The following is a 72,089-nucleotide window of genomic DNA, read 5'->3' on the forward strand; positions in this document are numbered from 1 at the left end:
TGACACACATGTCGTAATATTCATGTCATGACCGATCATTTATGTTCATCATACACGCCTGTCATGCTATGCCAATTTTGTCACACGCCAAGGCGTAGGCGGCTACTTCATGGTCTACGTGACACAACATCATGACATTCATGTCCTAACGTATCATTTATGTTCGTCATGCGCTTTTCTCATACTATGTCAATTTCAGTAAATACCAAGTGAACGCAACGACCATGAGAGCATTAGGCGTATGCGGGTGGAGAGAAAGAAAAATTCTGTCAATGTGGCAAATATCGGCGAAGAAATGTTTCGAATTTAATGTGTGAATACCACTTACTGTTCGAATCAATGAAAGCGAATCTTTTTAAGCTGTCTCCATTTACTGACGATAATTTGTGGTGATTTTTGTGGAGAATGTTTAATTCCTTAAGCCTTTAGTGCGATACGGGAGCGCTGAGTTGATCTTTAACATTTCCTTGCGTGCACCACTACTGTTTGTATGCGTAGTCCACAGACCGCCCACATGACACATCACGTAGTGGCAGAAGCGTAAAGACGATAATTTCCTGAACCACGGCTATTCAGCAAAGGGATGGCTCTTGCGCGTTCGGTTGCTAGAAAGGGGCCTTCGGACATTTCACCCATGGACGCGGCAGAGCTGCGTGCTCTCCCCCTCCTCCCCCACGGCTACCGCCGGAGACACTAGCTGCAATCGCTCTGTTCAGGCTACAGGCGATTGCGATATTTATACTACCACAGCCTAGCATGTGGCCTTCACAGCCCAGCACCTGCACTGTTGTTGCATAAGAAAGCAGGCGCAGCCCGTGCCATATGGACAAACTGTGAAACGATGAAGCGGCACCTAGAATGCGCGGAGGCCATCCGTAAGTGTTGCAAGAAATACAGCAGCGTGTGCGAGCTTGACCATAGTAGCAGCAGCAGCAGCGCCCGGAAACTCGGGAGAAAAAGCAAAGGAAACTTCACTTTTAAGGGGTCCTGAACTATTTCACTATAAGGTCAATTATATTGACACTCCAGGCGCATTTCTGCCGTTGCCGTTGTCATCAGGTTCCATATGAGTGAAAGTGTGTGAGGGTAAGCCCGCGAACGCGAGCGAGAAACGCTGCACGGATGGATGCCCTCCTGTGGCGCGCAAGTCAAAGGAGGTCAGGCGAGGGAGGAGGGCCGTTCTTCTCCGGTGGCAGCCAGCAGCGTTACAATAAGGGGGGTGGGGAGGGCTAAAGGGGCTGCAGCCCAGGGCCTCACCTCGTACAGTAGGAGAAGGGGTCCCAGTTATTATAACCTGCTTAGTATATGGAACCATGGGCAACGGAACTTTGAGCGACATGTATGAAGCGAGAAAACCAGAATGAGCAGACGGGGTCCCCCGCCTAATGTACCAGCATGGGTTTAGCCTGACCATTTGGGGAGAGTTTGTCATGCTGGAAAAAGAGGAATCCCCCGAAACCCTGGCGGGACTCCCTTTCTTACGAAACGAGGTGCGCTTGCTTCGAACAGTTTTCGTGGACCAGTGCTGTCTGGAGAGGAGGGGCAAGGGGGAAACACCTAAAACATGTAATGTGGGATGAAGACCTAAATCTCCCTTGCCTCTTGTCACCACTGCGCCAACCTCCACCTCTTAAATAGTTCTGCCGCAGTCCTCATAGAAAGGATGTGCTGCAGTACCCAAGAGTGCCTCCAATTTGACTTTTCTTTACCGTGATGGTAATTTGGGCGGGGGAGGATGAGTCTGATAGCAGATGATGATAAGTCTGATGGCAGAGTCTAGGCAGGAAGGGAAAGAAGGCATCACACGTGCTTTTGTCCGCGTGCCGTGGGGCATGGAATGTTCTATGTTCGGTCTAGGGTTGTGGATGAGTGAAGGGGGAAGTTGGAGAGCTGGACACAAAGGCCTGTCTCCAGGGCCCATTCCTGCCTAGTGGCTGCACACCCTCGCGCGCGCTCGACGGAAAAAGTAGGTCAGACTGGCCACCGAAAATTCCAGAAAGAAGTAGAAAAAGGTGACTCAGAGGCGATGGAGGGCGCGTAATTTCGCCCGCATCAGTAGTCGCCATGTCACCTTCGTTCTCGCGCTCGGCGTCGAAAAAAAAATATCGAGAAACTCGCAGAACAGACGATTGCTCCTAGCCAATAGGAAGACGGCACCGGAACGGGAGAAGGAGTGAGTTTGTACGGAGAAGGATAGAATTTGTAGGAGGAACTCTATGCGTATGTGAACGCCTGCTTTGGCGCTAGTAACAGACAGACGCGGCACGCGTCTACAAAAGGAAGTTGATCGCGAGCTGCGATTCAGCCCCGAGCCGCCGGTTAACCTTGCATAAGCCCGCCCGCTGAGGAGCTCCCGAGGGACGCACCATTCTCGACCAGCCACGGACCATCCAGGCAGCGTGCGCCAGTCATTGGGACGGCCGCCATTGGACACTTGTGGTCGCGTTGGACTCACGAAGTGCCCGGTGAACAATTAGCATCAATTCATGCGAAAATGTTCGCTCGGAAGCATCAATGTGGTGCGTCTAAAGGAAAGGCGAAGTTAGAAAGAGAAGAGCGTGAAAAGAAGCTACCAAAGGTGACAAAGTACCTACTGAATGCAGCTTCCGCGTAGAAGTATGATCACTCTACTCAGAGTCCGTGTCAAACTCCCAATAGTACCGACTGTGCTTCTGTGGTGGACTTGCCAACTCCATCACCACGGTTTCCTGGCAAGAAGCAAGGTTTGACTTATCTCTGTTGCCTGCATCCTGTGAAAACGGTGCCAACCTCGGTCGTCCATATTTCTGAGCAACCCACGCTAACCGAGCTCTGTCTTGTTCCTGAGCCAGCAACGTCTATGCTACTCGGCCGGGCCCAGGCCACAGAGCTCCATGTGTCCGGTCCGCCACGCCTGATTTCTGCTACTGCTGATCAACAGGTGCCATACCTCTCCGATGAGCCTCCTTATACTGGCGATCCCCAGGAAACAACACTCCAAGAACCAACTCACTTGTTTCCTGTTATTTTGGCTTCAAATAATCATGTTCCCACCCACAAAGTGTGCCTCGAGAGCACGAATGAGATGGCTTCTCGTTGCGGCAATAGATAAGTATAGACACTCCCGCAGCAAGAGGTACGTTGCGAGATTTTCCGAAGTGGCTTTGCTAAGTGGCCGGATGTTATTACTGAAAGCTTTCGGAGTGTATGCCTTGAGAAAGGGCCATGGTATTTTCAAAACCGGGCAGAAAATTTGCCTTCTTCCGAAAGGCAATACAAAACTGAGAAACACTCTATATCACCTAATCTTTTCGTGCGAAAGGCTGTAAATGACGAGGCTTACGAGCGACACTGGTTAATGTACTCGGAGTCCAAAGTTTCCGTTTACCGTTTCCCGTGCAAACTATTTTTGATTTCAAGAAACGCCAGTGCTTTCACCACGCACGATTCTTCTGATTGGAAAAGAGCCGAAGAAATGTTTTGAGCTCCTGTGAATAGTGTCGAACACTGGAACTACGTGGCAGCATGGCTCGCCCGCTCTAACTCGAGCAGCACAATTGACAAGGAGCTGGGTACGCATCTTGTCACTGAGACCGCTTACTGGACAGAGGTGTTGCAGCGCGTAGTCGTTGTAGTTAAGCTTCTAGCTGAGCGCAACCTAGCGTTTAGGGGCAGTGAGGAGATTTTTGTTTCACTGAGAAATGGCAATTGCCTAGAAGTGCTTTAGGCCATTGCCAAGTTTGACTCCTTTCTAGAGGAGCACATCAAACGCTTCCGGAACAAAGGAAAAGACCATCCGTCGTATGTATCAAAAACCATTTGTGGTGAATTTATCCAGCACATGGCAAAGGCTGTCAAGGAACGTCTCGTTGACGAAGTGAAACGTGCAATATACTTCCCTTTAATTGTTGAGAAGACTCCACACCTTACTCACGTTGATCAGCTGTCAGTTGTTTACGATACTATTTAAATGGGAAAGTGTACGAACGCTTTCTTGGATTTGTTCCAGCTGAATCGAATACCGGCTTGTGTCTTTTCGATACCGTGATGTCCCTCTTGACGAACAATGACATCTCAATTGGTGATTGTAGGGGCCAAGCTTATGATAATGCTAGTAATTTGTCAGGAAAATACAAAGGACTGCAAGCTCAAATCAAACACCTGAGCGAATTGGCAGTCTACGTCCCGTGTGCTGGTCATTCACTGAACTTAGTTCGCGCATGTAGCGTTGACAGTTGCCTTGAGGCGGTCAAATTTTTTCACTGTAGTTCAGAGACTGTATGTGTTCTTTGCTGCCTCACCTAAGCGATGGAGGTATCTTTTGGAGAGCATGAGTGTAACTAAACAGCAGCTTCTTTGGAAAATTCTCTCTGAGACCATGTGGTCAACACAAGCTGAATAATGTAAGGCCTTCCTGAAAATTTTGAATGCAGTCTTGTGTTGCTTTGAAGCTATATTCAAGAGCGAGGAAGAAAATGGTGACACTAGGAACGAAGCACACTCTGTCTTCAAAAAAAAAAAAATGACAAAGCTAGAGACTGCATTCATGGCGATTTTCTGGAGTGAAATCTTGGAGCGCTTTGACAAAACGAGCGCAGCACTTAAGAAACCAGGCCTAGACATTTCAACTGCTGTAGACCTGATGAGCTCTGTAGACGGCTTTGTTGATTCTTTACGACCTCTCTTTGATACCTTCGAAGAGAGAGCACGCAGGCTAAGTACCAGTTAATGTCATCAGGATGAGGGCAAACGCATCGTTTTGAGGAAGCACTCGGACGGAAAAAGCGATAGTGCGGTACCAGGTAGAAAAAAGTTTATCGTAGAGACCTACAATGTTGTACTTGATGGTCTGGGCTCTGCTTTGCGAGTGCGAAAGGCTGCCTACACTGAACTCTGCGGAAGATCCGGGTTCTTAAAATTGCTGACAGAAGTTGGGAGCGAGGCCTCCCTGGCACAGCAGGCTGAGAAGTTGGTGAAAACCTACAAAAAGGATTTGGAGCCAGCATTTCCCGCTGGAATCGTTCAGTTGGCGGACTTTCTGCACGCCCCTGTGTGCCAGGACTCGAGCCCCCTGGCAATAACGTATTGCTGCACGAAAGAAAGCTTATTGATGTGTTTCCGAACCTTTCTATTGCTTTGCGAATGTATATACTTAAGCATATCCGTAGCAAACTTTGAGAACGAACGATTGTTTTCCAAGTTGTCGCTGATAAAAAATCGCCTTCGTTCGAGCTTTCTTGACGACAAGGATAACTCGCTTGCTATCATGTCCATTGAAAGTGACCTCCTCCGCGATCTATCCTTCGAACAGACTATATCTGATTTCGTCAAAGCGAAGGCGCGAATGCCATTTTAAAAGAGGACTGTTTGCGCTATACATGAATATTTCCAATAAGTTCGTTGTGTCGCCTCCCAGCCTCCAAGTTGCCAATGAAACGCTGAGCAGTGTAATTCAATATACGCAAATCTTCGTTGTTCGTCTTTTGTTTGTTCTTCTTGTGATATTTAGCGTGCTTTTAAAGAACTGTATTTTTGTTGTTTTTGATAGTGCCACGTTTATTTGGTGTCGTCCTTACTTGTCTTACCTTTAGCAAAAATGTTTTCAAATAATGTTTTGTAGTTACAGTTGGTAATTTTCATCTCTGTTATAGAACATTTTTATGGTGTTTGTATTGCTTGAAGTATTGTATATATCTATTGCATATTTATAAAGTAACGTTCATAACGATTAGTGGAGTCTGATGCTCAAATTTTAAAAAAATAATCTTTTGGATACAGCCATTCGTCTCCTTGCGGGATTAAACTTAGTGATGCAAATAAAGCCTAGCTTCAGAAGGACCGACATCTGAGCTGTGTTGTCTTTTCTGCGTCCTTGTTCGTTTTGAGCGCACTAAACTTTACCTTAAAGCATAGCTTTTGTCAAAAACAGAGTTCAGATTAACCACAAAGTGAATATACGTGTTGGTGTTTAGAAAAGCAGGTGTTTAAAGCAAGTTTTGTTGTTTTCCTTACAATAATAACAATAATAATAATCCCGTTAATCGCACTTCGTTCTTCTTAATTTGGTGGAATTAAAAGGAAACAGGGCATATTTCCAGTATATAGCGTAGTAGGCGACAGAGGGGGTGGGGGTGGGGGGTGGATCAGTATAGGGAAAGGGGGCCTGCATACGCATTAGCCCATGGCCCTCATTTTCTTAATCCGGCCCTGGCTGCCAGGGCCAGGGTGCCTCGATGTCCTCCTCGCCCGCCGATCCCTACAGTGGAGACCACTGCGCCGTTTAATTACTACGTCGTTAGCCACGAGAATTACGGACGCCCTAGTAGACACATTTGGCGGACGCCGTGGGGACCCGTTGCCGGCGCTCGTGTGTCTTGAAAGCAAGTTGCGACGTAGCCAAAGTGGGGGCCGGCTGAGACCTCATCTTCAGAACAATATGCGAAGGTTGCAGAGTGTGCGTAGTGCCGGTAGCTTCGTATGCGCTGTGCTTTCGACGTTTCGTTCGCGTTGAAGCGAGAGATGCACGGAGGTTAATTGGCTCGCGGCTACTGCCACGAGTCCGAACTTCAGCGTTTTCACAGACAGTTTCCGCTGTCATCGAACGAGGTGTATTCATGTTTATCTGTGCACGCGTGACACCGCACCGGTTAACTTAGTTAAAACACGTTGACGGGCTAAGTGGTTTGAATCCATGATAGAACGTGTAAGCGCGACTGAACAAGGACGTAGAAATTAATAAAGGGAAAATCAGACATTCACCCGTTCGTAGCAATTGCTAGAAAGGGAGCCCATACGGGTTCCTCGAAAGAAGGGCCTCACAGTGGAATTTTCCCTTTATTAAGTACTTCTCTCGATCTTGGCGGTTTCCACGGAACTATTACGTCAAACTGTTGCTTTGCTTCATGTTGTCGACTAATTCGGCTTCACCCTACCATCTGCTAGCCGCCTGGTTAGCTCCGATGGTAGAGCGGCTGCAGCGGAAAGGCGATTGAGTCCCCGGACCAGAACGAATTTTTCTTTAACTGCGAGGGTTTTCTTTCGAGGAAACCGTATGGGTTTCCTTTGTAGCAATTGCTACGAACGGGTGGATCTCTGATTTTCCCTTTATTAATTACCTCTCTCTACTTTGCGGGTTTCCCCAGAACTTTTACGTCAAACTCTTGCCTTTGCTTCGTGTTGTCGACAAATTCGACTTCGCCGTAACATCTGCTAGCCGCCTTGTTAGCTCAGATGGTAGAGCGGCTGCCTCGGAAAGGCGATGGTCTTAGGTTGGAGTCTCGGACCAGGACGAATTTTTCTTCAACTGTTAGGCTTTCCTTTCGAGGAAACCATATGGGTTTCCTTTGTAGCAATTGCTACGAACGGGTGGATGTCTCATTTTCCCTTTAATAATTACTTCTCTCCACCTTGCGAGTTTCCGCAGAACTTTTACGTCAAGGACGTAGAAAGAAGCAGACACGCGACGACAGCGCTGTCTCTGTGTTTCTGTGTCTTTATACGTGCTCGTTGCGTCACGCTTACACATTCTATCATTGTTAATTTAGTTAGTAACCTAATGTTTATATGACCGATAAGACTACTGTCCTTACTTCGTACAGCTATCTACTGATTTGCTATCGGAATCGGTGCTTCGCCTATCGGGCGGAACTGCGAATTTTTTTATCGAAGTGAAAAGTAGCATTTGAATTGAAAATAGGCTTTTCGAGAAAAATAAAAAACAAGAACAAGGTAAAAGCGGGAGCCAACGCATCGACAAGTGCCATGGGCTTGTCTTTTTCAAGGCGACATAAGCTTTCTTCGGCAGAATATACATAGGTAGGGTTCTTGTATAAGGCAGAAGGGTAAGGCAGGTGGCTGAGGCAACGACCGAGAGTCTATTAGCGACGACGGTGTATAAGGAAAATAAAGGGGTGCTATGCACACAGCCGGTTACACGGCCGTGTGTAAGCCGGCGTGTCAAAGGCCGTGTCAGAGTCCTTCAATGTTTTTCTGGTCACGAAACTCCGCCCGCAGTTTTATACAGAGACAGAAGCTGCCGCTAGGGTCACTGCTTTGAGCGTGGGGGTAGGGTGCCTCGATGTAGCACGCTGCCGTACTGGGCGGAGAAGCCTTTTCGCCTGCGCCGTGCCGCCGTTTTGCTCCGCGGTCGTCATCTTGGGGCGAGTCGCGTGCTGCGCCCGTTCTTTGCAGCGTTGGTAAAGCAGCATTGTTGTGGAGTTTGCGAAGCTGCTGTATTGTGCGCCGGGTGCTGGGCGATTGAGCTGTGTTCAGTCGCAAAAGCCAGCATGCCAGGGTGTTGGGTACCGCTGTGTGCCGGCTTGACAACGAAAGACATGCGCTGCTTTCGCTTTCCACGGGATTATGAAAAGAGAAAAGCAGGGTAGTCGAAAGTGAGTCGTATGGACTGGAATGCGAATGATAGCTCGAAGATCTACAAGGTAAGCCATAACACCTATGCTGCTTCTCATAAGAGTATTCCACCTAGCCACTTTTAGGTACCAGCATTGTGTGGTTAGAATAACGCCGTGAAGCTTACTTTTTTTGTTTTATCACTCTTAAAGCGGATGGCACGCCGCATTATCAGTTTTTCTGTGACGCGAGAAGTCACCAGAATTATCTCGAATGATCCGAGCCACTCGCGACTAGGTCGAGTTCCATAATTTTGTCGTTGTCTTTAGCATGTTATGTCGAAGTTTCCTTACCGGCTTTGAATTGAGCTCGACCGAGAGCGGCGGGCATCCTGTTAATCGACGACAGCCGAGCACGTTTGCTGCTATCGCCACCGTGACTGATGAATCTTTCTTGAAGTGAAAGTGGCGTAAGTGAAAAGAGACACTATTGAAGCGTACTGCATGTTATGCACCTTCTAAACTCACATGCCCGACAGCGCCGAAAGGCGTTCCTTTATAAAGCAGTTGATGTAGTCGAGTAATTCATCGGTTTGAGCATTCCACTTTGCCAACGCGGACCTAGGGGCACAGTAGTCATTTCATCTGAGATCTATGCATGCAAGTATGCGCTATTTTATTTCTGTGTGCGCGAAGCGCTTAGGACTGCGAGTAAATGTACAAGACCTTTATACATCTGAATTTGCTGGCGCAAGTGCATGCTAAACAAGAATATCGGCCGACGCACCATTGCCCGCCGTATCAGCGCTCGTCCCAATATGGCGGTCACGAAGGCAGTGTCTACATCCTGTAAAGCGGCACACTACATCGAGGCACACTACGTGACTGCAATCAGAGTCCGCGCGCACCGCACTCGGCTAGAAATCCTGTAGCGGTTGGAAGGATTGTTTATCTTTCATCAAACAGCTAACATTCTACTACCACTCACATCTTTAATTACATACAATGCGGTTATTGCATGTGCGCGTGAAAAAGTTAGTTTCGCTTACGTTTGCAAGATAACAAGGCTACGATGGAGGCGGTCATGCGGACGCACCAATATTGAATGTATGTGCCGTTGCAGCGCTATTCCTTATCGCTGGCAGGGGAGCATGAGATTATTCATCTGAGAATAGGTCTTTTGCTTGGGCTGGTGACGCTGTGCAAGGCTAAGAAACTCGCCTAACTCACAATTTTAAGCCTCGCAGCGAGACTTGAAGCAGCTGCGATCGCGCTATGGGGAACCAGCGCTGGTCAGGAGGCGCTACGACATTTTTCATGCGTTACTAAAATATGCTGAAACCATCCGATAGGGAGGCTACGAAGATGGCACGACATATTTAGCGATAAGAAACGTGCGCCTGTATCAATGTTTGTCTAGCCCGATGCGGCCAGCCAAGTTCTGTCCATGGCCATGCGCGCTGCGTAGAGCGCATGCGCTGCTACGTCCTAGCACGTCGGTTCCCTGCCGTTTGAGGAGCCGTGAAAAGTGTGACTCAAGACAATCGGTGAATTTGCTGACACGAAATCACTGCGTGTGCTACTGGAAACTGTGTCTACCGCTCGCTAGGCTGTGTGTTACGGCGCTGCTGTCGGCACGCGAAGCTTCAGCGCTGGTTGCCCATAGCTATTTGCAATGAGACCGTCTACGCCACGGGAGTTTGCCGCTGCTGCATTACGAAACAGAAAAGCTGCTAGATTTCCCGTGTTTACAGTTTATAAAACGAAACATTACTCTACTGCAGCCTGTGGCAGAGAGCGTCGGCAACATTTCAAAGCGGGAACGATGAAGCTTTCGCAAGGCAAAGTCCATGTGTCGCGTGGACACATGCTGATCTATAACCTAGCCTTATCTCTTAGTTTGCAACCACCAGCCACCACGTGTAAACCAGGTGCACTCCTAGCCATAACTTCTAGTTGCAACCACGTGTAACTTTGAGACGTTCATGTACGTAAGCATTGCATGAGCGAAAGTGCGTTTCACTTTACGTTGCGCAGCTACGCAAGGCTGCCCGCGCGGCTCTAATTCTCGCGTTGGTTGCACTTCAACAAATGTCTCGCCTTCTTTAACGAGTCCCGCTATCAACTCCACTGCAATTTGACATGCTTCGCAATCACAGCACGTGTTGCTTGGATGGACTATGCTTGCATGGCGTGAGATTGCGTAATGAAGACTGCACTGGGGAGACTTGAATAACTGAAACGGAGCCGTGTTTCATGTCACTATATCCTAAACAAAGATAAGCACACGTGTTCACGAGCATGACGCTGCTGCACTGTCAATTAATTCAGAACGTAAACCACATAACATGGGGCACAATATCCCTAAACATGTCAAGCTGAGGAAACACTAATGCTGATTGATTTACAAGCTTTTTTATTATAATGACACATTTCTTTACTTATGTTCGTTAACATGACACTGTTGCGCACAAAAATATACAGCACAAAAGCAGGAATGCAAAATACATAATACGATGGAAAGCACGTCAAAAACAGCAAGCTACGAAGTAGTTCTAATGAAGTAGTTTAAACATTGAAAAATGAACATGGTTAACATAACAGTGAATGAAATGAGGAAAATACATTTCACGATTATCTATTGCATTGAGGAAAAGCAGTGAAACAAAACTGCTGCTTGTTTACACGGATGAAATCATTAGGGAAGCAATTCAGCTCATCACATCACTTTCTTGCCCACGGCGGTTCGGCATGTTGCGCGCTTCCCGTGTGAGTTTGTTCTTGTCCCTTGCGAGAAGTGCAAACGGCATTTGAGAAAAAAATTCAGAATTTCCGCCGTGGTGTCTAGTATACCGCAGCCCTTCGGAAAGCCAAGGAATGGCGCCGGGAAAGGACACAGCGTCTCCTTTCACAATGAACTTATCGCTTGGAACAAGGTGAGTGGTTTCAAAATCTTTTTCGCACACTCTGACAAGCTGAGAGTCGAGCGTAAGGCTGCCAGCTTCCTGTCGTGGTATTGCATGTTTCCACTTCACCCGCTCATCGGCGTCACTAGGCAAACAAAATAAGGATACGTTTTCGCTCGTACCTCTGTAGCCGAAGTAACAACGCGGCATCCAGATCAACAAATTATCTCTTGAAATAAGGAAAACAGACTGCCGACGGCGCCGGACTACTTGGGTGCCCAGCCATAGAATAAAAAAACAACTGACGCAGCGCGCAGATTTCGTCTAGCCCCCACGAAGCGACTTTACCCCTGCCTAAAGTCCCTTGATAATTTGAAAGTAGCGACGCTTTACTGCTCGCGGCGCCTTCCTCCTTCGTTTTCCTGGCGCGCCCGCTGCGCACGGCACGCTTTTTCTCCTGGGCTCCCGCCGATGGGCCGCAGCGTTGTATGGAGGCGTGTTATTTTGGGCTAGTTGCGCGCCCCAGTGGTGTTGAAAATCTTGAGAAATGCTGATAACGGCATGGATAATGCTGAAGGCAGCTTTATGAGGGGGTTGATATTTTGTTAAAGCTCTATGATTGGGGCTCTACTGATGTAAATGGAGCTTGGAGGGGAGTTCTATACTCCAGACAATTTTTGTGCCTCATGATGAAACGCTTTACTTTGTGCGTCTCATCTAGAACTACTAGTTGCACATCACTTTGTGTGTGGCTTATTATGTGAAAGCCTCAGATCTTTGTTTCAAGGTCACGTTGGGATACACAAAATATCACGTGACCGAAGGGAGGCCGTATAGTTGAGCAAATACATTATGTGCATGCCGATACTTAATGTGGAAGCAACAGTACGAAATCTTCCCGCGTGGCACATATGAGCGCAAAGCCTGTAAAAACGAAACGCTTCGCTACAAGCTAATTTTTATACTGATGTACACTGCTTATCAGTATTGATGATGGCAGAGCCTAGGCAGGAAAGGAAAGAAGGCATCACAGGTGCTTTTGTCCGCGTGCAGTGGGGCATGGAATGTTCTATGTTCGGTCTAGGGTTGTGGATGAGTGAAGTGAGAAGTTGGAGAGCTGGACACAAAGGCCTGTCTCCACGGCCCATTCCTGCCTAGCGGCTGCACACCCTCGCGCGCGCTCGACGGAAAAAGTAGGTCAGACTGGCTGCCGAACAGTCCAGAGGGAAGTAGAAAAAGATGACTCAAAGGCGATGGAGGGCGCGTAATTTCGCCCGCGCCAGTAGTCGAAGTAGTCGAATATGAAGATGTTAAGTTCGCAAAAGTGATGAGCTGGTTGGAATAAAATGCTCGGTGGCGGATTTGGGGAGTTCTTTAGCTGTCAGCGCGCTAGGCTCGTTTCACTTGACATTTATTGATGTCCGATTTCACCGATATATTGGCTCTTACAGAAGAAACATTCAAGCATATAACGGGTACGTTAGTACTTTATGTACCTGAAAGTTTACAGCTCCATAAATTTAGGAATGCAAGTGTTAGGAAATATACAAGTGTTCAAATAAAATATATTGCTGCCTTCTTGCAGCTACTGCTTGCTGCATAAGCATGGTTAGTAGCTTTGAACGCTGGCCTATGGGCCGCGGTGCCTTGCCATTTGCTCTGGCTGTCACTCAGCAGCAGCCACCACCCGGTCGGGTGCTGTAGCCAGCCGGTCAACGTCATGGAGAACACCACGAAACAGTTTGAAGAAGTATTACATCAGCATCCATCCGGCACAATCGGGCAAGCACCCATTGATAATGGATTTTGCACAGTCAAGCACATCTACAACAGAGCGACCTTTATAATCATGGAATGATTCTGTTCCGATTCTAGTGTAAGACGTGCAGTGCATGAGCTTGACAACGAAGTAACCTGTATAACGTATGATTTTGAAGGATTGAAGCACTTGGTTATCAAGGGGATCAACTGTATATTTTCCCTTCAGTCCTGAATTATGGTATTCTGCAGCGAAATTTTTAGTACTTGCAGGTATTTATGTTCTAGGTGTCCACAGTCCGAAGAAAAACATTCATTTGCCTAGGAATATTATTAAACAAATTCGGTCGCGTCATATTATGGAGACATCGATCGTGACTAAATACTTTTTTTCTCAAGTGCGCTTAGCCAGTTTACCGATAGGAGAGCCATTATTTATTCAAGGTTGTGCGAGTGGTGCATCAGCGAGTTCGCAGGTTGTGATATGGGAAGACAGTCATTCTTACCTGTGATGCACAGGAAAACATCACATTTGCGGCAGTGGCCCCGGCTTTAGCCACGCACTTCTCGTACTTACATCGCTACGGAAATGGCGCGTCGACTTGCTGAGGCCAGTGGTCCTTCGCATCCTACCTCACACAATCTCATCATGCTTACAGCAAGGACGGTGACTCAGAATGAGCTATTCAGAAGTTACTTTAAAGGACAATTCTAAATTGCAGCGCACGCAATATTCTCAAATCCAAAACAACAGACTGTAGTGCTTCTGCGGGGCAGCTTCGCTCGAACGAAATTCCGTTGATTTGGCATCAAGCTAGGCATCTCCCATATCCTGGACACCATTCGAGGACACGGCATAATTGCGTGACCGATGTTCTTCCTTTGATAGTGCAGAAAATAGGCTTTGCCATATTCACGATCAAACAGCGTGCGCGGAGATTCGTAGCTCATTTAAAATTGCCAACATTCAAGATTAAAAGGAATAGCAAAAAACACAACTTCTTTGTTCGACGATGAACTAGATAGCGCAAAAAGTCGAAAAAGTTTCAGTAGTTTTAAATTTTCGCACGGCGGCAATGGGTCGCCGGCGTGGTAAAGAAAGCTTGATTGAGTCACAGTGTCTCCGAATCGAGACGTGGGTGAAACAAGGTCAAAACTATTCAGTAACAGAAGCATGATCCCTGACTAACTGTTTTTATGAAAGATAGCTCTTTCTTTACATAAAACAGGAGGTGTGCCATATTTGTGGAACTCCATCGAGGAAACAGCTTTTTTTGAAGCTACAATGTCTTAAGGTGTTATTGTGTGACTCACGGCAAGTACACATGTTCTCTGGTCCACCCACTCATATTTACGAAACTGCTACTGTGATGACTCTCTTTTAAGCTGTTATTATGTTATTGATAGCAAGTGCCCACGTTCTCCAGTCCACCCAGTCATTGCCTGTTGCAGAACTGCTAATGGTAGTCATGAATGTGTATTAAGCAGTTAGAGTTTGGGACTGATGGCAAGTGTCCGCGTTTTTCAGGCATGGTTCTAATGTGCAGCTACTTTCTCTTCTGTCTCCCTTAGTCCTTTGTTTCTTTTACACTTCAGCTGTTCAAACTTTTGTTAGACATGTGTGTGAGTTTGTGTGCCTCTGCACAGCCCATAAAATTAAACAAAACATTACGCCTATCTACTGTCAGTTTATTATGCTCCACCATATAAACAGACAAGGACATAAACACTTCATTTGCTTAGTCATTCTGCACGACACTATAGCATAGTCGATGGCCAGGCGTTGGAACGGGGCCTTTTGTTGCGAGACCCGACTGGCTCCACGAGGACCACGCTGTATTCGATGTGTCCAGCCTGGACAAATATAAACACTTTATAACGAATTAAACACACAACTACGTTACGTCCAGAGCATTAAAGCTGTGAAATTTCAGGATTTCCCTTTTCAATTGCGGATTCTCACAGAGCTGGGGCCGTATGTTCGCTGGGCAGCTGGAGGGTTGTGGGGCAGTGGCTCAGGGGAGCCCTCCGGCTGCCCGAGCGTTCATTGTAAAGAGTACATTTATTCAGCGGTTAGAGTAGAAGTAGTTTACGCTTTTGATAGACGAACAGTTTCCACAAAAGGAGCGGCAACAGGAAAGAACAGAAGGTTACTTTCACATGAAACGCAGCTCGCTCTAGCTGTGGTGCCTACAGACCCAGCTGTCACGGGCACCTCCACGGCGGGCTGATTTATGTTTGAGACACGAAGAAGCAGTGCTAAAACGTTCACCTATTGTGCTCCTCCCAAAACACAACTAACGCATTGTTATGACAACAAAAGAAAATCTCATGAAATTCTAGCAGTAAATCGTCTTGTGCACGCCAGCAGCGTACACATGCACACAAAGGGAGAAAAACTATATCGTTTATAATAGTGTCACACAGGAACTTTATATCGCAATCGAGCCTAATCTGAATAATATATCTCCATTAGTACTGACTCCCTTCCGCAGAATACCAATCGCTGACTGGAAATTACATATAAATTAGGCGCGATCGCGATTGAAAGCGCCCTGCGTGACTGCGGTATAACATTGCCTACGAGATGCAGTATACACGACGTGATTGCCAAAAAAAGTTTGCAGCTTTCTCTGTTTTTGCTGAGGTTATCAACGGCTTACCTCATTCAGCACCTGAAGAAAGTGCTCGTACACGCCCGTCACCATGGATGTGCCAAAAAATTGCTGAATGCGGCCACAAAGGCCGGGCAGGCGCCCTCTACCCGTGCTACTGCAAATACGAACATCATTGTAAACATCCCGATAAACAGAGCCACCTGTGGCTCACATGTCGCTATCACGACGGGAGAGGAAAAACTATTTCCGCAAAATTACTTGTCATTGCCCGGCTCTAGGTCACCCGACCCCCCATGTTCAATAGGCCAGCGAGTTGGTTCCACAACTGCCGCTTTCGCTCCACCGCAATCTCTGGGCTCAACGTACATTTTACCCTCACAGGAAATGGACGTCCCTCCCTGACAGCGACCAACGATTCCCATTTCACACAATTCACACCTATGGGCCCAGTCTCACATTCTTGTGGGAGATCATTGAACTGGATCGCAAGCGAGCAGAGGAAAGAAAGCTACTATCGCCAGCTGCGCGCTGCCGCCAATCTGTTTTTGTGCGTGCGATGTCCCCTAGTGGAATAAAACAAAATATACGCCGCTGAAATTAGTTTTCTTCTCTCGTATGACACTTCAGGTGCAGATTATATGTTGCAAGCCTCAGACACTTTCATTTCAATATTAAATGTCTAAATCATAAAGCATCACAAATATTCAGCATTTAATTTCACGTCCCTAGTGGAGGCCCAAATTGGCGACGCAAACTTCCGGGGCTGGGCTCGCTCGCCTGATGACTGCGCTCGCCCTCCCATTCTCGCAAATTTTGCAGATTGCCCACCTTGTGACCTAGCGGCCAAACCGAACGGTCGGAAAGTGGTCTCAGCGACCTGCTCAGTGGCCGTTGGCTTGCCGCGCCGCTTGGCATACCACTGCTCTTTCGGCTACGCGTCGCTCCTCGTGTTGCTCCCGTTCCACGGTCGCGCGTGGCTCACTAACCCCTGGCTTATCCTCCTGCCTCGCCGCTAACGAGCCAATAGCGCCAAACCAATAGCAGCCAGGGTGCGGGCGCATGGATATGCGTGCCCACCGGCGACAAACGCTGTTACCTTCGACGGCCTCGCGTTTCACATTGGCCCCGATTAGGCAAAGTAATGCTTCGCAGTTAGTAGTTATTTTGCCTAACATGATCGAATGTGGAATTATTTCCCGTCGCCAACTGCTGAATTCCTTTGTGTTTTATAATTTTGTCAAAGTTCGTTGTGCACCTAATAGTTTTATTTAAGTTTGTAACCTCCCCTGCTTGGGCAGTATTGCTGCCTGCAGTATATTTTAGAAATTAACCCCGCACCTCCACCCATATGTTACACGAACGAAGGACTCAAAAGTGGAGACTATTTGCAAAGTATATTTACAAAGGGTAACTGCAGCGCTGGCCAGTTCAGCCCACAGCTCGAGAGCGAAAGAGCGTTCGCCGTCTTCGTCGGGGCGCCTGCGTGCCTCGTCCACAAGAGACACGCAATATGCATGTATAAATATTTGGCTGAGCGTTCCAAATATCAAAGACTAAAGTACGCGTAGTACACAAGTGATGAGATCGCTTTGCCTAGTGGCACCCAGACCAACATTTGAGAAAAATGCGAGAACATTTAAGCACTTCTTATAAGTTGGGAATCCGATAGCATTATAGTCGATTTGAACGCCGCTGAGCGATCCTTCGAGTTATGAACTCGTCGGGGGCAAACTATGGCGTTGAGACACTTGGGGTGTTGTAATTTGGTCTTAGCGAGACGCTGCTAAAAGGCAGGCGAGAACTTGGGCGAAAAAGGAACATGCGGATAACACAGGTCTACGAAGGTGAAAGCGAGGGTGACCTGGAGTCGCAGTGATGCCCTCTCCCCTAGCGCAACACCTGGCGCGCCTTCGTTCAGTAGGTTTGCCCTTTCGCCCACTCCGCTCCGTCCAGCGGAGCTTGTCACGTGCAGTGGCAGCCAGTGGAACCTTAGGTGCTGTTTCGCTGCTACAGACTACACACCCTAAATTTTTTGCTCAATTGGACATTTGGGCTTTCGCATCAATAGCTACCGACGAAATTCCCAAAGAGACCACCACTCTTGTGCAATTTCTCTTATAATGGGAAAGGTTTTTTTTTTCACGTGGTATCCAAAACGCTAGGTTAAAATAAGTATGTGCTGGTATATATTCCACCTACATGGCAGGTGCCATAGTTGTTCAATTACAATGAGCACAGAGCGGTCGCGTGGTCACAAGCGTCCGTAGTGTCGCCGAAGATAGTCGGTGTCTGTAGCTCGAATGGGCGGTTGAAAGAATTACTAGAACAGCAAACATTCAGTGATCATTTCACAGAAAATTAGCGTCAGGTCCTCCTTTTGGATGTGATAAGCAATTTTATTCCGACTTTACTAGTTCCTTATAATGTGTGTGATTTGTTCAGATATGTTTTTTATTCGCTATCACACCCAGTGGCAGAAGCCGTACCGCACATATCCAGTCACTGAAGTCGTCAATATATACGGACATATACCATGCATACCGCAAAGTTGTTGATGTTTCCTAGGAATTCTAATCGCACCTATACTTCTCGCCAATACTCCTGTCTCCTCCCTTTTGTTTCTTAATGCGTCACCGATTATATTTACCATAAAAGGATTGGAGTGGTCGTTTGCCTGACATAGGTATTACTCACGCCTGATAACCGCGACGCATTTAAAGCAACTAATCGCCGCGGCATGAAAATGGTGAGGGGTAATGTCAGGTTCTTGGGAGAATATCGTGCACGCAAGAGTAACCTTGGTGAGAATAATAGACAGAGCGTTCGTACGCAAAATCCAATCTTTTCACACTACTCTCATAAGATCGACTAGGCTATATTTACAACACATGCATGAGCACTCAGAAGAAAACATCGGTATTGCTGGCAGGAACAAAAAAAAAAGGGTGGAATAGATGCTGTAGAGTTGCTCTAAACGTTTCTCTACTGCACCCGTCAATGACGCGATAAGTCATAGACTCCTTGTTCTTATTCACTAATGAACTGGCGCAACCCACTTAGGAGGACCGGTCATGAATCGGGTGGTGAAATAACTGTTAGCCTTTTTTTATATATATTAGGGTGACTTGAAGTAAGCAGCTTGTAAATGTGAGTTAAACTGTCTACTGTTACATGTGTGAATAATCAATGGTCTAGATAATATTTTAACTTTTGTTAACACTGTAGGTATTTAGAAGAATTATAACATGCGATTCGTTTTGTCTGACACAAGAAAGCAGGCCGCTTCACAAACGTTATTATGGCTGTAACCCAGTACGGTAGCCCCACAGGAAATAGTTACAGAAAGAGTCACATTAAAATCAAGATTTTGGAAAGGTTCTTCTAAATATCTTTCCTGTTGACTAATGAAACGTCTGCATGTCAAAAATAACTGTTCGATAGATTCACTCTCATTCCATGCAGGGCACAATGGCGATATAGCCAGACCAGACATATGTAGGTTAAAGTTCAGTGGGGGGACTCCGTACTGAATTCTTGTAATCGTTAATTCAATTTTTCTGGAGGAGCACCATTTGTTGTTCCAAGGAAAACTGAGATGCGGAAAATCAGATGTTGCCAATGACGATTGCGCGAACTTATTTGTAGAAGTATGTTTTCTGAATCATGCCGCAGTGATGAAAGCTTACAGGTAAAATGGGGAATATAGAACCATCGTGAGAGGCTACTGCGAGTGTATCTGCATATTCGTTTAATGCTAAACCTTTGTGGCCTAGTACCCACACTAAACGAGACGTAAGGGTCTTGGGAGGAGATAATAAAAAGTTTTAATGAATGTGAAAATTTGGGTGTGGGGCACAGTGATGATACAAACACGGCTTTACCGAGAAAAAAAATTGCGTCGGCCCAGATGATGCGGTCGTTAAAGAGGATGCGGCAGTGGTTGAACCGCAGGGTGCCATGTCGGCGCTGGCCTCAACGCGACGCTTGTTAGTCGGGGCCAGGACGCTCAATGAACGGGTTCCGGCTGCGTTCTCCGGGAGACGTCAGTAGGGCTGGGTGCTGCATCAGCGTTTAGGAATAGTTGGCGCACGGGGCATAGCCATGCTCTTCGGGAAGCGTTGGTCGGGCCGGGGCGCACGAGAAGCTACGGGCAGCGAGGCCCAGGTTGTGGGGCAGGCTCCGGTCCTCGCACCTGACTTGCCAGTCGGCTCCAGCCACCAGGCTCAGGTCGACCATGAACCGTGACCCGTGGACATCCTCGGAGCGGTCCAGTTCCTTGGAATAGTGCGGCTGCCTCCTGGCACCACGTAGGCACGCTTTTCTCTTCTCCGTTCCACGAACCGGCACCGCCTCCTTCTCGCCAATCTCCTGAGCCCCCGCAGCCGTACGCTCTCTTCTTCCTTCTCCTTTTTTCGTTCGCCGTCACCTAAGTTTCCGGGCTCCCAAAATCAAGGAAGGGGCTGATAGATGGAATAGCACACTGTGGTATAAAGTTTGTAAACAGGGAGAAGATGCCTCAGAAAGGCTGGCCAACGTTACGATAGGAGGAGCTATCTTCCTCAAAGGCGGCCTAGTCATCCTCGGCTTAGTTCTAAAGGGTTATTGCAATGACGTGCAGTGGTGAGGGTGTTTCTTAAACACCCTCACCAACACATTCCGAAGTCCCGGACGTCAGTATGCCTTTTTCGGCGCCTGAACCACACAGGGTATCGCCATTTCTGTATATCGCCATAACGACATCTAGGTTGAGCGACTGGGGCTAATGTCCCCTCGAAAGATCATGCCGCTGCCTTCTAGTCACCCCATACATTTCACCGCAGACTCCTTGTCGCCGTCTAACTACTTCAAAATTACTCGACGCATCGCTGCTATGCTTCTCAAGTCACTGTTCCAACTGATGTTTTTTTTTGGTCTTGTGTGTTACTCGCGCACTGACCGCCTGACCAGCTCTTCTAATGCCACAAGAACATGCCGCCAACGACACCCATGAATGCCCTCTAACCTCTCGATTACCCAACGCCCTCCCATGCCCTCTTCTTTCCTTTTTTCTTTTTCTTTCTCTTCTTTTTTTCCCTCTTGGTGTCCCCCCATTTTCCTTTTTTTCTCGTTTTCTCTCTTTTCATTTCTCCCCGCCTTCCCACTCTCCCGCTCTTGTCCCCTCGTCTTGTGAATGAAGCTCACAGACGTCAGGCGACAGCGCTCATTATCTCTGAAGTTCTCCCTTTATAACCAACCGCCACCGACAACATCCGCGCCTGACGTCACTGCCTTGACCCTTTAAAGCTAACATGCTGATGATGACGAGGCGCCTTTGACGAAGATAGGTCCTCCTATCGAAACGTTGGTCAGCCTTTCTAAGGCACCTTATCGCTGTTGACAAATTATATACCACAAGTTTCTGGGCTGTGTCTTGTTCCTTATGTTGCATTCGTCGAGGACGTCTCGCAACACAAGTACAACGACTAGCGCAAAACAAAAGGTGACAAGCACAAAGGATAAGGAAAGAGTGGCAGACTACGACAAATCGTTCACTAGAGCACACAAGCTTGGTCGGTATGAATGTAGGCGCCAATTCCAGCCTGCGCCATGCAAGTGCTCCCAATCGACCGATTTCGATGGTTGTAGCTGACGACAGAATGTTTGTGCCAGTGCCAAAGAGGCAAAACAAGCAGATAAGAACCGGAATTACCTCTTCATACAAATATGCTTTAGAGGTTGCGAAACTCTGTGCAGATGTCTCACAAAAGTTTGTTTTGCCGTATTGTGTTATGCTAAGCTTAGAATTTGTTCGATTTGTGCAGAATGCGGAAAACGACTTGCAAGGTTTTGATGCTGTTGGGAAAACGTCGACGATTAGCTCGACACCATACATAACATCCGAAATAAGAGATAAGCATTTTTGTACCTCAGGTAATTCAATGAACGCATACTGCTTTTGATATGAGTTGAAAAGTTGAATTGCAGGAAAGAAACGAGTACATGTTACAGACAGTTTTGCAAAAAATGCCACATTTGCTCCACGAAGTGATCTGCTGGAGTAAAGTTCGAGAAAATTACTGCGACATAAACAGGGTACACTAGCTCAAAACGTCACCTCCGTTAACTGCATTCTGCCCTTTCTTTTTTGTTCACTACGACGATTGGCAGCTTCCTGGGAAAAACAATCTTAGGAACCGCTAATACGCTGGATCCGTTTTTATTTTATTTGTATGGCAGAAATAGTTACGAATGACTTCCATTAACAGCAATGCAACATAAGCAGCAGTGTCCTCGGAGGGCAAACACAGATAAAAAAGGAGGGAGCACCTAGGTTTCTCTCAGAAAGGTTGTAATAGTTTAATTGCAGTCTCGCTCTTGGATTCGGCAATAGATTGAGGATGCGTAGATTTCTTTTTTTCTGCGCTGCTTTGATTCTAGCACGAACTCTAAACGACTAGTGCCATTAAAGACGACAAACCAACCTGTACAGGAACAAAGCGAGCGCATGATGCTCGTTTTTAGCGTTGGAGCGCAAATTTGGCAACAGCTAGGAGGGACAGAAAAGGACTAAAAAAATTTTGAGGACGCTTTTAAACTTCGCCTTTAACAGTGGAACGCGATAGCATTAAAAAATCCCTGACTGCTTCTTACGCTTCCCGGCAACTGGAGCGTATGTCACCGTAATGTTTACCTGGAAACGCTTGCCGAGAACGCTATGCAGGAAGGCCAGCTTTGTGGTGGAACCACAGTCTCTTACGTGGGCCGCGATGCGGCAGAGGCGAGCGCCAGCTGGATTTATTGTAAGGAACCGGGCGCGCCACCCTGTGACCTCCAAGACACCCATCGCGCCAGCGCGCGTGAAATGGCGGGCGCCGAGGCTGGTCTGTGAACGCCACGGCGCATCGCGGCTGGTTCGTGTCTCTGAAGGGGTTTCTTTTTTGTGTGGGAGAAATGGTTAGCAATCACTTCCATTAACACAAATGCAACAAAAGCAGCAGCGTCCTCGGAGGACGAACACGCATAAAGAAAGATGGAGCACCTATAGGTTCCTCTCAGAAAGTTTGTAATACTTTAATTGCAGTCGCCCTGTTGGATTCAACAATAGATGAGGCTGCGCACGCTTTTGGTTTCAGCGTAACAGGATTATATTTCCTTGTATAGTCAAATTACGGTACGATTGCTATGTTGTCTGTAGGTTGTGTGGAAGTCGTAGTTTTCGATTTTTCTATGTATTTGAGCTTGAGAAAATTAGTTCAGTCAATTCCTCGCGTCATATGGAATGCATGGGTATACGTGGTACGAAAAATATTTTTGCCTTGCGACGGCTGACGCCGGACGCCGACGTCGTATTTTCTGTGACATGGGCTCCTTAGCGCTTTTGCGTTAAAATGAAATTATGGGGCTTTAGGTGTCAAAACCACGATTTGATTATAAAGCACGCCGTAGAGGGGGACTTCGGAAATTTGGGCCGCCTGTGGTTCTTTAACGTGCAGCTTAATCTAACTACACGAGTATTTTCTCATTTCGCCCCCCTCGAAATGCGACGGTCGTGGCAGTCATTCGGTACCTCGACGTCGTGCTTAGCAGCCAAATCCCATAGCCGCTAAGCAACCACGACGGTTACAGAAAGTGCTGCAAAGAAAGGCAGGTAGGTTTGCCAGAGGTATTTCGGGTTGGCTACTCTGCACGGAAAAAGGAGAAAATGAGTTGAAGGGGGACAAACAGAGAGAGAGAGAGAGAAAGAGAGGCGAGCACATATAACCGCGCACGGTGTAGAGCAGTAGGGGGCGGCGTTCTTTAGGTCTACTGTGAGGGCCCGTAGACCGCAGGAACCTTACTAACGGGAGTAAGGCCTTCAGCTACGAAATCGGTCACACTTACGAAGTCATATACAGCCAGAAGGCACGCTCCCCACTCAGCTTGAACTGTGCCTTCACTGCTTGATTCGAACAAGCCGGAAGTAATTTCTGTGCCTGTCAAAAGAAACAAATCAAAGTGAACCAATATGCCCAAATATCTGTTTTTTTCGTAGCACTGGACCTATATGACTATTTGTAAAGCGGATGGGTGACTTCGGCCCTGACATATTTATTCTTTAGCCGGTCTGAAATAAGAAGTCAACTCGCAAGCAGAGCAGTGCCGTAAATTATGACAAAATGTCGCGCTCTATACAACGAAATTAACTCTTGTCATTCTCTTGCCAAGCCATTTGATTGGGTTCCAAATCAATTTGCACTACGACTCTAAAAGTATTTACAACAAAACGACTAAGGCTCAATGCCACCATTATTGCTTATATATACGAACAAAGCATGGGGCATCCAACGGTGATCACCAGTGTCTTATCGACAATGTTGGTGGTCTCCATGGAGCGCTTGATCGTTTTGATCATTTACGCTTTGACAGTTTGTTCCACGAACGGCAAACCGAAACACCAACTTCCTCAGGAGCCCGGAGAAGCTGCAATGGTAAAACATATTTTAGCCACTCTTGACGCACTCAGCATTAGGGCTGGCTTTCTTTCCAGCTCATTATCCTCGGAAAAGTTAATTCAGGATGAACAATATAACCATACAACTGCGTACAATGCTTTATACGTTACTTCTTGATACATTATCTGGCAGCTGAACAATACTGTTGGGCTAAGAAATATGTGCGAGAACTAGACAAATACAAACATTATTTTGTTTCTTTATATTTACGTTTCTTCACCTACCTGCACAACAGCATAATTCACAAGAATGTTGGACGTGAATGCACATGAAGGTGTTTTGGAACAAAAGTTGCAGGCTTCCTTGGTCTATTCTCAATGCCTGTCGTGGTCATGTTCTCGTGATTGCGAAAATTGGTTGCTTTGTTTACGCTAGCGTTTATTTTATATATCTTTGCTATGTACCTCTAGAAGACACACAGTCCTTGCAGAAGCAGCAAACGCCAGTCTTAGACCATACTCTTACCTTGAAACGGCAGGTCAAAATAATTTTGACCACTGTACTTCGCTTATATTTGGAGAAATTTGTTCACATTCCTTTTGCTACATATTTGTTCACTATGAAGAAGAAAAGAAGTACTAAAAATTCAGAATTAACTTTTTATTATCTTGGTATTCAAATTTTAAAATGACATGTTCGTCCGAACCGTTGCCACAAATTATTTTTCATATCCTTCAATCATTTTCAAAGTGAACACGTAAATAATTACGTAAACTATTTAGACCAAAATATTTAGACTATCTAGACCGCTGATGATATTCCCTTGCTTAGTAACTCAGGACACCAATTGCAATGTATGCTCACTGACCTGGAGAGGCAAAGCAGAAGGATGGGTCTGAAAATTATTCTACAGAAAACTAAAGTAATGTTTAACAGTCTCGGAAGAGAACAGCAGTTTACGATAGGCAGCGAGGCACTGGAAGTGGTAAGGGAGTACATCTACTTGGGGCAGGTAGTGAACACGGATCCGGAACATGAGACTGAAATAACCAGAAGAATAGGGATGGCCTGGGGTGTGTTTGGCAGGCTTTCTCAGATCTTGAACAGCAGGTTTCCATTATCCCTCAAGAGAAAAGTATATAATAGCTGTGTCTTACCAGTACTCACCTACGGGGCAGAAACCTGGAGGCTTACGAAAAGGGTTCTGCTGAAATTGAGGACGACGCAATGCGCTATGGAAAGAAGAATGATATGTGTAACGTTAAGGGATAAGAAAGAGCAGATTGGGTGAGGGAACAAACGCGGGTAAATGATATCTTAGTTGAAATCAAGAAAAATAAATGGGCATGGGCCGGACATGTAATGAGGAGGGAAGAAAACCGATGGTCATTAAGGGTTACGGACTGGATTCCAAGGGAAGAGAAGCGTAGTAGGGGGCGGCAGAAAGTTAGGTGGGCGGATGACATTAAGACGTTTGCAGGGACAACATGGCCACAATTAGTACATGACCGGGGTAGTTGGAGAAGTATGGGAGAGGCCTTTGCCCTGCAGTGGGCGTAACTAGGCTGATGATGATGATGATCAGGTGAGGCGCCTGTGGAAGTAAAGGAAAGGTGGTTGGTGATATCCGCGCAAACAGTATTTACGAAAATGGGCAATTATTTGATCTAGAACACCGTGTCGCGACATGTGATTAGAGTGAGTGAGTGAATAAACTTTATTGTAGGTCCGGCGAGGACGCGAACCCGTCACGCACCCGGCTAGTCCCACATCGAGACCGGCAGGTCTAGCCCACCGGCACGGTCGCAGGCATGCCGGACGGCCAGGATTTGCTTTTCTGGAGGGGAAGCACCAGCACCTGTGATATTTATTAAAATATGCTTGAGATTCTATGAAAATGCAGGATGCATCATGAATATTGGAAATTACTGTCAGACGTTTGATGCTGGTGGTTATTTATTTAATGGTACTGCCACTGCCATTACAGGGGTTTTACCAGGATGGAGTGCAATGTAAGAGAAAATGCAATCTAAAGACAAAACAGAGCACAGGTTAAATTACTTGCATAAAAGAGACAAATTAGTAGGAAACCAGTATTACAGAAAACTCTGAAAGCGAACCAGACTCTAATTCACTGATAAAGTCAAGGTGAAAAAACAGGTAACGAATGTGCTAGTACAATGTTGTTGCTAAGACAATTTTAGCCCCGGATCTTTTGCATAATATAAAAAATAAAACAATCATTGCAGACACAAACAGCACTATGGTTAGGTCGCGTCTCAAATGCGTGTAATAATCAACTGAAAAAGAAGCCCACTCACTAATGTCAATTTGATAGTGTTCTTTAATAAATTCATAAAATAACTAGTCTTCAAGGACGGTTTTTTTCTGATAACGAAGTAAGCTAGGACGGGCTCGACGTTCAGTAAGTCAGCTGCATCTCAAAGTGTTGCAGCAGAACTATATGGCTCTATTCCAGAGTTTCTGAAGTTATCGAGTATAAACTTTTATAGGGGTCACATATTATAAAACCACACTCTAAAATTTGGCTGACATTGAATTCCTACGCTAGTCTTCGAACAGCTAGGGTAGCCATCATTAGACCTCTTCTAAAATTATACCTTGCGGTATGCGTTAGCGGTGGCATGTCCAGCATGCTGAGTCCAACTCATATCACTGAAATTTTATATTTGCAATAGGACAACTCAGACAAAAACAAGTTCTTGAAGTGTCCATGAAACATTAAGGGCGTTTTTTTTGTGAGATACTGGGTAGAAGCAGTTGTTTCAAAATTTTTAGATATTCACGAGTGCTGGAACCATGAAACGGATACAAACTCATCATTTAAAGGGACACTAAAGGAAAGTTTTAGGTAAAGATAAAATAGATTAGTGCTCAAAAATATCTAGGGCCCCAATATTATTGCGAAGACAGCCTTAGTAATCGAGAAATTCAGGTAAATGCAGGACACAATTAGAGATTTCTCGGATACATTCAGGTACTGACACCATCAGGAAGGCAGTCCTCATTCAACTTCTGTCACTAGTACTCAGCCGATAGTTATAAACCATTATTGTGTTGCATTATAAAACAAAAAAAAATGCCACTAAAGCTGTCCACTCCTATTTCATTTAAGAAAACAAAACTAACTGTCATTATCCTTGACAACTACGCAGCTAGTCTACTGGAAAGGTTTCATCTTCACTCGACTCTGCACTGTTGGCGCTTTAGAGTTAAAGAAGATTAAATTATGGAGTTTTTCGTGCCAAAACCACTTTCTGATTATGCGGCATGCTGTGGTGGGGGGACTCCGGAAATTTTGACCACCTGGAGTTCAATAACGTGCACCTAAATCTAAGTACACGGGTGTTTTCGCATTTCACCCCCATCGAAATGCGGCCGCCGTGGCCGGGATTCGATCCCGTGACCTCGTGCTCAGCAGCCTAACACCATAGCCACTGAGCCAACCACGGCGGGTGCGCTTTCGAGTTTCAGTAGTTTCGTTATTACGTAGTGCTGCGCTGGTTTTCGTGGCTCGCGAAACTCGCACAAACTGCAAGTAGCAATGAATTCCACGTCGATGTGAAGTTGCGGGATGTGCGAACCGTCCACGCCACTTGACCAAAAGCAACTACCCCGGCGAATCCACCGCTCGATCTTGCCTAGGTTCCTCCATGGCCACGCGTTTGCTTCTGGTGGCGAATGCAACGTCACTACTCCATGGTTGAGTGGCGGGAGATCTGAATTAGGAAAAGGGTATTCGGACCCTTCAGACAAAATTTTCACGTAAACTGAATTTTTTCTTGGCGTGATACAAACTCTGCAACGTTTCTGGAGTGATATTCAAAGTCTACGTCGACTTCGTAGCTTTCCTTTGGTGTCCCTTTTACAATAACCGATCTCACAGACCGTTATTCTCTGAGTAAAAAGCACAATGTTGTCTATACTGCGTTATGTTACAGAGGGCTTTCTGTGGCTATCCTATACGCACACACACACACACACACACACACACACACACACACACACACACACACACACACACACACACACACACACACACATATATATATATATATATATATATATATATATATATATGAATTGAAAGAACTAAAGCAAACACCAACATTACATATTTATTCTTTTCTGTTAACGTGCGCCTGCACGTTTACTTATTATACACCTGGTTTAACTGGTAATTGGGCTGATTGGTGGCTTTTACTCTGAACATTCCTACACCCTACATTTATATACACTGATATCCATTTAAAAACTGTAACTGTTTATTATGTAACATATTTTAACTGTAACATATTTTATTATGTGATACGTTGATGAAAAATTTAGAAAACTTCATAAAAATCGCAGCACTTTTCCTAAATTATTCACAAATTTGGCAAAATTATAGATTGCGGCAACTACCTGCTTACAAGTTGAATACCCTTTCCTGAATTTATGTTGAAAATTCGGCTAGGATGTTATATTTATCTGCGAAACGTAAAACATGTTTACGTATTATGTGTTCTAAGAGTTAGCTGGTGTAATAGAATAAATAGGCTGTAAATTTTTATCCATTATCGGTCACTATTTTTATCAAGCAGCATGAATTGGACTATACTCCAGTCATTCGGAAGTTGGCCCTCCTCAAACAAACAGACGACCACAACGTGCTAGTATGTAGAAGCCCACTCAGCATATCTTCTAACGAAAGCGTGGAGCATGCAACCTGGACCGGTGCATTCTTGGCATCGAGCTTTAGGCGCATGTGTAAAATGCCGCGTTCAGTTATAAAGAAATCAGGAATCGGGGGCGAAATGCGAAAACACCCGTGTATTTAGGTTTAGGTGCACTACGGCGTGCCTCATAATCATATCGTGGTTTTGGCACGTAAAACCCCATAGTTTAATTGATTACTTATGGGCACCCACTGGGGTCGTATTGCAGGCTGGTATACCTGGCATCTATTACCTTTGTCTTTGCAAGGATACCCACAGAAGCATTGGGATCCTCGAGCCACAGGCGTTATGCATCGTCGTTCTCGTTAGTTTGTATCTACCTTAGTAAGCCAACATTGCCGTTAACTAAGCCGTCAGAGACGTCTATGTTGGCTGTGATCATGTAGGGTTTGAGTTCTCTGGGCAGAGAACACAGAGAGACGTGTCATTAATTCACTCTCATTCCTCCACTGAAGAGAGCTCCAATGAGAAATGTTTTCTGATGAGGCACTTTCTTTCTCCCGCATCATGTCAACTTCCACGAGCGCTCCTCCCCCCCCCCCCCCACTGGAGTAGCTTAATCACCCGTTTCCTGAATGCGTCGACATGGGATCCGTTTGTACCCATTCCACGCCTCCTCTCTCTGTACGCCCTCACTAACATTCCCCCTACAACCTACCTAGACTGTCATTGCTGTTACCTAGACTGAAGTTACTGTCGTAAGCGCTGAGGCACGCGCGGCAGCTCCTACAATAGTTTTGCGGGTCCGTCATGCATAACTACGGCGTATGGGGGGCATTATTGTGCCCCCCAACGAGCTTCACAAGGTACTGTGGCGTTCGTCAGGGCACGTCAGAGGGCACTGCGGCCCCACTCTACCGAAACGCCATCGAAGTCGTCTACATCGTCTCCCGCCCCCCGCCGTGAGCTCTCAACCACTTCTCGACGCGACGTGCAAGGCAGCATCAGAAATAGCAGTAGAAAAATCAGAGTAGGAAGCAAAGAAAACTTCGGTTAAAAAATTTCTAGTGGTGAGGTTCGAATCTACAACTTTTTGCTTACATGCCGAGTGTCTTAGTCACTGGGTGGGAAATGGTTTGTTATAATGACAACAAAGAATAAAAACAGCCACGCTTGAAGAAGGTGAGTATATCTGGACCGTATGAATGTGTTGTACTGGCGCTACAAAACAAATTTCAAAGGAGAACAGTTTCTATGAAAGCTTTGTTGAAAGATATGGTGATTGTGGAATAAAAGCCGTCTCGAGGACCACATGAAGAGCCGGTTTGAAGCATTGTAGGTATTACGTAATTTGCGATTTTGATAAAATTATTGCCAAGCTCGCCACATCCCTGATACGTTTCGGTGGCCGAGGGATTCGGCTTCCGCCGTGGCGTTCCTGCACCGAGTGAGTGACTGAGTGAAAGAACTTTATGGGAGGTCCGCCGAGGACGTGAACTCGTCGCACACCCGGCTAGTCCCACGTCGGGACCTGCAGAGCAAGCTGCCACCGATCTTTGATGGCAAATGCGCTTAGCGTCGCCCAACACAGGCTGATAAGCAGTCGGTGAGTTGATGAGGGTGGCACTCATCACGTTTGATAATGGTTCGACGCGGATGGATGAGGTGCTATTGAGGTAATGTCTTATAATGGTCGGAGTAAATCTGATAAAGTGGATAAGAACCATAAGGGATGATTAAGGTCGCATCGAGTTCAATAAGGTTGATAGCCGATAAGGTTCATAAGGATAAGTTGAGAAGGATAACCAAGGCAGATAAGCAGTCGGTGAATTGATAAGGCGTGCGTCTCATCATGGTTGATAATGGTTCCGCGCAGATGGATAAAGTGTTACATAGTAAGGACATAAGGGTTGGTAAGGGTCGGATCGGGTCCGATAAGATTGATAAAACCTTATAAAGATTAATAACGGTCGAATCTTCTCTGATAAGGTTGGTAACGACCCTTACAGGTTGATAAAGGTTTATACTGGTTGAATCAAGGTTGAAAAGAATGATAATTGCATCAGGCTGCGTGGAGATGAGCAGGTGGAACAACTTTTACCCTTACTTAGATAACTCCAGTGGAGTTGCAGCAAGGATCAGTTGCTTAGACACCTCGCATTTAACTTTGTCTTCTTAGTTCTTCAGATGCTTCAAGCTTCCGCGTAAATTATTCTTCCCCTGCTTTAGTTTACCAAGTCATCGTCAACCTGTTCTACAGCATTCGCGAGTTTTACAATACAATAGAATATATTTATTTAGCATCTTTCGGATGTTGAATGTGCCGGAAAAAAGCCAATGAGAAGGCTTGATGACGCCGACGCACCCTACAGAGGCTCAATTAGCAGTGGTACACGTAAACATACAAAGATACAGCGTGAAAACAGTTTCAGGTAAAAAGCACAAGATAATAAACACAACATAATAAACACATGGTAACAAACACAGGATAACAAACACAATATACCAACACAAGATAACATAGTTGGCATTGTTTAGCTATACGTGCATCGATTGAGATTCTCTGTTTAATAAAGGCGGGAGGGTGTAGAAACCACTTGACAACGATAATCAGTACGGGTCTTAAGCTTCTTCTTGTTATTTTTATACTCTCTACTTTCATGATTAACATGTTTAGTTTACAGCACCACCGCTCAATGTCATCAGCTGTTTCTGTTAACTTGGATATATTTCTTATTTCATTTTTGTGCAGACTGCATGTCCGGTATCATTGACTTAATCTTGCTGTGCTCCATTTAGCATTTCTGACAACAATTCTTTTTCAAGGAATGGTGGGTGCGTTTGCCGGTTTCTGCGAGCCAGCAGATTTCTGAGGAATGAAAGAAGTCAAACGACAACTACGCCAACAGTATCGAAAAGCCATTATGAGGTTTATAACCACGATTTGGCATGTTTCTGCTAATCAGGAGAAGGCGCGAAAATGAAGGTCTCAGGATGTTGCTAGGATTGCTTCCGCTTTGACCACTGTTGAAGCAGAGAGCACCGAGTAGTATTATAGCTGTCCGAGAAGGCACGTTACAAGATGTCAATGATGAAGAGGAAATAGGCGGGCCCATCACGCATTGAAAGCTTGGTGGCTCCACGACGTCTGATTTACCACGTGTCAGTAAATGCGCGTCAGGTTTGCAGCTCAGGTCCCCTGCTGTTGACGTGAAAAAAAAATAATTATCTGGTTTTATGTGCCAAAACTAGGTTTAGGTATGGCCGCACGCCATTGTGACGGACTCCGGAAAAATTCTGAGCACCGCGCGTTCTTTAACGTACACCTAAAGTTGCGTACACGGGTGTTTTCTTTTTATCATGATCCCATATAAATGCGGTCGTCATGGCCGTAATTTTATCCCGTGACACTTTGCTGAGCAGTGAACGTCAAAGCTACAAGCCACTACGGCGCGTGGTTGTTGATCTGCACAGGTGCTAGTTGAGGCATGGTTTCCGAGAAGCGCGACAACCTGAAGTATGAGGCAGAAAGAACAGCCCAGCATGGTGCAAAGCTTACTGCTGCCGTGCCAACTGGTGAAGCAGAATTCGTCGTTAGGCAAACAAAACTGCTTTGCGCAGTGACGACAAGAAATAGAGGGTCACTTTCGTAACACGGAGACGCTACCCTTAAGAAATCCCGGTTTCTCCCGAAAGGCGAAGCATCGATTATGATGGAAAATTAGTAGACACCTTTACGAAGTATGATAGCAGCTTTATCGACCGTAGAAACTCGTTAACATTCACTTATAAACAAAATTAGCATGCATGGTGTCATGCGCGCCCACAAGCAAACATGAACACATCTCCCTAAATGACCGCCGCGCACACTCGCTATGAAACGGCCGAAGTGAGAAAGCGTGCTAACAATGGCAAGCGGATTGACCTTCGTGCTGCCTTTCGCTTCAGCTCGAATTAAGCAGCGAGAATACACCACACAAGGAGCAATTAGCACCGAGAACGACCTACAGGGTCACTGCGAGCGCTGGTCGCGTGACGTTAGGGCACGGACTCGCGCCTATCGTCTGCTGCAGTGCGGGTGGTGCCTGGACGCATTCTGGCTGTGTTTCCGTTTGTTCGCCCGTGTTCCCTATGCTTGCATGTTTATAGCGCTTGTCTCAAATATATTTTGACCGTTTCTTCATTCGCGTAATGCTACAGTGCCAGACAAAGAAGCTCAGACCAGTTCACTGTGAATTTTCCATGCGTGGATCTACACTTTGCAGTGGTAGCTCACGTGAATAATAAAAGCGTAATCGCAAGAACTGTACATAATAATTCGGTTAGGATGTAATACCTTTCGTGATTCAACAAGCATCCCACAAACGCTGGCTGTATATGACGTCCACAACCTTTATATTGGCTTTAATGTGCTGGAACGTGCTTGCTCACGACGGGTAGTCCGTGGTGTAATATAGAATTTTTCATTTCTTCACAGTAACCCTCGGCAGTAACACGAGAACAGTGCAGTTTAGGTTCTACCTGCACCAGCTGTTTCTTTAAATGCTTCTAAAAATTAGGCAGTTCTTCATCGTTAATTTGAAGCGGTGGTAAATTGAAATAAAGGCAATTGAGGGTTACAGCTATTGCAGCATACGGAAAGGAACGTACAAATATTTATTCCCTTTTCCGTGCTACACGTTTAACTGCATTGTGCAATTTACGGGTGATTTTTGATTGAGGAAGAGACGTGATGGATCTGTTAGGCCAAATGGCACAGGCTGCTTGGCACAATTTTTTCAGGGAAATATGCCTTTTGGACCGTATGGCCGCAGCCAGAAGGAAGCCGAAACCCAGTTGATTAGTACTGCTCAAGATACAATTATTCTCCGCTGGAGGTCAAACATCAAGTGAATTCATGTGAGGCTTTTGGTGTCTTGTGGTGAGGCGGGTATGCGAGTTTTTTTTTTTACGTACTGACGAAGCGAATAATTCTCATTTTGCATAATCAGGCAACGCAGGATGAAGACGTGGTGAGGCAGAAAGTCAGCCGTCATGAAAACAATAACGCTTACGTCGGTGGCGTGACAGAGGCTCTGTCTAGAATGGCATTCATGCGTTTGGAAATTTAAAGGAGTGGGTAACCGATTGGACGTTGCGCAGTAAATAAATCAAAGTTCTAACATTACCTACTGAGCTCTTCGACAAAGAAGCTGAGTATTGATGGGATTTGATAATCACGGTGCCATTAATTTGTCAGGACACCAAGTAACCTTCTCACAGTGGTTCGTTTGAGTTGTGGCAACATCTAAGTGCTTCAATATCTGATGGAAGCTACGATGTTGCAGGTTTTCGAGAACTTTGAAAACATCGTTGCTATTTTCGACATTGACAAGGATGGAGACCTTGATTGCCTTACGGCCGTGCGGACAGACTACAACAGAGGTGCACGGAGTACTAAATATGTGTGGATTCTCAAAGGACTACATGGTCATCAATCGTAAGTTGCTGAACCGAAGAAGAATGAGGAATGTGGCATGGTAAATCAAATGCAGAAATTCTGATATCATGCAAGCAGTTACTGCAATCAACTCTACAGGCAAAGCTCCCGATAGCGCCCATGTATTGAAACGGGTGACCACATGGGCGCCGCCATGAAGAAACGATGTCGGAACTAAAGACTGGGAAAACTGATTGCACAGTTCATTTAGCAAAGGTGTGTTTATCATGCCTAGCACGGCTAAAGTTGAGCTCTCAGCTCAAGTGTAAAGTGAACGCAAGCAATGAGATACGATTTTGATGAAATGCGAGATCGGACGCGATTACGAGCTTCGCTTGTATGTGGCACTTTCCAGTTAACGCGCGGGCAAACACGTCCTCTCCGTCACAGTAAAGTTTATGACTATCTATCAGACCTTTTTCAAAACTATAGAGGTTCTACTTTGCACACTGTTCTAGTGCACGTGCTATGCGCGAATGGTAATTTTCCCTTTATATTTTGGGTGTTGTTACTGTTGTCAAAATTCTTTTTAGTCAATTTGGAGATGATTGCGCTGGCAATAATGAGTAATAGTAACATGGCGGTAACTTCACCTAGGTTTTCTTCCAGATTTCGTATACGAACTTTATGGCATACGGACAGTACTTAAAATGTTACAGCAAAATATTGATTTAACGAAGTAGGCGAGACCCAGTAGTAATTTTGTTGAATTGAGAACTTCACAAAATCAGAAACACTTGACACAACTCTGTCTGGATATCAGATTTGTCAATGTACGATAACAGATGTAGTTTCAGCCTGTAGTAACTTGGCCAGACTCATAAATTCCGGAATGCTGCTGTGCTAAGACAGTAAACATTTCCAGTCGGTCACGATAGAGCAGCTGGTGACGTCTGATAAGCCGAAGCTTAGCTTCCGATGCCGTGAAACTGGTATTGGCAGCTTCCTAAAAGTGAAGCAACCCACCTCAAGCCGACATGATAATGCCTCTACTGCATAGACACCTGAATAACATGTCTGGCAACATTTGACATGAAAGGTTTGTTTTGACGTGTTTCATTGTCCATGATTTTCTCAAAAACGTTCTTACATGAAATGAGGCACAGTTAACTTCGTTGCTTTAATGTTTTTAGCTCAATAAAATTTATGAAGTTGTGTATAGTAATAGAAATCATTTCCATTAATGATAAACTCTGATATCTCGGGTTTCCTAGAATGGCAGTTTCACTGCGCATGTAGCCGGAGATGAGGTACAGAATATTTTTAGGGATGGGAAACAGGTCATCCTTGGATAGCTTGCTGTGTCTGGGTACTTTGCATTTGGGGAAGAGAGAGAGTACATAGCAGTGTGACGACGTATAATGATAGATGAAAGACAGAAGCTGGGCAGTTGGTGCAGTATAGTTCACCATCGTTTTGTGCCATCTGCAAAAAAAATCTGTGAAAAGAACAAGCTGGTGTGTGGCCTAGTCAAGTAAAGCCATCATGTACAGCCAATGAAGAAATCTGATAAGCAAGTACAGTACGGTCCATACCTGAATGCCATTTTATCACCTAATCAAGACTGAGGAGGCATAAAAATGCAAAATCTAACGTTTCCTACTGTAGCAGCACTGAATAGAAAGTGATGCCCACGAGACAACGCAGGTCAGCGAATGTAGAATATTCTAACACCAGGCGAGTGCAGCGGATTGGTGATAAATTAGTGCCAACCGGGGTAAGCAGAGGGTCAATAGCGCTGGAAAATCTTTTTTTCATCCTTTCCCGACTTTCAGATTCATAGAGGCATGCTCTGCCACTGGCATCAAGGGCGAAGAGGTATTTTTTGTGCATAGGCACTGTACAATAGGTTGCGCTAGAACTATCAAATAGCTTTCTTTGAGACATTTATTTTGCTTTGCACCCCAGTGTGTTCTGCTGGACATGTGTTCTTGCTTCTCTCCACCTTTCGTTAGGATGCTAAACAATGCCAGTGCCATGCTTGAAGCTACAGAAAAAAAAGAAAACTAAAGGAAATATTTTGTTCCTTCAGCGACCTGTACATCCAAGCTTCTTATTTATAAGTGTGAGGTCGTTGTGAAGTGCAATATTATCCTCATCGTTGCACGTTTCTAAGCAGAAATTTCACTCATCTGCGCGATGTATTAATTTGTCATGCATTATATATGGTGGATTGCCTTTTCGTGAAGTGAAACTTGCGATGTGTTTTTCAGGCGCAATGTTACATATCTAGTTCTTGCGGGGCCGGAGCGTGGCGAGTTTATGTTCAAGAACCTAGACGGTGAGTACTTTAAACCACCTCTACGAAACGAGAGTGAAGCTAACACAGCTCTACGTGTGTACAAAAGCACATATTCTTCAGCAGAAACCGAACTCGCAATGAAATTTTGTTTCCTATAAAGGTCTTGGAACATGCCAGGCATAGCTTTTTGCACTGTGAAATAAATTGAGAAGGTCCGAAACAGAAAACAAGGAAGATAGGCCGCAGCACCGTGGAAAACACAATCTCTTTTTTTAGCCAGCGTTGTGATAGGCTGCAGCGTATTTATTTTAACTATTACGGTATTTCACAACACTCCTCTCCACGAAGCCACGCCTAAAATGTCTGGATTCCTGACGTTATTCTCAGGCCTCATCAGATGCCGTCAAAGTCTACGATCTCACAGTGATTTGGTGCGGGAACTTGGAGGCGGCATTGCCACCCATCTCGCGTTTTGAGTCTTTTCTGGCTTAACATGCATATGTTAACCGCAAGTGTGGCTTTCCTTTTGTGGCCCCCGCAGGGGCGTCTGCGTCAGCAGGCGTTTGGTGCGTTGCGTCACCACGGACCCGAGCACACGAGGGTTGGCCCCTCCCGCGTGTAGCCGTGCGCGGCTTAGCCGTGTCCGGGGAAAGGGGGATCCTGGGGGTTGAGCCGATGCTGGGTGTTCGGACCTTTAAGGCCCCCCGGCGGAGGCAACACACCTCTTTGGCCTCTGCTTCACGTAGACGGCACCCCCGGACTGACCCACCCGGGGGAAATCGGCAGTCGCCTTTTCCTATCTCTCTCTCCCTCCAGTCTTCGTCTTTCTCTCACTTTCCGCCTTTCCTGTCTTCTCCTCTTTTCCATTTACTTCCTTTCTCCTGGCGGCAAGGGTTAACCCTGTGTGGCTATCCAACCTTGGGTACACCATATTCGGTTATAGTGACAGCGTACGACTGGCGTCGTGCAGACTTGTATGCAAGCTCTGCCGCGTCCCCTCGTTGGGCTCCGTGGTGGGCGGTCGGCGCTGTTGCCGAATGTATACATTTTTCATGGAAACTTCTTTCCCCTCCCTTGCTGATCGCCCTCAGAAACGAGGGCGCACCGAAGATGTTTTCAAGTTTTTTGGACGCCAAACTCAGAATTTTCCCCGCTTCCACGTTATTCATTCCGAAAAGCCAAACAAAGCAGTGCGAAACATTTCACCATTCCTTGTTTCAAAGTCCCTGACTGATGTTTTTGGTCCAGGATACAAGGTGTCGAGGATGGCAAGCGGCGACCTCCTCTTGGAGCTCCGCGATGTAAAACAATATGAAAAACTACCGCAACTAGTGTCATTTGGAGAGACCCCCATAACAGTTACCCCGCACCGTACAATGAACACCACCCGCGGCGTTGTGTCAGACGATGACTTGCTGGAGCTCACTGAGGCTGAGCTCTTGGAGGGCTTCAGTGAACAGAATGTAATAAATGTTAAGCGAATTAACATCAGGCGAGACGGTAAAGAGATCAACACGAAACACCTGATACTCACGTTCGGTTCAAGTGTCCTCCCCGAGTCCATCGAGGCCGGTTATATCAAGCTTCGTGTTAGGCCATACGTGCCAAATCCTCTCAGATGCTTTAAGTGCCAAAGGTTCGGCCACAGTTCACAGAACTGTCGAGGCCGGCTGACATGTGCCAAGTGTAGTGACACTGAACATTCCTCCGAAACATGCCAGAAGACTCCACATTGTGTCAACTGTGATGGCGAGCACGCCGCATACTCGCGCGCCTGCCCGTCCTGGAAAAGAGAAAAAGAGATTGTGACAATCAAAGTCAAAGAAAATATATCTTGCAAGGAGGCACGTAGGCGGGTGTCATACCTGTCTAAGAGCAGCTTTGCCGATGTGGCGCGTAAGGGGCAGCGTCGCAACGGCCTCCGGCGGCTGTCAGACCCACAGGCAGTGAGTCGGCAGTTACGCCATCTGCCCCCGCGGCGGTTGCAGCTAGCGCTGCTCCGTCAACCGAGGAGAAGGGACCATCCACCCCAAAGGTGGGTGCAGCTGAGGCTGCCCCAACCTCCGAGGCCCCTTCCAGCGCTGGCAACGTCCAGCGCAGCCAAATCCCTCAGGGAACCCCATCGACCTCCGGGCTGGTGGGCGCAGGGGTCTTGCCCTCCAAGGCGGGACTCCCTCTGAAAACCTCTCGCTCGCAAGAGCGCTTGTCCGGCGCCTCACACGAGGCAATGGACACTACACCTGACCCCAAGGCGCACCAAACGCCTAAGGAGCGTCGAGAATCGCTCGAACGCTTCAGAAAGAACAAAACACCTATTACAGGGCCTCGAAAGGGCTCTGTAATATAAGGCATCCACTCCGTCTCCCTAAACACAGCACCAATTCACCTTAAACATGGATACACAAATCATCCAATGGAACATCAGAGGTCTCCTTAGAAACCTCGATGATTTGCAAGAACCCATCCACAAACATAATCCAAAAGTGCTGTGTTTACAGGAAACTCACTTAAAATCTAAACACACAAACTTTCTCCGTACGTATGTTACGTTTCGCAAAGATCGCGATGATGCCGTCGCATCATCGGGTGGTGTTGCGATTCTTACTCATAGAAGTATTGCGTGTCAACCTTTACAGCTACAAACGCCCCTTGAAGCAGTGGCGGTTCGAGTTGTCCTACTAAACAAACTCATCACCATTTGCTCCCTTTACATACCCCCGCATTACCAACTGAACAAACATGAATTTCACTCCTTGATCGATCAATTGCCAGAATCTTATGCTGTTCTTGGCGATTTCAATGCGCACAGCTCCCTGTGGGGCGACTCTCGTATAGATGCGCGAGGTCGCCTTGTTGAACAGTTCCTTTTCTCTTCTGGAGCGTGCCTTCTCAATAAAAAAGAGCCCACATATTACTCTCTTGCAAACCGATCCTTTTCTTCAATAGATCTCAGTATAGTCTCCCCGTCTGTACTGCCTGAACTTGAATGGGAAGTTACCGACAACCCTTACGGTAGCGACCACTTCCCTATACTGCTAAGATCATATAAAGAAAACGAATATCCACCATACGCTCCTAGGTGGAAGATTGAGACAGCTGATTGGGAGAAATTTCGATCTCTAACTAGTATCTCATGGGCTGAGCTGTCTTCATTAGGAATTGACGCTGCAGTCGAGTTTTTTACAGCATTCATAATAGATGTCGCATTTATATGCATATCAGAAGTAAAAGGCTTGGCCTGCAAACGGCGTGTCCCATGGTGGAACGACGATTGTAGGATCGCTCGTAAAAAACAGAACAGGGCGTGGGGGTTGCTACGTGCTTCTCCCACCGCAGAGAATCTAGTCAACTTTAAAAAAGTAAAATCCGAAGGCAGGCGAACCCGCCGACAGGCCAGACGAGAAAGTTGGCACAAGTTCTTATCAAGTATTAACTCGTTTAGGGATGAGGCCAAAGCCTGGAACAGAGTAAATAGGATTAGAGGGCGGCAAACACATTCACTCCCCCTAGTAAACACACAGGGAGATACACTGCAAGATCAGGCCAACTCACTCGGAGAGCACTTTGAGAGTGTATCAAGCTCAAATCATTATACGCAATCCTTCCTAAAATATAAACAAATAGAAGAACGTAAGCCATTTACAAGAAAAGGTCGAGAGAATGAGCCTTACAACCGTCCTTTCTGTATTGCCGAATTGAGAGCTGCCTTGAGCGCATGCAACAGCTCCGCACCAGGATCTGATAGAATCATGTATGAAATGCTCAAACACTTACACAATGACACGCAGGTTACACTACTCACACTTTTCAACACCATTTGGGATGCAGGGTACCTTCCAGCTGCATGGAAGGAAGCCATTGTGATCCCTGTTTTGAAAGAAGGCAAGGACCCTTCCTCAGTGGCAAGTTACCGCCCGATAGCCCTCACAAGTTGCATTTGTAAGGTGTTCGAAAAAATGATAAATCGGCGACTCATCTTTTTCCTTGAACAGAGCAAAATTCTTGATCCTTATCAGTGCGGCTTCCGAGAAGGACGCTCCACAACTGACCACCTTGTACGTGTAGAAGCAAATATCCGGGACGCATTTCTACACAAACAATTCTTCTTATCCATATTCCTCGATATGGAGAAGGCGTACGATACGACGTGGCGTTACGGAATCTTAAGAGACTTGTCAGAAATGGGCATCCACGGTAATATGCATAATATAATAGAAAGCTATCTGTCAAATCGTACCTTCCGAGTAAAAGTCGGCAATGCACTTTCACGCCCTTTTACGCAAGAAACGGGTGTACCCCAAGGAGGCGTGCTCAGCTGCACGCTCTTTATAGTGAAGATGAACACGCTTCGTGCTTCATTACCACCCGCTATCTTTTACTCTGTCTACGTGGACGACATTCAAATAGCTTTCAAATCTTGTAACCTCGCAGTCTGCGAGAGGCAGGTACAGCATGGCCTGAACAAAGTCTCAGTGTGGGCAGACAAGAATGGATTTAAGATAAATCCTAACAAAAGCTCTTGCGTTCTTTTTACAAGAAAGAGAGGCCTGGTTCCGGATCCTTCCTTAGAACTGTGTGGACAACGAATACCTATCAGCAAAGAGCACAAATTCCTAGGTATCATACTTGACTACAGACTCACTTTCGTCTCCCACATTAAACATCTTAGAGAAAAATGTCTGAAAACAATGAATATAATGAAACTTCTATCCCAGACTACGTGGGGTAGTGACAGAAAGTGTTTGATGAATCTATATAAAAGCCTCATTCGATCGCGACTAGACTATGGTGCCGTGATTTATCACTCTGCCACCCCGAGCGCACTAAAGATGCTAGACCCAGTGCACCATCTAGGAATCCGGCTGGCCACTGGCGCTTTCAGAACGAGTCCCATACAAAGTCTATATGTAGAATCAAATGAATGGTCTCTCCACCTACAGAGATCATACATCAGCTTTACATATTTCCTTAAAATACGCTCCAATCCTGAACATCCATGTTTTCATAACGTTACCGATATGACGTGCGCTGCACGTTTCAGCAATCGTCCCTCTATAAGACAGCCTTTCTCGCTGCGTGTGAAGGAGCTTAGCGAGGAAATGCATGTCCCACTCCTCGAGCATCGATTAATGCACCTAACCAAGCTCTTACCTCCTTGGGAGTGGCAGGTGATACAGTGTGACATATCCTTTATAGAAGTTACAAAGCACGCTCCTGAGGCCGAAATCCGAATGCATTTCCTAGAGCTCCAGCACAAGCACTCCTGCGCAGAGTTTTACACAGATGCTTCGAAGTCAAATGCCGGGGTATCCTATGCAGCCGTCGGCCCATCGTTTTCGGAATCCGATGTACTGCATCCGGAAACAAGTATCTTTACGGCCGAGGCCTACGCACTACTCTCTGCTGTAAAGCACATAAGAAAATCGAAACTTCCGAAAGCAGCGATCTATACAGACTCTCTCAGCGTCGTGAAGGCCTTAATGTCACTCAGCAAACATAAAAATCCCGTATTTAATGAACTATATGCGGTCTTGTGCAAAGCGTGCTCAACTAACCAGAACATCATAATATGCTGGGTCCCTGGCCATAGGGGAATCAAAGGTAACGTTCTGGCGGACGAGATGGCCACGTCAATCACATTGCAAGCTGTTAACCCTACCGCTGCAGTGCCTGTCACAGATCTGAGGCCTTTCTTGCGAAGGAGGCTGCGAGATCACTGGCAACACATGTGGGATGCGGAAACGGATAACAAGCTCCACCTAATAAAACCACAGTTAGGATTTTGGCCGTCTACTACAAAATCGCGCCGAACGGATGTCCTATTCTGTCGTCTCAGAATAGGACACACGTTTGGCACCCACAATTTCCTACTCACCGGCAGTGAGCCTCCAGCCTGTGGGAGATGCGGAGAGAGGCTGACCGTCCTCCATGTCCTCCTGGAGTGTCGGAAAGCCGAATCTGACAGAAAGAAACATTTTCCGTTAGCATACCGGCAGCATATTCCCCTTCATCCTGTAATGTTACTCGGCCCAGAACCGCTCTTCGACACTAACGTAGTCCTAAGTTATCTGAAAGATGTTGTGTTGCATGTTGTTAGCCCAACATGTTCGTAGCGTGTCCTCTCTTCAGAGGATGGCGCTGCGATAGTTTTTTCGTGTAGCACGTGCCTCTAGGCCCTTGTGTTCCAAGGGCTCTGGCGAGGCAACAGTGCTCCAGGCATTTTTACCATCTCATATATTTTCTATTCTGCATCATTCTTTTGCGATGGATTTTAATGTTCGTAGTATTCGTCATCTGTCATCGCCATAATTTTATAACAAGTTAATTTTACGCACTTTACAGCGAATATTTTTAGGCCACTTTACAGCCAAGTAACAAGTTCCATAATACATCGTCAACATTACCACTTGTCATGGCGCTCTTTGGCCAAACCTGGCCCTTGCGCCACAAAAAACCACACATCATCATCATCATCCTTTTGTGGCACCTGTACAGACAAAATTATTATTCTTTTTAATGTTTCTCTTAGGGTCCAGCACGCATATAGTCTTGTACACAAACATCGCGGCATATACAACTCATGCTTTATTGCTAATTGTTATTCAGGGGGGGGGGGGGGGGCATAGTATTAGCCTTTACATATCAGTAGAAAGTAAGGCTCAGATGCTGCAAGGCACAATCCTTGTTTTACTCTGAAGGCTAAAGGAACACTGCAAAATAACCTCAGTACAACGGAATGTTCAAAGAGAGCTATGTAGCTATGGAGCTTCACGTGGTAGAAAGCAAGCAGTACAAATATTTTCCTCTAGCATATGAACAGTTAATATTAGCAGCAACATAAATAAATCCGCACATGTCGAACAGGAATAAGGCTATAACGAAACTAAAGTGTGTTCCTGACGTTCATATCGACCAAATTCCGTCAGCAATTGCCAAAACAACGTTTTTGCATAGGGCCTTATTAAATGACAACTGCTAGTAACTTATAAAATGTTATCCTACGTTGTGAGAAAACGTTTTACTGAGTGCAATGTCGGACTATATAGATAAATGGCTGCAAGCTCTCCGACTGACAGACTTGTAATTTTTCTCACGGCAAAAGAATTGGAGCAATGTGAATTTTTTTGATTCCGTGTATAATCCCGTTTTTGAATCTATCCTAAGAATCTTGAGTCACATGACCAAATTTTTCCTCTCTCTCTGATAGATGACGGTCCTTTTCAGAAGGGTAGCTACGACTACTCAGACTACAAAAACTGCATCGTCATGCGAATTCCTTACAACAGCGGGGAAGGTAAGAAAAGATAGAAATGGACAGGTTCTATACCACGCCCTGGTCAATATAGTTGACTTGTTTCCTAATCACGTTATTAACATGGATCACTTCGATCAGCGCTTCTCAGCTCAGCAAAGTCATTGAAACTGGGTGTTCCGTGACAATCGGCGGGATACAGTATCAACAACATATCTGCTCTTTAAGTTTTGAATTAATTCACTCCCTGCTACGCTGCCGCGTATTCGATAAACATTACAAAGGCGAAGCAATGCGCGACCTATGGTCCGCTTTCAGAGCTCATCAGAGTGCACAGTGCACGTGATAGTTCATATTTATTAACTAATACTTTTATAGGGAAGGTGTATACCTCTGCCCCCAATGCATTTGCCGTGTCTGTAGGCAAAACTAAACCAATCACAGCGGGAGGCGCTCGCCGCTGAGTTCCTTGCAGTAGCACCAGATGGCGCGATCGTCTCCGCGCATCCGCGGCCCCGCCGGTAGCGTGGGGGAAGAAGCAAAAACAACCTGAAAGCTAACATTCACACATGGCCTTTTCCGCAAGCCTTTCCCGCTATTGCGGTTGCATAAGGTGCAGTTGCCGGTAAGCGGCAACTGTAGCATATGAAGCAAGGAATGATGTAACTACACCTTCGGATGTAAAAGAAGACCAGCCTAGCAACTAATCTCATTTCTCTTCTGCGATAGCTTTGGAAAGACCACGACTAGTTGGGATTCCTGAACAGCAGCGTGAACACTGCTCGCCAATAGGCAAATTGGCATCAAGCTCAGGCTAGGTAGGATACTGTGGTTCCTGCCCACTCAGGCTATGTAGGATACAGTGGTTCCTGCCCAAAGAAAGCCACGCATTGTTAAGACGCTTGAACAGCAGCCCACATGCGATTAGTGACAATAGGAGCAGCGTCGTCAGTATGCACAACGGCATCGTGCTCAGGCTAGGCAGGACCAAGTACAAGGCTTGGTCACATTAGTTTATTGGATTAGGTGATACCACAGCTTCACTGGCCAACCGCCTTCATAGCGTAGATTGGAGCCCATTCATCTATTCTTTTAAATGACATTTCTAGTGAGATAATTATTTTTGCTAATTCCTACTTTGTGAAAAAGAGTGGCAGCCATGCTCATATCAATTTGTTCTATTTTCATTTGAGCAAAATAAGCTTTCCAGTTATCTAACACTTGCATTGTGAGATTTCAGCGTTAATAAAGGTTTTATTACCCACACAACTGTCCTTATTATTTAGCAGCTTTTTTTCTGATAGCATCAATAACACAAGAACCTAGAAGAACTTACGCACACACAAGGCGCTAACTCCTTACAAAAATTTTATTTTGGGAAATGACGCCACTTTTTACCCTTGGTCTTTCCCAAGCAGGTGTGTATTCACAAGCTGACACAGTACTCTCACAGTTATTTGTTTACTGCGAGACTGCCAGTGGTCCTACACGCACCAAAACACAAATAGCAGAAACAGCAGTCACGAGTGCAGCGAATAATGTTGTTGTGCAAGCCAACCACGACGCACCACATTTCTAAAATAATTTTCAATTATTTTTTTCTTCTTAATTGCATCATGCATGTTCCTTGTGGCGATCGTGGCGTACGTGATGCCTCGGTAATTGAGGCCAGGCATTTAGCTGATAGAGTTACTTCTGTCGAAAAATATTTCGGGCCTCTACTGTCTCGGCTGTACGGTCGCGTAGCATGCACCACGTTTCGCATGTCGTGGGCTACGAAAAGAGCGAAGGAAATAGTTACGCACAACAAACTGCCCTGAGAACTACTGAACTCGGTCTTTTAAACGAAAGAACAGCTTCTTTGTTGGTCGTCACGCCCTTAATTCAAAAATTCTAAAGTTCAGTCATTCGTCTAAAATTGGGGGTAACTAATTTGCAACTAAGTCTCTTTGCAAAATCCCTTACCAAAATAGGACAAATAAACGCATTTTACCTTGGCACGTCTAAGGCATTTGATCGTGTTCCTCCCGGAGGACTGATGGCAAGACTTTTAGTTTTAGGAGTTTACCTCAAAAATGTAACATGGATAAAAATGTATCTGTCTAACATAACACAAATCGTGGAAGTGAACAACGCCAAATCAGCTGTTCCGGGAGCAACTTCAGGTGTCCGTCAAGGCTCAGTGTTCGGTCTAGTTCTGTTTTTGTGCTACATAACTGATTTGCCAGATATATTCCTCATTATATTACCGTACGTTTATTTGCGGATGACTCATTTACACAGATATAAACGTCTACCAAGACAAAATCACACTAAATCCTGCGCTGCAGGTTGTCGCGACCTGGAGCCCGGAAAACAAAAGGAAAATTAGCTTCAACAAGACATCTCACATGACAAATGTGGGTGATTAAGAGAACCAAAACACGCTAGCATTTAACCATGGGATTCACGGACATCATACAACACAAGTTACCTCTTCTAAATGCCTCGTTATAGCAATATCTTCAGATTTAAACTGGAAAACGCCCTTTAGTACATTCGCTCAAATACCCGGAAAATATTGTGGCTTCTCAGACGGAAGTTCAAGCTTGCTACTCTGAAGGCGAATTTAACCACCCGTGTAACGCTTTTCCGTGCATTGTTAGAGTATGTGAGCGCTATATGGGATCCGCGCACCAAAAGATGTCTTATAGACAAGATTGAATAGGTCCAGAGAAGAGCGGCTCGATGCATACTATGGAGATACAGACACAAAAATTGTGTCACTAATATGTCAAGTGATGTTCAACTTCCTAAGCTTGCTGAATGCAGAGGAACCGCGAGTCTAAAATTCTTGTGCCGATTACACCGCAATTCATTTAATTTGAATTCTGACCTTTACATAAAACTACGTTCTTCTCGCACTTTAAGAAGTTCCTTTAAAGAACGATTCGAACCAATCGCAGTGCGAAAAAAGTGCTTTAAATATTCATTATTCTCTAAAGCAATAGAAGAATGGATTTCCCTACCCCCCGCAGTCCTTCAATCAGCATCATTAAAACGATATGAACAGTAGCTTTCAACTCATTTCCGTTCCGGCAATTAACGTTTTTGGGAATACATCGTGCTGCTGATTTACAACAAGTTGCGGCATTGTTGCCCTTGTTTTTGATTATTTTCAGGGCCCTATGCATGTGAAAGCTTGGCAATTTTTTTATGTTTTCCTTTGTTTTGCCTCCCCATTGGTGTCACATGGGATTTACTCTGTCGCATATTGTGCACAGTATTCCCACTTGCACATTTAGATCTGTTTATGATTGCTATTATTTTATGTACTGCTAAAACACTGCCTCTTATTGATGTATCGTATTATGTACTTGTGTTTATGTTACCCACCCTGTTTCGACCTTCGGGTCAACAGTATTCATATATAAATACATAAAAATAATTATTAAAAGAAATTAGACTGGTGGCAGAGAAGACAAATGTCGGACGAACGCACATGTCTCATAGGTGTATATTGTACGACTTATTATTTTTAGCTGATTTCATTGCCTTAGCTGGGAAGGCCTGTTTGATTTTGCGTCTGGTTCCTGCAAGCCTATTTTAAGAGAGTAATTTTTATGCTTTCCAGTTATTTCGAGACGCATTGTTGAAAAGAGCGGAAATGCGTCCTTTATGTACCATGTAAAACCGCAGCGCTGTCCTCCTTCACAAATGCTACATAACCCCACGCCCTCATATCACTCATATCAACAAAGTAACTAAATTTGCTGCCAAGTTTTTCGTATTAGTTTCGAGATGGAGTCGCATAAAAGCCTTGCGCAAGCCCTACTGTAAAGCAAAGATGTTTTTAAATGTCGATGTTAATGTTTTTCCCAGCGCTGGCTTAGGAGAATCAATCACATCTAAGGACATTATAAATTATCTGGTTATTTTGCTGGAGCAAAAACCTATGTGGTTGTTTCTGTGGCGTCCCGGAGAATAGGCACTTGGTAATGACTCAAACGAAAGCGTGCAAATGACAGGATTGAGTGCAGAAACCTTCACACGTTTTTTTTTTTACTTCCTCTTGCCTAAATATTATCGCTCCATGATTATACAAAGCGTTGTGTTTGTTTTTCTAGAACACTCACAAATAATTATTCTGACAGCAAGCTGGGTAAAGAAGAAACTGTTTTATGTAGATTGCGAATGATAGCGTAGGTATAACAAGAACTAGCACACAAGAGTCTTTCACTGCCGCCAAACGATGCATTCCGGGTATTTCTGACGAGCCGCTCGTTCACTGAATGTACACACAGCAGAGACGCACGCATACACGCGCGCGTATATATATATATATATATATATATATATATATATATATATATATATATATATATATATATATATATATATATATATATATATATATATATATCCAAGCTCCGTTTTTCACCTACAGGTAATGTTGAGATATTGAGATATCGCCCGCGGCAGACAGGACACTTCTAATCTCTGAACGGAATGTCCGGGAAAGTGAGACGCTATTTGCACAATCAGATTCACAACACAGATTTGTGGCAGCAGACTATTTGACAGCTATACGAAGTAAGGACAGTAGCTTTATGGGCCGCATAAACTTGTAAGCATTCGCTTACTAACTGAATTGACAAGCACCGGGTAACGCGCACACGGGATAAACAGGAACACATCTCACTCGATGGCAGCGGACACTCGCGGTCAAAGCGCCGGGGAGGGAAAGAGCGGCAGCATCGAGCGAATTTCCGTTCGCGCTGCCTCGTGCTTCAGCGCAAACTAAGCGGCGAGAACAGAAAGCACCCGAAACCCTTGACGGGCCAAAGAGTCCGCACCCACCGCAGATCGCGTTCACAATAGAGCCTGCGCGGCCGCGCTCAGCCGTGCCTTCCGCAGGAGTAGAACGGGCCCGCCTTTTGCACCCGTCGCCCTGCGCGCGAGATTGAGCAACCGTACTGGGTTCAACTTCCCTCGCTTTGATTCGCATCCACAGCATGCGTACGGCGCGCGGCCGCAATGTTATCGCAGTTCGACTTTATACCCAACATTCACGGCGACGGCGCAAATGCGCGTGGAATGTCTATACAACTCCATGGTGCCGCTAAACGAAAATAACAGAACGTCGTTTTATTTGCAACATTCAACGGTTAAAATTACAAAACGACAACTGCTTTCCAACTACACCTAGGGACAGTGTAACTCGAAACTGCTGACCTTCTTAAAAGTTCTTTCACTTATATTCGCCTTGTGCGGTGCCATTGGCAACAATTCGTAAATACGTGGCACGAAATTATTACTTCAAAAGAACGTAGCGAGATTTTGAATTTCTTGCCGATTGCGCATTTCAGAGTCTCCCGGAGGTAATGGCCACCTCTTTGACTAATTCAGCTCATGGGCTTGAGTAGATTTAGCGGCCAAAGGCATTGTTGAAGAATAGTATATAATGCAAAAAAAGCAACAAAAGAGACTGTACATATTGCATGTGGTATGAGTCACCAATTAACTCTGTGTGCTTCGTTAGTATCCCCATGAAACCTATACTTGGCATTGCTTGTGACTATATTTGTAACTAATATTTTCCCTTACATGACAGAATGCGTACTTTGGGTGACCGAAGAAGTCAAGAACAACATTCCGCAAAATTGCATGGATTACTACGAAGACAGCTGCGACAACGCTAAGCTGGCATACGACAAGGAAAGCTGTGAGGGTGTCCATAGTTAAAGATGGAGGTACGCAAATATGTCTGCTTTGAAGCACTTAAGGCTCGAAGTTCTGCTAAATCTTCGTGCATCTTTTCTAAATAAAAAAATACAAGACATTGCTTTTCAGTCATTGGCGGATCGTTTGTCATTTTTGTATCTTCCAATGACTATGCCGGCACTTTCAATTTGTATATAACATTTTTGCACACACTGTCGGAATATGCATAGTATCGCATTCTTGCTTCTTTTCACTGTGACGGCAGGGATAAAGCGTGGGGAAATTAGGTGGCATACAGCGAACTCAGCCATACAGTATTTTGTACTAAACAAGTCACTCCAAATACCCCACCACTTAAATGGCGACACGCAAGCTATCACGGCAAGTACAGTTTCATCGTTTCGCACTTTCCATGAGTTAGTTAAGCACGCGCCTACTTGTATCACATTCTGAAATCAACAGCATGTTTTTACTTGCATGAGCGGGGCACAGATAAGCAGCATTCACACAAGAAATAATTAATTTATATCTATCTTCTGTTCTTATAAAATTAATGTAGCTAAAAAACAGAACAATCGCCCGTCGTAACTCGTCATTCGTGATTGCAGAGGAAAGGTGCACACGCACTTGCAAAAATAAAAGAGATGTTGGCTTTCCCGTAATGGAAAGCAGACGTCAGCATGAAATCGCTACCGACAAAGCAAATTTGTTGGACTAATTACGAAGATTACTTGGAACCATCTCACGACCATCAGAACCATCCGCCGAGCGCCAGAAGCTGCCGGTCTAGCCACGCAGCCCAGCGCCTTCTTTCGAAGCATGCGGTGCAAAACCCGCGCCGCGGAACTGAGGGACCGCTGGCGTTGAAAAAAGAGCAGAGAACTATGTCTTAGCTCCAAAATGTGACCACCAATTGTATGGTGAATTTTTGTTAACTAGTTTGCGCAGTTACGTATGTAGTGTGGTCCTGTAGAAAAGGCTGGTGCCATTCTCCTAAGTTTTCACTGGTTGCCTGGGTGATCTAGTTTTGTTCTTGCAGCTTTCCCAGTGGTTGTCGTTTGAGTGTCGGAGTAATGGCTCTGGAATTCGGCTCAAGGTCAATTGAAGGGGGCCGGTAACGGGAGATAAATGCATTTCATGCTGAATATACGCGCGAACACTGGGAACATACTGCATTAGCAAAGACATTGACATTACTAGAACTAAAGTAAGTGCAAACGACTGTAATTTTCTTCTTGATAAAGAAATTAGTTCGAAATGTGCAAGACACGCACAGACTAGTCGGGCGCGGTTAGCAGACGGCATCTGAGGATATTTGCGCAAGCTTTACGAGCGCTCTTATTTCACTCATTTCATCCAGAACCATGGCGACATATTATTTGCAATTATTCGATTGATAAACAAGTTAATATATCGTAAAACACCAGCAGTACAGTACGGACGCCAATGAGGTAAAAGAGCATGCTGGACGTGCCCTTGTACAGGCATCAGACCTATTGCACCTCCATCAACGCGACGTATTGTAGTGCTCTGTAGTACAGCAGCACGAGGATGAGACCTATGAAAAACCGTCAGCGTTCATGACCACCCAATGAAATTATGCCTGTTCTCTTGGGCGACGTGACTGTTTTTTAATAGTGAGAACGTCCGGCTTGCAAAATGATTGCCGATTATTTCAATTCCTTAAGGGATAAATTTTTATGGTAGTTATAATTCTTAGGAGAACACACGTGTTTTCGGGAGCTATATGTCGGTGCCTCAAATCCTTTTCTCGCCAGATTAGGTAACTGCCTATTTAGTAATCTTATGGCCATAGCATAGGAATTCTGCACCGACGGAACTTGGATCGGTACGAACGGTTGGATAAACTTAGATCCGTGGCTATAGGCGATGCTCTCGAAGGAACCTATTTGATGCCAACATAGGCCAATCGGTATGGGACTTATATGCCGGATGTTCTAACGAACACTCAATTTTTTTTTTTAAATTGCCGGTGCCAGATAGCACAATTCTAGTCCGTTAGCTAGTCTACTCGAAGATGCGGCAACATTCTTCTATTACGGGGGAATGCTGTTGGCTGACTTTTGCGAGCACTAACATGCCTTTAAAGTTCCTGTTCCGGTGATAGGTAACCCTAGGTACATCCGGGAACGCTTTTCGCAGACGCTCTTTCCTTGATAATATTGGATGGTATTTTCTTAGGATGTTTATGTTTGGGAGTGCATTAGAATATTTTGTTGTAAAGGCCGGCGTTCTGTCAGATTCTAGTGTGGGCTGTCTGTTCGCCCACACTAGAATAAAATTAGATAGATAACAAAATAGATAGAATTAGTTAGAATTAAACAGATAATAAAATTATCGTCCTAGAATACCGACCCAGCCGAAAACTGGCCCTAGCGCCGATGATGTGCGAGAAGAAAATTTGCTACATTATCTAGCCGCCTGCGACTTGGTACAAAATATACGAGGTACTTTTATATAGGATTGAACGTACCCTCGTCGGCAGTGCTCTTGTGGCCGCCCACACGAAGGTGTGGACAACCTCGTTTCCTAGTTGCCAAGGCGCGAAACTGCATGATGAAATTCGAAGACAAACTTAAGTGTAGTAAATCGACAGCATTCTTCTGGCAAATATAAACTTGGCCCATGCCAGCAACAGGGCTTCAAAGAAAAATGCTTGTCGCTTTAAAGGTTTCCGCAGAAAACATCAGTATCTTATGTCCATATTAAATTTTAGTGCACGCTGAAAGATGCATGTATGATGTGTGTCTATGTCAGGTTGTCAATTGTCTATGTAATATTTTATGTATGGTCCGCTTACGGTCTGTACGCTCATCTGGAAAACTGGACCTCAATCTATCTATCTATCTATCTATCTATCTATCTATCTATCTATCTATCTATCTATCTATCTATCTATCTATCTATCTATCTATCTATCTATCTATCTATCTATCTATCTATCTATCTATCTATCTATCTATCTATCTATCTATCTATCTATCTATCTATCTATCTATCTATCTATCTATCTATCTATCTATCTATCTGTCTATCTGTCTATCTGTCTGTCTGTCTGTCTTTCCCGTTATCTATTTTCCCGCCTGTGTGGGTGACTGCGTAGTCAGTGGTCGAATGGGTAGCACTTCGGGCTGCACTGCTGACGAAACAGGCTTCCAAACTAGCCGTCGCACCAACTTGGGTCACTGAATATTGGTATGGTGTTCATATACGTCACTCTTCCAACCAAACTCTTTCACCACGACATTGGTCACTTTAGATGCGAGACAGGATGGCTATATCGGTGTGTGAAGTAACCCTGACGTTGACATGAAGCACTGTGTTTGTGCCACTCCGTCTGGGCTGGGCTTCAATGACCCTCTTTGAGGCCAACGTGGTCCACTAGTGCCAGTAGGTGAGTTCCACTCTTCAATGGACGTCTTTGACCCAAACCTAGAACGCCGACTTGCAAATGTATCCGATGCTTAGCAGAACTGAGTTCACTCACAAGTGTTCCTCAAGGGCAGAAACCCGACGCTTGAGCAGGCTGCCACAGAATGGCACTGGGCAGTGCCGCTTTTCAATAAACGTCTTTCACGCCAACGCTTTAGCAAGCTGCACCATAATGCACTGGGGTATGGGGTACTGCTCACTTAATCTTTCACCAGCTTAATTCACTGAGCATTTGCCACTGAGTGTGCAGCAAGCGAGGGAAGAATTCTCAGCGTTCGCAGGCTCCGCGCTTCACACGTCTCGTTTCGGATGCCACACGCGGACTTTTCGACAGTGCCGCTAGATGGCGCAACACATCCAGGAAGAGGAGCCAGAGAGAATTCCTGATTGGCGAGTTATGATGCACGCACATGCAACGAAAAACAGGTGACGGCGGCCTCTTTCCCACCGTAACATCGCTTCATGTGGATGGGTCCTTACACGTTTCCCAGCGTTCGCACGCCCCGGGAAGCCATGCATTTTTGAGGCCACATGGATGCTTCGCGGTGGTGATGCTAGGTGGCGCCCTGTGTTCTTAGGCAAGCGCGAAAGAGGTAACCGTAGTCGTACTTACTTCATGTATACCGCGTTTCGACGGTGGCAGTACGTTGTGTGACTGTATGATTCAATGCCAACCACATTACCGTCTACAGTCATCGTAAGATAGGTTCTGCCATATTTTGTAATGCCTTAGCATCCTTAGGGTGCACAAGCACTCTCCGGCGGCCAACTACCTACGTTGTTATGCTTATATCTATTTTTGTGTCTATATATATGTTTCTATCTAGCCTTTTTCTTGCCTACTGGGTCATGAGCTCTGCTAGACTTGGCAGCGCATCGGGCTGCCTTTCTCATGCAACAGGGTTCGAAACTGACAGTCGGACCAACTTGAGTCCCTGAGTATGTGGCAATGTGCACACACGCTCTTCACAGAACCTGTTTGTAGGCGACTTTGGTCACTGTAAATGCGCGACTTGATCGGAACCACTTTTCTTTAAACTCTTTGACGCCGACTTGGAGCACTGGGTATGTGCCGGTCCCTCCGTATCAGTGTTCATTGAACCTCTTTAATGAAAACTTGGGTCAGTGGGCATGTGCCAGTAGGTGTTACTCTCGGCAATGAAGTTCTTTGACGCCTACTGCGATAACTAGGCATCTGCTTCTGGAAGTGTGCGGCTCTACAAAGAAGAAACAAACATCATCAACATTTATTCGATGGTGAGCGGAATCGAAGTCACGTGTTAAATGTTCTTCAAGGACCGCAATCCGACACATTAGCAGGTTGCGCCGCAAATGCACTCAGTATGTGCCGCTTTTCCTTGAACGCCTTTCACGGCAATGCTTTAGCGAGCTGCGCTATATATGCGCTGGTTTTCTGCCGCTGTTCAATGAACCTTTCCGCCCTTTAGGCCACCGAGTATGTGTCAGCGGGTGTGCGGTAAGCGAGGGAAAAATTCTCAGCGTTCACAGACACCAGTGCACCGTGTTTCTCGTCTCGAAGCGCTGACCTCGATCACATTATCTGGCAATGCCCCAAAGCCTCACTAACCAACACCTACTGCACTAACACTCCACGCATCATAACTACGGCCGAGCAGTGGGAGACATTGCTGCTCAGCTTGGATCCAGAGTTGCAGCTCTGGGCCGTCCGGATGACCGAAGACGCCGCGAGAATGCAAGGACTGGCCGCCGTCTAAGGAAGAGGGGGACTGTAGGTTAGTCTCCCAACCCCCGCCACCCCTGAACCCCATCAAAGTTAAGTTTTATCTCTGTTGTCGAAGACCAGGAGCGAATTTCTCGGCAGTGCCATTAAACAGCACAGCGCGTCTAGAAAGAAGCACGAGTGAGGAGCTCGCTTGCCGCATGACGCGTTTCTCAGCGATCGCCATGCACCGGCGCGCCTGGCATTGCGGATGCCGCTCGCAGGTTTCCCGGCGGCGGTGGCTTTCGTGTTGGAGATGGCTTTAAAGACCTTGTTCCATGGCACAATAGGTTGTATCGTGTGACAGGCCAGAAGGCTCACGTTTTTCTATTTGTCCTGTGATTAAGCGACTCAATCACGAAAAGAACCGTTTACATATAAAGCTTTACAAGGTCGCATACCGTAAATCTAAACTTCGATTTACGTCCGAAGCTTTTTGGAGTACAGTAACCAGGCCTACCAAGTCAACTTCTGGATTTTTCCTGTTCGTGAGTGCCGCATCGGCACCTCCTGGCCTATTTCTCAAAATGTGCGATTGCTGCTGATTTTGTTGCAGCTCTTCTTTTTATTATTCTTACCTGAACCATGATAATGCTAGCTTGTGTGAGGAATGGGCGTATGAAAAAAAGCCTAGAAGCATAATTAGGAAGGCCTGAAGGAACAAATACAGTAGAAGAATACACAATGAACACTTCTACCATCGTCTTTATCACTTAGTGCTTTAGTAACAATGAAACTACACCTAATTGTTGATTGAACTTATAAAGGTGCTGTGTTGTTCCCATTCTTTTCGAAACTCGCGAAGTAGCATAAGCAATAATCAAAATGTTCTGCACACAGATAAGCTACACTAGGTCGAAACCAGTTGGCTAATCCGGCACTGAGTGGATCGAAGTCGCAAGGCAGGGAGTGTTCCATCCCGTATATGTTCTTTTTCCGGGGCTGAAAGGATAAAAATCTTCAATTTATTACGGAAATAACCTGCATGCGGCTGTGACGTTGCTTAGCGGGAGCTGATTCTGATACCGCACTTGCTTACGAATCTTGTAAAGCTGATTCGCTCGTAGGGATGCCGAGAAAGTCCGATCACATTTCGCTAGGATACTCGAAGTACAAAACGATACGACATTGGGTATCTATAACTTCTGCGCATGTTGAAGTGTTAAGTAGAATAAAGTGCAGTGATCATACGTTAGGGAAGTCTTGGATTCACCTCAATTTCAAGAGAGAACGAGTAAAATTGATAAGGAATAAACAGGCCAACTTAGACGCAGTATGGGTAAAAACAGAGCAATCCAGGCTCCTACTTGCAAACAAATATGCAGCCTTAGAACAAAGAGATGAAGGTGACATAGAGGTAATGAATGAAATCATAACTAGGCTGGCTTCAGAGGCAGCATTCAAACTGGAACCTAAGGCACCAAGGCATTCAGTAGTGAAGCTATGAAAAGTTACAAAGGACCTAATAAAGAAACGAGAAATAATGAAAGTTTCCAGCTCAAGAGGTGAGATTGAGTTTACGGAACTGTCGGAACTGATCAACAAGGAGAAAATAAGGAATATTCGAAATCATGACGTGATAAACACGGAGGAAGGCGTAAAAAATAAACAGAGCATGAAATCAGTGGGATGGAAACTTTACACAGGGCCAACCAAGATGTATGCACCTAAAGATAAGCAGGGTAATCTCATCAGCAATCTCAATGGTATAGAAAAAGCAGTGAAAGAATTCTATACTGACCTGTACAATACCTAGAGGAGCTAAGATAGGTCCATTGGAAGCAGTGAGGAACAGGTTGCAGATACTTCTGTAACTAGCGATTAGGTTAGAAGGACCTTGCAAGACATAAAACGGTGAAAAGCGGCAGGAGACGAAAAAAACTGTCCATTTAAACAAAGATGGAGGAGAAATAAAGCTGGAAAAACTGGCGGCTCTCTACAGGAAATGTTTATCGACTTAAGGGCTCCAGAGAAATGGAAGAATGCAAGCATTATACTAATGCACAAAAAGGGAGACGTTAAAGAAATAAAAAATCATAGGCCCATTAGCTTACTCCCAGTACGAAAAAAGTGTCTAAGTTCACACCCAATGAATTTTCTTTCATTCTGAGAACATGTGAATAGGAAGTAATACGAACGATCTAATCTACTTTACCTGTTTCCAAATGATCACAGGGTGCACTGCCCGGTAATAATCAAATGCGCGAGTGTATTTTGAGACCAAAAATACAACGCTCACCTACAGGGGGTTGAAAAAACATTCATGAATGTAGGAATGAAAACCGGAGAGGCCTTGATGTCACTGTTTGTAAAGCTCAGTGACGATGGAAGTTGGCGTTGCTTCTCCATCTTTTCGGGGCAGGTTCTCCTCTCCTGTTTTGTTTTCTCGATATCGGCGCCCAACTACGCCAGGCTGCGCGGACGTGCGCGCACTGTGGTGTTCCGACCCACGCGTTTATGTATTCGCGGCGTATACCATCGTGATGCCATTACCGAAATCACTTCGTCCGAGTGCTGTGCTCTAGTTTTGAAAAGAATTCACAATGAACTGCGCAAGACAAACTGTGAGGGCCGTTTCCACGCTGCTTTTGCCGGCTTTTTTCAAAATAAATTGCTGAATTCTCACTGCACGGCAAGAATGCACAGACGATCACCGGCAGCACATTTTGAGCCCGTTACGATTTAAGGGCTAGGCTATTCGCGGTGTATTCAAGCAAACACGCATGCTGGCCGTGGCTTTAGAGGATTCGTTTTGCTTTATTGAATAAGTTTCCGGCGGCCACGCACCGCGGAACTGTGACGAGCCGTAGTGCGCCGACCAACAGGCCAGTAGAGGAGAACGTCGTTAAGTGTTTAAATGCGCTGCCTGAAGCCTGACATACACTGTTCTCACGGTGAGTGACGCTTCACAGAAACAAAGTTATATGGTATCTTCCGCGCGGTGCCCAATGGTAGTGCCTACGCGTGCGACTAGCGTGTTGACCGGCCCTACGTGCGACCGCCAGCTCTTTTATTGGCGTGCACAGCCGTATTTTGTCATTTGGAGCCTTGTTCTCTCTTGCGCCACATCCGCCAACCTTCTCTTCCTTGCGCCTTCCGAACACACTAGTATTTGGGGTAAGGAGGGTTCGCCTCTTAATTACTCACAGCAGCCGCTTCTTTCCCGTCCTTTCCTAATAACTGTTCTACGTGCCACAAAATGCACCGCCCGCTGTCGACATCATGAACACTGCACAGCTGCGCACTAACACGCAAGGTGTTTATCGTACATATTCTGAAGCACAGCGGTTTCAGTGTGTGATGACATGTTACCATCAATCCACCGCAGAAGGCAAATACATTCCCAGACCATCATTCCTCGGTGAAGTTTTTATTTTAATTCTTCCACTCCCACCTGGCCGGTAGAGGAGAATCAAGATAACAGAGCGAAAAAAAAAACCGGAAACTAACGCAACCCTGCACACACGACGATTTTGCCGTGGTGCGATACCTATGAGGCAGCGTACGCATGATCACAAACCAACATAACAGCACCACCTCGTGCCCTGACAACAAGGCGACTACAGCGCAGTATGCCAAGTGACGTCTCCCACAATTTTCTCCTAGCGGGCGAAGTTGGTAGGGTCCCTCTTCAGCTTGATTCCTTCCTCCATGCGTTCACGCCATCGTAATGCCAATGGCAAGTCAGCTTTTGTGTGTAGGAAGGCATGCTCTTAAGGCGAAGCTTTAGCTCTGGGGCTCTTATCTAAATACAAGTAAAAGTTGAATTAGTTTTTCTAAGACTACGTCAGACTACGGGTATGTAATTAATACATAATAAGCCTTAATTTGAATAATAATAATAAGTAAGCCTTAATTTGAAGCATACAAAAGCCAGTTATGCGGCAGCGTACACAAAAATAGCGTTACTCGATGTTTGATATCAGATATTGCGTCATTTCAACTATATTTTTTGTTGCACTGCGAGTGTTCTCACGAAGCACAAGGGGCACTAAGCACCACAACCCGCAAGTTGACCGTCATATTTTGATCGTGTGGGCTTCTATGGAAGCGAATTTTTTACAAACACTTAAACCTTGTAGAAAATTTTCTCAACTAGACACATTTTATTCAATTTCAACACATTTTTTTCTAGCACAGCAACCGCTAGTCGTGCAGTGTTCATAGAGACTGCAATCAGCGCTGGCCGTCATCCTGTGCCCAAATGTTGCCGCGTCTTTCAGTAGATTAGAAAACACTTTTACTGGCAAAAATATTTCATACTCTTGCGCAGCAGTATCAATAACTTCAAAACAGCATCAAAGAAACGGCACAAGAAATATCAGAAAGGACGAGCTCTGCTCTGTCTCTTCCTTCTCCCGTTATGTCCGTGCTGTTTTTTTGGCGCTCAATTTGTAGTTTCAGACACGTTTAAGTCTTTTGCCGCCCCCTTTGCTTTTCCCCCAAGAGGGGATGTAACTCGTCCTTTATATCATTCTCATAAACAAGGAATTCTGTGAGCATGTTGTGTAAAATCTTGTGAAGATTCCTTTGTGTTCTTGGGTTGAGGCAAGCATCTTACGCCCCTTACTGCAAATCTTCAGATATAGTGGCTGGGTGGTTGTCAGTCGCGTAGCTGTGCAGGACGCAGTCCTGGGATCTGTGATGTCCACAGCGGAGATATCCCATTGACCGCGATGGCCGGATTGTGGATCTTCTTTCGATGGCATAATGTTTGGCAGGCGTTAGCGTCGTGCTTAAGGACGTATGCACACGTTCGGCTACAGTGTTGTTTAGTTTAGCTGCCGGTGTTACGCGTTCCGGAAGCATTGGTTGACTTCCGGTTGTTGACTAGTGTTCTCGCCCGCAAACCTTGGTGAAGTGGTTCATGGTGTAACCATGATTCTCCGTGTAAACCGGGAGGCGGGTGTCCTGAAACAAATGTGCAAAGTTAGTGAAATTGACCTCCACTTCATTTGAACAAAGAGTGATGACGATTATAATGATCGAATAAGAGCACCTCCTATGCATTTACCGGTGGCAAACATAACACATCATTTTTGTAAAGTTGTGCGTCCCACTCTTCACATTAGTTTGTTCATGACATTTTTATGGCACATTTAGACAGCAATTCTATTAAAGATTTTAAGGTTACGATGATCGGGGTAGTAAACTTACAACGTTTATTCTAAATACACAAAATTTAGACGCTGGTGGAAGGTTCCGTTCCTATAACTCCTTTCGTTGCTGAGGTGCATCAGGACTATAAGGATATACAGTAAAATCCGACCCACTGGATGTGTGTATAGCCTAGAAAACACTCTCAATGTTTTAAAGCTGAACCAAACCATAGTCAGAGCTTCATGACGTAGACAAACTAAAACCGTGCTTTGGTGATGGGCGCAGCAGCACGGCAGTCGCAGCCGGCATTTTAAGCATGAAATGCTTTACCTCCCGTTGTCAGCGACCTGCAAGTGACCTTGAGCCATAAGCCAGAGCCGTTATCCGGGCAAGTTGCAAGAAGAAAACTAGGTCATTCGGGCGACCAGTCAAAACTTAAGGAAATGCAGTCTCTGGCCCCCAAGCATTTGTAGAGAAGCGCATTTCATACGTATGTTCTTCCTTATGTTTGTTCACGATATCATTCAAGCTGTAACTTCTAGAGTACGCTGACGTTTTATTTGTCATTTCTAATAGCGACGTTCACAAGGCAGTACAGGACACCAAACACTTCATTGTCATGTTTTGGTACTGGGAGCTCTATTGAACGCTAGCTGTCTGTCAGTTCAGCTCTGCGGGTTTTGCATCGCCTCGAGAGATGGCGCAGCGCTGTGCCCCGCCTCCTGCAGACGCTTCTATCCGCCAAAGTGACTTAGCGGTTATGGTGTTGCGCTGCTAAGCACGAGGTCGCAGGAACAAATCACGGCCGTGGCTGCATTTCTATGGTGGCGAAATGCAAAACCAGATGCATCCCTTGCATTGGGTTAAGGATCGCCTGCTGGTCAAAATTAATCCGGAGTTCCCCACTGCGGCGTGCCGCATAATGAAACAGTGTTTGGCGCGTAAAACCCCAGAATTTAATTCATTCTTCTAGGTGGGGAGTTCGTTCTGTCTTCTCTACATATCTCGCTGCATGCCGTGCGACATTCAGCCAGTTTTCTTTTAGCTCGGCATCGTCTATATGGACTAGTGCACGTTATGGCGTGGTGTGGTGCGGTGTGCCGTTGTGAACATGCACTACGCTGACAATAAGATTGTGGCTAGTATAATCTCCAACCAGTCTGCTGTGCCGGGTGCCGTTTCATGCTTACATCTACTCTCGATGACGGGAGAGACAGCGATTTCTTTAATATCTACCAGATCACCCTATAGACGAACGGACTCTGTAGATCCCGTAGCGGCCGAAGAGGGAACTCGCCAGAACATCTAGATTGGACAAGACTGACCGGTTATTGGAACACAAAGAGAGTACCGAAACACAATGGTGAGAAAGACTCGTCGTCAGCACTGCTTTAACAAAAATGTAACCTAGGAACACTCGTTCACGGCAACAGTTAAGAACTCTGAATTTGTTTAAATTAATCTTCAAATTGCTTTTAAAGACGCGAACCCTCTTTTGATTGGTTAAAGGCCAGCCACATACATTTACAACAAGCAACAATCTACTGTGATATGTTTTAGAAATGCCCGTAATACCCTGATCCTTTCTATGCTACAAGGTTGGCAGTGTTTCGATGTTGAAGTTGGTCTCTAGCGCCATCCGCTTCTGTTAATTAAGTACCTTGGACTTTATTTTATCCACCGGATGTTACGGGATGTTCACACTGGGAACGTAATAAAACGTTTACAAACATTATTAGCGGCAGGCACATACACCGAAATTTAACTTTACCCTTAATTTGGTACGTTAGTTTTCAAGGCTGATGGCTAGTTTGTGCTCCGATATGGCATATTAGTTTATGGTTCTATGGTTCTTGCAGCCAAACGAAAGTAGATTTAGTGGATAAGCTGTTACATAGGACATCTGCGAGTATACTGCACGACATTATGTACTGCACGCAACTGTACTGTACTGCACTGTACTGCACGAGTTGTACATGCACGCGGTATGAGCTCTGTGAGCTTATGATTGCTCAAACAAAAAGTCGCTGTTTCGCCTCAAAGGCGAAGCATCGATTGTGGTAGGGAATTAGTAGACAGCTCCAGGAAGTAAGGATCATAGCTCTATTGGCCGTATATACATACTCGTAAACTTTCTTTAACTAGTTGCTACAAAATGTAATTAGAAACGTTCCCTAAAAGAAGCTAACCAAAACATTAAATCAAAGTTTGTTTCTCGTTATAATATTTGTCATGCGCAGTATTCTTTTTATGCAGTTGCTATTAGTACTGTATTTTTCTACTCTTGTCTTGTAAACAACGAAGAAAAGAAAGTTTAATGAATTTAGCAATGCATCTCATAAATACCAAAATAAGAATACTTTGTATATTAAGCCCTGAACTCGGTAAAGTACAGGGTAGCTTTTATGCTATTCATTAATTGCGAAAGTGTTCAGAAGCTTTTGAACACCATTTATGAATATTTATGAATACTGTGATCTTGTACACAAGATCATAGCAGGTGGGAAACATTGTGTTAAGATACAGAATCACAGACACAAAGGAAACAAAACTGCACATAGAAATTCAACAAGAGAATACAGCGACAAGGTCAATTAACAACAATCAATTCAAATGCTCTTGAAATGAATGTAATAATGTCTGTCTGACAACATCATCCGTGAGGTTATTCTAATCAGTGATGGTCCTTGGAAAAAGGAATACTTAAAACAATTAAATCGCGCATTTAATGGTGTTATAGGTACGTGATGACAATGAATCATTGTAGCAGTTTTAGGCCCAAAAGGCGTTGGAAGCACGCTGTTCTTACTGGCCAAGGCCGTTAAGTTTAGTGGCACATGAAGGGGTATTTTAGTGCACTAGCAATTATATGAGGACACATAAAACAAGATAACGATGTCGCCACCGGTGGCTTAGCGTCTCCGGCGGCGTGGATTACGGTGGGTTATGTGCGTGGATGCTCAGGGCTTAGTCACACCCATGACTCGAAGGAGTTCTCAGTGGCGACCAAACACCTGACATCTTGCGTCGAGATCACCAAGCAAGAACCGAGATTTACTATGACGTTTTGTCGTGCCTCGTTCAGGTGCTCTTCTTCTAGCTGGACAGAGCGCTCGGTCTCCCTGGCTTCTTTCGCTGCCTGTCGGGCCTCCTTCAGCCGGTTTTTGTGTACTAGCTGGGCAACGTCCATATGGACCAGTGAACAGTATGGTGGGGTGTGGTGTGCCGTTTGAATGTGTGCTAGAGTCATGTTAAGATTGTGGCTAGTATAATCTACAACGTATCTGATTCGCCGGTTGCCATTTCATGCTTACATTCACTCTCGGTTGCGGGAAACCCAGCAATTTTTTTTTCTTCCTATCGTATTGTGCACCATTGAGATGCGAGACATGCAGCGCGACTTGTGGCCTTCTTCATCACGCCAACATTGTGAGACGTTCGGTAGGTACCAGAGTGCTGTTTCTGCTGACCAGTGGCAGTTGTCTCGCGTGCCGCGTCCCGCCAACATGACGCCTCTCGTATTGTAATAAACTGCATCTGAAGAGTTTCGGAGCAATGCGAATCCTCGCTATCGGGTCCAACCTTCGGCCCTTCGTTTTAAACTGTGACTTTTATTTTATGCGAAGCATATTACGAGAGCTCAACCCAGCTCCTCAGGCGCGGCGGTGTCGCCATGAAACCACGTGACACCGTGACGTCACGACAGAGGAGAAGTGGCTTTGGCTCAACTCTTGCAAGACGGGCTGGGTGGGAATCGAACCAGGGTCTCCGGAGTGTGGGACGGAGACGCTACCACTGAGCCACGAGTACGATGCTTCAAAGCGGTACAAAAGCGCCTCTAGTGAATGTGGTGTTGCCTTAGAAACGAGCTGTTTCTAAGGCGTGCGTCTCTTGCTCAGGCGCACATTTCGTTGCCGCGCCGAACGCTGCTTTGCTCGACGCTCACCGCGTCCAATGCGGGGCGCGTAGTCGCTGCCCTGTAGCCCATTGTCTTACACCCCTTGGCGGGTCGACGGGAACGCTGTCGCGTTCCACTCTTGAAGGCGAAGCAGTAATGCATGAGTTGTTTCTTCGTCTAGCCGAACCAAATATAGCCAAGCAACAGCAGTTCACCAGGCTAAACAGTGGTTCAACAACTAAAATAAAGGCTAGTATGCTTCGCATCCTGGGCTTAACCTTACCTAAGCCACAGCCATTTTTCCATTTATTTTCTTTTGATGTCTGTGCTAATCATGTCTTTCTGCTGGCCCAAGTGCGTCAATCAGGCAAGTTGAGGCAACCTTTCTCTAACGCCGTGCTAACAGCGTGTCCATCTGGCTAAGAGGCGCAAGGGTATTCTTCAAATTTATATTTTTTTCCACCACAAGATATCACGTGTCCCTACGGGCTTGGTTAATCAACAACTATGGTCCTGCTCTCCGCACAGGCAGATCTTCGTCGATGCCGTCTATACGTTTCCTGCTTGGCATTGAGGTGCGGTGCGTGAATGTTTAAATTGTTAGGGTATCGAAATTAGCAGACCAATACACATATAACCGTAACCTTCTTCATTTCTCAAAGACGGTCGCAAGGCATAAAAAGTGTGCTTCTCGATTTTCTTCCAAATTGCTTCGTCGTAGTTTGGTGGCGTATAGAATAAAGAGTTTGGAAAATATGGCCGAACAATGTGCTGTACAATGACTGTGAGAGCAAGCAATTTCCTAAAAGAACGTTTGCAGCTCCACCTGAAGGAGACAAACAATTAAACCTTATCAAAAGTGAGAAGGTTTCGCGTCGTGGGGAAGTTCCTTAGGCTGTGTTCTAAATATATGCAAAAATGACATGTTGACGCGGCGTGTCATAGCCAGCTTGGCTTCGCCTGCGACGACGCCAAGTAGATGCCACCCAAGCTTCGCTAAATCTCCTCTCCAGCGAAGCCAGGGCAGCCTTCTACGTCCAACTGCTGGTGCGAGTGTTGTGCTCACAAGCACTAGCGTTAGCGCGGAGCGCCTGTATGCTTACCACAGCACACTGTATACAGAGGTCTTAGCGGAACGAACAGCAGAGGGAAGCGAGGGGCGTCGGAATGCTGGAGAAGTGGGCAGCTTAAACATTTTTAGCAGCGCTTGAGCTACGCAGTTGAGGAAACCCGTCATACATAACGGAAAACTACGTACAGTTTCCGCAGTAGTTTGTCACCGCTGTATAGTGGAGAAGTGTAGGTAAACGGAAAATTGTCTTTTCCTTTTCCAATGCACACATTAAATAATAAGCAGTTTTGCTGGGACGGCTCTGATGCCGAAAGCAGGGCAGACGTGCGGACGCATATATATATATATATATATATATATATATTGTAACCAACAGTTACAACAGCCGTTTCTAGGAAAACTGATTTATTCTGGGCGAACCTGTGCCCGTCCAAAAGAACTCGACTGAATACTCAACAGCAACCACAAAACGTTCCTCGAGCTACGCTCCTTCGAACGTCGTTCTCTTCTTTTTGTCGCCTCCTGTCGCGTGCCAGTCCGATTCTCGCGCACGAGCCGCCGGTCTGTCAGCACCGGCGCAGCGTTGCCTTGCGGTGCTTTTCTTGACGCTTGCGGTGTGGCGGCTCTTTTAAACGCAGTTGGGATGTGGCGGTCGTCTTGTGTTCTCGCAATGCTGGCGGCATTAGCCCCCTCCGAAGAAGCATCGTCCCGATGCGTAGAAAAGGCCTACAGAGAAGCCAACTGCTTGAAAAGGGCAGTGGTCAGGGGATGGCTGGTGCTAGGCTTGATAGTACGTGTAAATTCCGGTTGTCAATGCCTTTCATGGTAAGGCTTCATTCGTACTACGTGTACGACCTCTGGGCGAGTCCTGCGTCGTGTGGAGCAGACTTGGCCTTCAGGAGTTACCTCGTAGTTTACGGGACTTAGCCGGCGAAGTACTCTGTAGGGGCCAAAGTAACGGCGCAGTAGCTTCTCCGAAAGACCGGGCGTACGTATTGGCATCCATACCAACACTTTGTCTCCAGGGTTGTACTGTACCTCTCTTCGCCCTAGGTTGTACCGGTTTGCGTCGACGTTTTGCTGTTGTATGATACGGTGCCTTGCCAACTGCCGTGCTTCTTCTGCCCTTTCTACGTACTCACTAGCGTTAGGGTCGTCTTCACTGCTGTTGTTTACAGGTAACATCGCGTCTAGTGTCGTTGTTACTGTCCGACCGTAAACAAGTTCAAATGGCGTGAAATGTGTCGTCTCTTGTACTGCAGTATTATACGCGAAGGTAGCATATGGTAGAATACTGTCCCATGTCCGATGCTCGATGTCCACGTACATTGAGATCATGTCAGCGAGCGTTCTATTGAGCCGTTCAGTCAGGCCGTTTGTTTGCGGATGGTACGCTGTGGTTTTTCTATGAGCAGTATGTGTTAGTTTCATAACACACTGCATCAAACGGGCAACAAAAGCTGTTCCTTTGTCTGTTATGAGTACTTTAGGTGCGCCATGTCGTAACACTATGTGTGTGACAAAAAAGTGAGCCACTTCAATGGCGGTTCCTTTTGTAAGAGAAGAGGTCTCAGCATACCGGGTCAGATAATCGGTTGCTACTACAATCCACCGCTTTCCTGAGGTTGAAACGGGAAATGGTCCAAGTAAATCCACTCCTATTTGTTCAAATGGCGCTGTTGGTGGCTGTATCGGCTGCAGAAAACCTGCTGGTTTGAGTGGCGGTCTTTTTCGTCTTTGACAATCTCGGCACGATTTTACATAGTGCTGCACTGAATTCATCAACTTCGGCCAGTAATATTTCTGGCGGATTCTCGCCAGAGTCCTACTAACGCCCAAGTGGCCAGCTGCAGGATCATCATGGCAAGCTTCTAAGATCTCAGCTCGCAGCGATGATGGTACGAGAAGTAGAAACGTCTCACCACTGTGCTCGAAGTTTCGTTTGTAGAGGACGTTGTTCCGGAGGACATACGAACCCAATCCGCGAACGAAAACTCGAGGCACTTTCACTTGTATACCCTCCAGGTACTCGATGAGCAGGAGTAATTCCGGATCAGTACGCTGATGATGAGCCATTTCCGTCGTATTCACAGCCCCAAGAAATGGGAATTCTTGCTCGTATTCAGGTGACGTAGCCTCGATTGGTGCGCGTGATAAGCAATCAGCATCATTGTGCTTGCGACCGGACTTGTAAATGACCGTGATGTCATACTCCTGTAGACGCAAACTCCATCGAGCGAGTCTTCCAGAAGGGTCCTTGAGGTTCGCCAGTCAGCACAATGAGTGATGGTCGCTGATGGCTCGAAACGGTCTGCCATATAAGTATGGCCGGAACTTACTGATGGCCCATATAACCGCCAGGCATTCCTTTTCTGTAGCTGAGTAATTTGTCTCGGCTTTCGATAAGGTACGGCTTGCGTACGCAATGACTTTTTCTTCTCCATTCTGCCACTGAATAAGTATGGCACCGAGACCAACGTTACTCGCGTCGGTGTGGATGTCCGTTTCGGCATTTTCATCAAAATGGGCAAGTATAGGAGGACTCTGCAAACGCCGTCGTAGTTCAGAGAAGGCGTCTTCTTGTTCTTTCTCCCACACAAAAGGCACATCTTCTTTTGTCAGCCGCGTGAGTGGTTCGGCAATTTTAGAAAAATTTTCTACGAAACGCCTGTAGTAGGCACACAGTCCCAGGAAACGTCTAATGGCTTTTTTGTCTCTTGGCTTGGGAAACAGTTCTACTGCAGTGATCTTCTCAGGATCGGGGCGGACGCCTTCAGCACTGACAATGTGTCCGAGAAAGCGGAGCTCACGAAAGCCGAAGTGGCATTTTTCGGGTTTTATGGTCAATCCCGCCATGCGAATAGCATCCAGAACTGCTCTCAGTCGCTGCACGTGCTGCTCGAATGTAGTGGAGAAGACCACCACATCATCAAGGTAGACGAGGCACGACTGCCATTTCAGTCCGGAGAGAACAGTGTCCATCATCCGCTGGAATGTGGCTGGCGCACAACACAGACCAAATGGAAGCACCTTAAACTCGTATAAACCATCCGGTGTCACAAACGCTGTTTTTTCGCGATCTCGCTCGTCCACTTCAATCTGCCAGTACCCGCTTTTGAGATCCAGAGAAGAGAAGAAGTAAGCATTGCGTAGTTTGTCCAAGGTGTCGTCGATGCGGGGGAGTGGATAAACATCCCGCTTCGTGACGAGGTTGAGTTTCCTGTAGTCAACACAAAATCGTAGGGTGTTATCCTTCTTTTTGACTAGGACTACTGGAGATGCCCACGGACTATTGGATGGCTGTATTACATCGTCCTTGAGCATTTCTTGTACTTGACTTCTTATCGCTTCTCTTTCCTTTGGAGCTACTCGGTACGGGTGTTGGCGAACTGGTCTTGCAGGTTCTTCGACCACAATGCGGTGTTTTGCGACGGGAGTACGACGCACATTCGATGAAGTCGAAAAGCATTCTGCAAACTCTGTGACCAAGTTCACAATCTCATCTCTTTGTAGTGATGACAGCTGCCGGTCGATGTCGATAGAAGTAAGGACACTGTCTAAAGTGGCAGAAGCTGGTGATGCTGCATCGAGGGTGGACACATCCGCAAATTGTGCATAGTCCTGAAGAGACGCTATGGCTGTTCCCTTCGCCACTTGTTGTGCCTCATTGCCAAAGTTAGTCAAAAGGACGTCCGCATATCCGTTACGCAGGTGAACTAGGCCTCTTGCCACGCATATTTGCTTTTCCAGTAGCAGCCCGATATTTCCGTCTGCTAGACCCTCATAGTCACGAAATACGTCGCTCCTTACAACGACAGTCATACTGCACCGTGCCGGCACCGTCACGTCTTCATCCACAATACGGAGAGAGGAAATATGTGGCTGTTCTGTATCAGAAATGGTAACAGCATTTTCTGTGGAAAACAACACGCGTGATTCTTGCAAGTCGATAATTGCGCCATTCGTTCGCAAAAAGTCCATGCCCAGTATCAGATCACGGGAACACTCAGGGAGAACACTAAAGCTGCTGACGTATGTAAAGCCTCTAATTCTGATTCTTGCTGTGCACATTCCTACGGGGTCGACTAAGTGTCCCCCCGCTGTACGTATTAGAGATCCGGTCCAATGGGTCAATACCTTTTTCAATTTTCTGGCGAGTCCACTGCTAATAACTGAAAAGTCCGCACCAGTGTCTATCAACGCAGTCACTTCGAAGTCGTCGATGATGACGCGCAACTCGGAAGTAACGGCGTCATCGCTGCACTTGTCCGTCGTTTCGTCACTGCCGTCGTCTTGTCGTATTGGCGATGGAGGGCCTTCAGTGTTCCGGGTGTCAGCGGCCTTGCCTCCACAGGTCGCTGGCTCTAGTTTTCCCGTCGCGGACTTTGGGAGCGACGCCTCGGTGAAATGGAAGCGGGACGCGGACTGGGGGACCTATAACGCATAGGCGCTGCTGATCGAGGTTCGTGTTGCTGGGGGTTCCGAACAGTTTGGCGCGTAGATAAAAATGCCTCAATCTCATAAGGGCGCTCACCGTTTCGAGGGCAAGGCGCATTCATAGAGAAGCCACGCAGTCCTACTCGGCGATACTGGCATTCCCGGTATAGGTGACCAGCCTCTCCACAGTGGTAGCAGAGGGGACTCCGGTCTGCAGTGCGCCATACATCACTTTTACGTGGGCTTCCTTCTGGCAAGGGCTGCACATTGCGAGGGAGTACCTGGGGTATTGTGGCCGTTCGTCCAAAGTCGGCGCGTCCTAGGTCCTGACGTAAAGCTTGGGCGTACGACATCCGCGGCTGACGCTCTGGCTGTGCATGGGGCCGTACCTGAGGCTCTGGCTCACAAATTACTTGCCGGACTTCTTCGCGTATGACGTCAGCAAGTGAGGACACCGTAGGAGGGCTTTGGGCCAGCTGCAGTTTCTGCAGCTCTTCCCTGACGACGGACCTCACCATTTCGCGTAGGACGTCCATGTTGTTGGGGAGGGCTCCTGGCCCAACGTCAAATGATGCGACGCATACATCTCTGTTGTACTGCCTCGCACGCTGCTGCAGCGTCTTCTCCATCGTCGTCGCCTCTGATCGAAATTCGGCTACAGTGCGGGGCGGATTACGAACCAGGCCGGCAAAGAGTTCCTGTTTCACACCGCGCATTAGGTGCCGCAATTTCTTGTCCTCATCCATGTTTGGGTCGGCTCGGCGGAAGAGGTGGGTCATGTCTTCAATGTACATGGTCACACTTTCATTGTTCCGCTGGTTCCTCGCCTGAAGAGCGGCTTCTGCCCTCTCTCTGCGGTCCGTGCTCGGGTACGTAGCTAACAGCTCTCGTCGGAAGTCGTTCCATGATGATAACGACGCTTCGTGGTTTTGAAACCACGTACGTGCAGATTCCTCTAGCGCGAAGTACACATACCGCAGTTTCTTTATCTCGTCCCAACCATTACACTTGGCGACACGCTCGAAGTTTTCGAGCCAATCCTCGGCATCCTCGAATGTGTCTCCGTGAAAAGATTCTGGCGTCCGAGGCGAGTCAACGACGACGTGAGGAGGGATTACTTGGGTAGCCATCGCACTGGTACCTAGGCTGACTGCCGCCGCTGCCCTTGGTGAATCGGCGAGAGGACCAAACTCGGGGGCCTCACCTCGTATGCGGCGGCTCGTGCGTTGGTGGACAGGCGTTAATTCCGTTGGCTCCAAACTTCGGGGATCCGGGCTACCTTCCCTGGCGTGTGTGGGGCTTGGAATCATACCCAGCACCTCCACCAGATATGTAACCAACAGTTACAACAGCCGTTTCTAGGAAAACTGATTTATTCTGGGCGAACCTGTGCCCGTCCAAAAGAACTCGACTGAATACTCAACAGCAACCACAAAACGTTCCTCGAGCTACGCTCCTTCGAACGTCGTTCTCTTCTTTTTGTCGCCTCCTGTCGCGTGCCAGTCCGATTCACGCGCACGAGCCGCCGGTCTGTCAGCATCGGCGCAGCGTTGCCTTGCGGTGCTTTTCGTGACGCTTGCGTTGTGGCGGCTCTTTTAAACGCAGTTGGGATGTGGCGGTCGTCTTGTGTTCTCGCAATGCTGGCGGCAATATATATATATATATATATATATATATATATATATATATACATGTGTGTGTGTGTCTGCTGTGAGGTCTGCCTGCTTGCTAATCAGCTTATTCAACTGCTCTTCCAGAGGAAGATTTACTTCGCTGTGTCCTGTGTCCTTGGAAACAGCGGGACCTCACGATGTAGGCAGGAGTGAGACGCCTGCGCCACCTCTCCAGTGCGCTACCTGCTTTGGGTAATATTTTATTCGCAGAATTACCCTGCTTGATTGGCTCTTTATTCTTGTATATTTATATTCTTGTATTTATTCTTGTATTTATTCTTGTATTCTATTCTTGTATTTCTTGTATATTCTTGTATTTTATTCTTGTATTCTTGTATTTATATTCTTGTATTTATTATTTATATTCCACAAACATCCAGTGTTCGTCCGGTGCTGTGGTTGTCCCAGCAAAAGCTATTACCATCAGCTTTAGGACTGACCACCCAACAACATCGACATCTGCTGAACTAGCTGCTCTTCGCGCTGCACTTCGTGTCGTCAATCGGGAGCCACCTCGGCAATGGTCAATCTTCAGCGATTCAAAGGCAGCCCTACAATCTGTACTATCAGCTCTGCATCGCGGGCCATTCGAACAGCTGGTATTCGATATTAGATGCCTACTCCATACATCACAGGAGAAAGGACACCATGTGACGTTTCAGTGGCTGCCAAGTCACTGCGGCGTCACTGGAAATGAAGGCGCCGATAATGCCGCTCGGGCAGCTCTTGAGGACGCACAAGAAGAGGCCATACCGCTTTCACGATCCGACGCAGCTAGCAGACTTCGAGTGCTTGCACATGAGATCACGCTATCTCTATGGTGCACACCAAACAGCCAGACCACCCAGAGCAACCGTCAATACCACCTGCCCTCTTTGATGCATCTCTATATGCCAACTGGACTGCGTCGAAGAGAGGCGACCCTGCTTTATCGCTTATGGCTGGGGGTTGCTTTCACCAAATCTTACTCCTTCCGCATTGGAATGGCCGACAACGATCTCTGTAATGCCTGCCTTTGCGAGGAGACGCTGGAACATGTTCTGTGCGACTGTCCTGACTATAACGTTCAGCGACAGTCCCTGGCATCTGTTCTAGCGCGCCTTGACAGTAGACCATTGTCGCTCGACACGATTTTCACATGCCGCCGACAGAAGATATCGCAGGTGAAGGCGACAAAGGCACTACTTCGGTTTTTGAAAGAGACGGGATTGGACAAGCGGCTGTGAGAGTGACGTCGCGTACCATGCCAGAATGATGGACTCCAACGGACCATGTGTGTGTGCTGTGATATGTGCTCTCTCTCCCTCTCCCCCTTCCCCATCTTTAATCTCCCCCATCCC

At 46.1% G+C, this 72,089-nt stretch overlaps 1 protein-coding gene across 1 annotated transcript; it reads left to right on the top strand.

The window, feature by feature from the left end:
- Positions 1–8,305: 8,305 nt before the first annotated feature.
- Positions 8,306–49,396, top strand: LOC135897703 (uncharacterized). Its single transcript, XM_065426423.1, has 5 exons — positions 8,306–8,417; positions 34,027–34,178; positions 36,392–36,459; positions 43,628–43,714; positions 49,266–49,396. The coding sequence occupies exons 1-5, from the start codon at positions 8,379–8,381 to the stop codon at positions 49,394–49,396; spliced, it is 477 nt and encodes a 158-aa protein (XP_065282495.1). The 5' UTR covers positions 8,306–8,378.
- The last annotated feature ends 22,693 nt before the right edge of the window (positions 49,397–72,089 follow it).

Source organism: Dermacentor albipictus, chromosome 1 (genome assembly GCF_038994185.2).
Source record: "Dermacentor albipictus isolate Rhodes 1998 colony chromosome 1, USDA_Dalb.pri_finalv2, whole genome shotgun sequence".
NCBI lineage: Eukaryota > Metazoa > Arthropoda > Arachnida > Ixodida > Ixodidae > Dermacentor > Dermacentor albipictus.

Excerpts from the sequence above, each read along its gene's own strand:
- LOC135897703 (XM_065426423.1), top strand. The coding sequence starts at position 8,379 with ATGGACTGGAATGCGAATGATAGCTCGAAGATCTACAAG. Across the intron at positions 34,179-36,391 it reads GGACTACATGGTCATCAATC|GCGCAATGTTACATATCTAG; the intron begins GTAAGTTGCTGA and ends TGTGTTTTTCAG. Across the intron at positions 43,715-49,265 it reads TCCTTACAACAGCGGGGAAG|AATGCGTACTTTGGGTGACC; the intron begins GTAAGAAAAGAT and ends CTTACATGACAG.